Raw genomic sequence first — 72,089 nt, forward strand, 5'->3', positions numbered from 1 at the left:
CTTGGCCCTGTGTTATACAGGCCTGGCTTTTTCTCTTCATTTTTTTTTTTTTTTTTTTGAGATAAGATCTTGCTCTGTTGCTCAAGCTGGTCTTGAACTCCCGGCCTCAAGCGATACTTCTTCCTCAGCCTCTCAAAATGCTAGGATTAGCCACTGTGCCCAGCAGAGAAACGTATTTCTTAATGAAACAGATAACACTGTCTTATTTTTCAAAAAAAATATTATTTATTACTAGAATAAGACAGGAGACATTAATTCTTATGCTATTTTGGCATTTCTACATGCAGGCCCTAAGAAATTTTGGTTACATATAAATAAATGGGAATGGAAAGAAGTTTTGAATAACCGTCTCACTTGGTTCTATCATCGTCTTTGTTCTACCCAAATCACCATGATCTATTATCAAAAAAGTGTTTTATAATCAGTTAGCAACTCGGTTAGGTCTTCCTTTTTCTTTTTTGTTTTGTTAAATGAAGAAATTGGATTTGCAGAAGATACATAACAAGGCATATCAAATGAAGTAATTGTACCCGTTACTTTTTCACTTAGAGGCAACTTTTAAACCTGGCATAGTCAGAAAACAGAAATGTTATTAATTTAAACATGCATTGGACAATATAGTATTTTGGAAAAAATGCTATTATATCACCACACGCATTACATATACTCTTGTAAAAACCATGGGACTTCAGACTTCGCTTATTCAATTTTGCAAAATGTCTGTCATGCAACCTAATTGGCAAAGCCAGTTCTTTTTGATTTGACCAGTCAGCCAAATCAGAGTTACTTCCTGTCAGAAAAAGTTTGGTTTTATTTTTCAGTTCAATAAATATGTTAATACATTTTACTCTGACAACTACCTCACTTCTGAATTTGATGACAGTTAAAGAATGGATCCTTGATGAGCTTGCTTCCTAAATGAAATAAGGCATGTCAGCTTCAATATCTCTTACTGATAATAATTTCTTTACTAGCATAAAACTCAACATCAAGAGGTTTGCATTTTTTGACAACAGTAAAGGGATAGGGGAGGCGAGGTCATTAAATGAAAATATTTAATCAGCTTCACTACTCTTTAATATGGCTGAATATAGAACACTCTAACATGATGTTTCGCAAAAGACGAGGAAAGAGGCAAAAGACACTACCGAGGTTTATGGTATCTTCATTTAACATCTTAAAAGTTGACACCAATATTTCAATTGTCCTTTTTTCTTGCACTTCAAAGATCTTATACTCAAGATCAAAGCATTATATGATGGGTATAAGGTGAAAGAAGGGCAATTGAGGATGGGGTGGTGGCAATGGTGTGTCAGTAAATGTTTAACAACCAGTGTTCTGAAAAGAAAGTATGCCTGTACACACATGTATACATTTATTATAAGTTTTACTGATACAAAGGATATATAGCACACAATTTGCAAATAATAATTAAGTATATAATACTTTTTATTATAAATTTTACATAGGGAATTAATTCTCATAGGATGCTTTTGGTAATTTTTGCCAAACTCTTGGTTGCAACTGACAAATAGGTGTAGTTCTGACATGAATGCTGATTGATAATTTGTTTATAATAACAAGAAAAATGAATGTAAAACAACAAAGACATGTCAAAATTGACTCTTTTGCCAATGAAATGAGTGATTTTGTTGCTGAAACGTAGTAATTTTTCAATCCTAGAAAAATTCTTTGTTTTTTTTTGCACTGTGTACAATGTAGTGGACACTTAAGTTTAATCTAAATTCCTAACAATTTCTCTCTCATTTTTTAAGTGTAGCCAATCAACAAACAATAAACCAAGACCTTCTTTGAAGCATTTGTTGATTTCCTCATTGATTTCAAGCTACCAAGGTGATATCACTGTATATATGCAGAGTTGGGAATATATGTGCAGTAGAACACCATTTTAGAATATTTCCAGCAAACAGATATAATAGATGTAAACAAGATAAAAAATATAGATAAGAGTAAGAATGTAAAATTATGGAGAAGTCATGAGTTTTGAATATTTGTTACCTTTGGGTTTTAATACAATTTATTTGATTATAAATTTATGTATTTTTTTATTTATGGCTGTGTTTAATAACTGGATTGTAAAATTTCTGAAAATGTAATACTTTTGGAAAAGGTATGAACCAGCTTCAGTCCACTAGTGGGTGGAAGGCTAAGAGAAAGTGTGACTCCTCAGAAGTTGAAGATCTGATTCCCTTAGTTTTCTAATTATTTTCTGGTGCTCTCTATTAATAATTTTCAGTCATACTCTTCTACAGAGTCTTTTAGATAGTATTTCCTGTCTTGTTTTCTTTTTTCTTTTTTGCAGTGCTTTTTCATTGACACTGAAAATGAGGTTTTTCTTTATCCAACATGGGGATAATCCAGATTTAGTCATTACCAACACAGGTGTGGTAAATTAAAGTAATTGTTTCAGTTCTTCTTGGTCCTGTACTATATAACTCTGCTTTTTCCAAGTACTCATAGTGGAGTGTACTAGTCAACACTTAGACATATCCATTTGTATAGGATATGAAGATGTGCCACCCTGGTCTTCCTTCAAATGAGAACTCTTGCTCACCTGTGTGCTGGAAATGCTGTCAATTGACAGACTTCAGTTGATGACCCATGCAGGGATTGCTTTGGCTGTAGAAAGCCCCCTTGCCAAAGTTCCTGCCCTTCCAGGCGTGGCCCACACCCAAAGACTGATGAAGGTGGAGATAAAAGGGTCTAGACATTGTGCTGAAACATAGATCAGTTTTTTTTTTGGATTATTTCAACTCCATGTCTATCTGTGAGGCTGGATAGTCTATGGACTTTATTGCTTAATTGTTCTGCTTCTCACAATGCCCAATCTTTCTTGCTCTCCCTTTATTCCATAGGTATTGATACCAAGGGCACTTCATGATGAATAACTTGAACTATAAACTCTGTCTTAGAGTCTGCTTCCTAGAGAACAAAAACTTTAACAATTGATGCCAGGAGTGGTCCAGCAAAATAGGCAATAACATGGGGTCTGTTGACTAGATTACCCACCGCTCAGGTGGCAATGACATTCCTTTCCATGGTCATAGGTGATACATAGATAACACCTGGCATAAAAGGTGGTCCAATTGTAAAAATTTTCGAAGGTGATGAATTTGGGCTCATACACCTATAAAAGAGAAAGCATCAGCTCGTGCAATGTATCAAGCATTTGAGAAGTATGAGAAAAATAGTACCCATAAAAACGATGGCTGAATGGTTGAATGGTTATTGCTAAACAATACTAAAACTCCAAAAAAGTTAATGACAGGTTGAGAGTGATTAACTGGCAATTGAAAGTTAGAAGATTTGAAAGTTAGAAGATTTCCTTGGTAGCATACAACAGACCTTTATTTTCCTGCATTGAGAAGGCACAGAAAGGTGGAGACTAGGATGACAACCTGATTGAGAGTGTCAGCTGCAAAGAAGGTAAAATGCCTGAGAAAGCAGGTCAGCAATGTCAATGTCAGGCTCTGTTTGGGAAGGAATATGACCCTGACAACGGGTTGGAGAAATCTGAAATAATGTTCCCCAAAATCTTTTTTTTTTTGAGTTGCCAAATTTCTTTAAACCCAACTCAACATATGCCCCCTTTAAGGTCTACGTAAAAAACTCTCAAAATGCAACAATAAAACTCAAAAAGTCAAAAGAGAAAGTAGACAAAGGAAAATAAATTTCCCAGAGAAGTGAAAACTTAGGTTTGTACAAAAACCTGTACATGAATATGTTTAGCAGATTTATTTATAAGAGCCAAACACTGGAATAAGTCTAGATGTTTTTCAACGGTAGGTAATTAAACACACTGTGGTAGCTATATATCATATTCAGCAAAAAAGAGTGAAAAAATAGTGAAATATTGATACATGTAAACACTGGATGAATCTCAAAATATTCTGAATGAAAAAAGCCAATTCTAAGAGGTCACTTGCTGTTTAGGTCAATTTTTCTAATATCTTGAAATGTCAACATTTTCTATATGGAGGAGAGATTAGTAGTTTCCAGGGCTAGGGATCAGGGGTGGGGTACAGTGAAGGGTAGGAGGTAGATTTTGATGATAAAAGGGCAAAGAGTTTATTTTGTGTAATACTGGAACTGTTCAATGTCTTGACTGTGGTGGTGGCTACACAGACCTACATGGGATAAAATTGTGTAGAACTAAGTGCACAAACACACAAACACACACAAATGAGTGCAAGGAAATGGGAAATCTGAATACAATTGGTGGCTTGTATCCATGTCGATATTCTAGTTATGATATTATCCTATAGATTTGCAAATATTACTGTTGGTGGAAACTGGATAAAGTATATGTTGGGTCTCATTATTATTCCTTACAACTACTGCATGCGAATCTGCAATATGATCAATAAAGTTTTAATTAAAAAACATTATGACTATATAGTTTTAAATTCCAGATTTCAAGTATGACTCTATATTCAAAATAACTATTAATGTGATTCACTGAATTAAGAGATGAAATGAAAAATTCTGAGATCTTTTCAAAACATGCAGAAACTTTTATATATGTTAATACTCAATTCCTATGAAAATAAATATGCAAAACTTAAGAAGAGCAAAACATAAAAACAAAGATAACTCTCAGCAAGTTAGAAATGAAAAAAAATTTCTGATGGGAATTTTGGCAAGTTAGGAATGGAAGAAACAACCCTGATGCTGAAGTGTATATGCAGTTACCCAAAGCAAATATCTTCCCTAATAATGAAATACTAGGAACATAACCCACCAAAGCAGACAACAGCACTCAAAACTACTGCTGCTCCTCAGTATTATTCTAGCGATCCAATTCAATGCTATGAAAATAGACACTAAGAAGATTATAAAATAATGAAATTAAGACATAAAGCTATCCTTATTTGCAAATGATATAACTGCTTAGAGACAAAAAATATCCAACACAATCAACTAAAATTGATTAAATCTAGCAAAACAAAGATAGAATGCAGATAAATAATATATGAATAGATTTTTTTATTTAGGAGGGATAACCCATCAGGAAATGTAAAAGGAAGATACTGTATCTAGAAAAGTTACAAGAACTATAAAGGCTTGAGAGATTTAGCAAGAAGTATGCAAGACCTGTAAGAATCAAACCTACTGAAGAACATAAAAAGTATGAAAACTAATAGAAAACTAGTCTATGTTATTGAATGAAATGAAGTTTTAAATCAATGGAGATACTATTAAGTCATTGGATGGGAAGATCAAATTTGCAAAAATACACTTCAATTTTGGCCGGGCGCAGTGGCTCACACATGTAATCCCAGCACTTTGGGAAGCCAAGGCAGGCAGATCTCTTGAGGACAGGAGTTTGAGACTAGCCTGGCCAACATGGTGAAAGCCCAGAAAGCCCATCTCTACAAAAAAAGTTCAAAAATTAGCTGGGTATGGTGGTGTATGCCTGTAATCCCAAATACTTGGGAGGCTGAGACAAGAAAATTGCCTGTAACCCAGGAGGCAGAGGTTGCAGTGAGCTGAGATGGTGCCACTGCACTCTAGCCTGGGCAACAGAGCAAGACTCTGTCTCATAAAAATAAAAACAAAAATAAATAAATACATACCCTTCTAACTTCCAAAAACTAAACTATTATACATTTAACATGTGTTCCACTGAGAATCTCAATGGTACTTTCCTGTAATCTGATTTCAAAGAGATTTTATAAAGAACACTAAAGAGAAATTTTCCTTAGAATTTTAAAAATATACTACCAATATTGTTATACATGTGATATTCAAGTGGAGATAATTTCCGTTTTAGTAACTTCTTCAGAACACAGAGATAATGGAAATCTTGTGTAATTCACTTTATAGGGGTTACATCACTCTGATACTAATACTGAATGTATACAAAAAATAAAGACAGTAATTAAACGATAATACAGTAATACTCAAAAAGAGTTTAACCACACGAATTAAAGAAGCCACCTTCAGTTTAGAAACAGATCCATATATATGTGGGCTTAATGGTTAATAATTATTGCAATTTAAACTAGAAAAAGCAGTGTTGCAAAATGTATTTGATGAAAATTGTGTCTTCTAATTCATACCATACATTAAAAAATTCTACACATGTTAGATATTTGTCTGTACAAAATTTTAAAAGTAAAATTATGTAAGAAAATGTTTTAAAAGACTTGAGTAGAGGATGTTTCTTAAATTATCAAGAAAAATACTAATAAAGCTGTCTATATAAAAGTTTTAAATTTCTTTAAACAATGCCACATATAAAAGGCAAATATTTCTAGAAGAATTGCCATTTGCTATATATATTTCAGACAAAGGTGTTTTTGTTTTGTATTTTGTCAAAAGTTCTTCAATATGTTTTTTTTGGTAAGGAGGAAAAAAAGACCAAATTGTTAACATAGTAACAGTGTTGACTACATAGAAACTGAACATTTTTTGGTAGTTTGATAGGAATAGCATTGCATCTGTAAATTGCTTTGGGCATTTTGACCACTTTAATGATATTGATTCTTCCTACCCATGAGCATGAGATAGTTTCCATTTGTTTGTGTCTTCTCTGATGTCTTTGAGCAATGTTTTATAATCCTCTTTATAGAGACCTTTCACATACCTGCGGTCAACAAACATATGGAAAAAAAGCTCAGTAACACTGATTATTAGAGAAATGCAAATCAAAACCACAATGAAATACCATCTCACATCAGTCAGAATGGCTATTACTAAAAAGTCAAAAAATATCAGATGCTGGCAAGGTTGTGGATAAAAGGAAACACTTATACACTGTTAGTACGAGTATAAATTAGTTCAGCCACTGTGGAAAGCAGTATGGCAATTCCTCAAAGAGCTAAAAGGAGAACTACCATTCAACCCAACAATCCCATTACTGGGTAGATATCCAGAGGAATATAAATCATTTTACTACAAAGACACATGCACACAAATGTTCATTGCAGCACTATTCACAATAGCAAAGACATGGAATAAACCTAAATGCCCATCAATGACAGAGTGAATAAAGAAAATGTGGTACATATACACTATGGAATACTATGCAGTCATAAAAAAGAATAGATCATGTCTTTTGTGGGAACATGGATGGAGCTGGAGGCCATTATCCTTAGCAAACTAATGCAGAACAGAAAACTAGATACTGCATATTCTCACTTATAAATAAGTAGGGGCTAAATGATGAAAACTTACGAACACAAATAAGGAAACAACAGACACTGTGGTCTACTTGAGTGGGAGGGTGGGAGGAGGGAGAGGAGCAGAAAAGATAATCACTGGGCACTGGGCTTAATACCTGGGTGATGAAATAATCTATACAACAAGCCCCCATGACATACATTTACCTATGTAACAAACCTGCACATATACCCCCAACCCTAAAAGTTAAAAAAAGAAACTAAGCATTCATATATAGAAAATGCTAAAATACAAAATAGTTACAAACACATATCTATTAGAAGTGGTGATAAAGGGGGATTTTACTTTTTACTCTGCATAGTTCTATAATAACATATTACTTTAGTGAATACAAAATATTTAAAAATCCAATGTCATAAAATTATTACCGTCAGAAATCTTCACTGCCATCCTCTCATACTTCTATCCTTGATCGTCTAAGGCCCTGACACCTTCCACATGCAAGTTCCATTCTGAGTAGGATCCAGAACTATTTTGATGAAGGCAGGCTCTGTTTCAGCAGTTTCCATTCACCTGTGGTACACTCAATATCCACTGAGCATCGAGTGAGCCCTGGAGGTCCCTGTGCTTATTAAATTCAGCCTGGGCGACAGAGCGAGACTCCGTCTCAAAAAAAAAAAGAGTGTTTTTTCAAATAATTTTGCTAGTACCCTTTACTTGGTATCTTCTCCCTTTAGCAGGCCAGTTTCCCATCAGCCTGGATCCGTAAGTCAAGTGCTAGAGCATCCTTTCTGACTACCCTAGGAGTGGAGCATGGATGACATTTGCTTTATCCTCAGTTGCTTTCATCACCGGGACTGGATTAAAGTCCTAGTCTCATGGACTACCTTTGCTTTGCTACACCTCTTGATTAAAACTCTGAGCCAGCCCAGAGGAATCTCAGGTTTGGTGGAAATCTTTAGACATGGTACCTCACACTCACTGCCTGGCTGTTGAGTTGGCTGCCAACCCCACAGCTGAGGAAGCTTCCATAACCCTATTCTGTCTAGTCCCAGTTTCTTCTTCTTCTTTAGCAGGCAAATCCTGGATATTCTTCATTTTGCCCCTCAGTTTTCTCTTTAAGCACTTCCATTTTGCCTTGTGTCCTGGGAAGCTGACCTTTACACACTGCAATATTATTAGTATGATCAGAAGGCTGGAGAAAAGGAAATTCGTGATATTTATTCCCTGCTTGTTTCTCCTGACAAAGCCAGAGCTCCTTTCAGGAGGTTCTCTCATATCACTGCAAGTCTCACTGGCTGCTGGTGACAGCGCCCTCCCTTTATCCTTTCAAGCCCAGATAGCAGCTGTTGCTGGTCCAGGATTTTGAACTATCTCTGTGAGTTTTCCTTAATGTTGCCCATGCCTTTGTTAATAGATTCTTTATTAACGTTTCTTTAGCCACTGTTTTGAGTGTGCTGTCTGTGTCCTGCCAGGACTCTGATGCGAACTGTATTTATTACTGCAGTTGGGAAAGCTGGAGCATAAGCACTTTTGAGTTGTGGTGCTAAAGGCAGCAGGGACGCTCGTTTCTTGTCTTTGAGTTTTAAAATCTCTTTCCTGTTAAAGAGAGACTATATTCATAAAGTAAACATTACAGTAAATCTTCTCTAATCACTACAGTTGCTGAGATACTAGACATTTGATGTTTCTCTAGTCTCTGGCTAAAGGTAAAATAGTATTTCAGTATTGGTCACAATGCTGATAAAGTGGGCATCAAATCTAATTACTTACACTTAAAAACCAGCATTAGCAATTCTGAACTTAGAAAACTCTCCTATATCATGCTCAGTCTATTCAGTATTATATTTTCTTTCAACTATTTAATTTCTACTATATGCTAGACAACATTATTTTTGTATTTTCTCTCAGTATATTGTAATTCCTTTTCAGGACTATATATTGTAGTACTTCGTCCTCTGTATATGTTCAATCGACTATTTGTTTAACTATCTGAAAAAAAGACAAAGCAAGGTAATTGGAACTATGGTTCAAGGTAACTGATTTGGTCCTCTTTTTTGGTAGTGTAAATTTATTTAGCAAATATTTATTGAGCGCTTATCTTTCTATTAGATGTCAGGCATTGTATTAGGTATAAGGTTTCCATGTAGCAAAAATTTATGATGGAGTAAAGTCAAGGTAGTTTTTATAGCAAAAATCAATATTAAAAAAGCAAACCATGTCTTATGTAAAAGTTTCCATCCCTTGCCTTTTTAGTGCATATCAAAACACACTCTTATTATACTGTTTCTATGGAAAAATGCATTCTAAGTATTAACCAACTTTTAAGTGGATGCTTGGCTTTCAATCTGTTTAAATTGAGAACTGTTTTTCTGTGACCCCTTTTAACATCTTGAAGAAGATGCTCCGAAAGCTTATAAATCTAGGTTAACAATCAGAGCTATAAAAAAGGTAATTTAATCCTTGCTTTAAATCATTTTTTGACATTTCTCTTCTCTTGCAAATGATAAAAGAAAAACAAATGAAGGCTTAGAAATTAATTAACCATAAACCATTATACCAAACAAGGCTTAATCATTTCCTTAAATTTCAAATCTGACAGAAGTAACTACATTGAATCGTATCCATCTAGGAACAAGGCAAAATCTACAATGGAGTCAGATGCTCATTGAATTTTCCTTTTTTGGGAGTTGATGAGCCTCAGTAGGTGATAGTAACTCTGCTATAAATGATGTCACTCATTATTACAACAAGAGGAGAGCATAGTTCTCAGAAATTCTGACCATCTGTCTTGAAATATGTTCAGCTCATCACTCAATACAAATTCTTCTTTCCAGGATCCCTAATTTAGGGGCTGTGTCCATTTTTAAGTTTAGCTGGGTAAAAAATTTCTGTTCCTGTAAGACGAATCATTTATCAACTCCTATTGCAACTTTTGTCAAAATATTTTAAATGTCATTCTTAACATATAACAAATTCTCAACAAATAACAATGCCTTTTAATTTAGCATTTTAAATTGTTCTTTGCTTTCTTCAACTTTATTGTCCTATTTTATACTAATGAGTTGTAGGTCCTGTAATAATTCAATATTTTTTTGCACACAATCTTTACACTTTCCTACTTGAGAAGTCAGATGGTGTAGTTTCAAGCACATCTTTTCTAGTGGAAGAACAATAGGGTCATCTAATGTGTCTTTTTCCAACTCTGAAAACCATATTTCCAAAGGGGATGGTGTACCTGGCCATTTGGTCTGCCATATTTGAACATTTATCAACCTCACCTTGCATCCTGCTGAGAGCATGTGTGCTACTTTTTGAAAAGCTGTCATGTTGATTACTGTCTTATTTTTATATCTGCAGTGTGTTTATTTCTGTTTGTTTCACAGCTGCCCTGCCTATAGACTGGCTATAGTTTTTTAGTCAGATGTTATTCCTGGGTTTTGCCATCCCTGTATTTGTATTGGAAAATATCCCCTGTTCATAAAATTGGCTGCACTGTAGGTAAGACTATACCTCTGAACTATGCTTTAAAACTCAGCTTTAGAAACATCAGCCCTCTTGGGGCATTATTTACAACAAGTCAATACTTTTAGAACTGTGTTCACAATATCTTTAGTGATAAGTTATTGTGTTTGTTGATTCTTAGATTGTTTATGAACATTTATTTGCTTCTAATAGGCACCTATAAATTTCAGAAAATACACTTTACTAGATACCTAGTACATTTGATTTGCAGATATTTGGGTCAAAAAGTATAACTTCAGTTTAGAAAAGAAGTAATACATTTTGTTTACTAGCTGTTAAACCTACCTGGAAACTCCTCTACAGCAAAATTCTGACTGTTTTCCACACATCTATTGTATTCCTTTTTCACCATGTAGCCTGCTATCTATTTCCAGTGTGTAGCAGTTATGCAATTTGGATGAAATTAACTCTGATTGTGAATCCCATGCTTCTTGACATAGCAATTAGTTCAGTGATGAGCATGTGAGCCTAGTATTTAACTAAAGAGTGCAAGGTGTTCTCCTGGCTAGAGGGCTCATTCAAGGATGCCTCAATTAGGATGAACTTCAGCCCTTGTGTTCTTTAGGTTTGGGAAGGAAATACAATTTTCCCGTCTTTGGATGTGAATGAAGAAATACCTCATGTAAGACCATCATCATACAACCTGCAAAAATCAGCCATTGTGAATGGTGCCCCAACAGTTACTCAGTGTACAATAAGCACAGTCATACCCGGTGTCTGGATTAAGCCCCGATTGCTGCCCACTGCCATCTTGTGACCATAAGTGAAGCCAGTCTGAGGACAAAGCTGGTATGGAAATAGAACTTAGACAATTACAGAACAAGAGGGTTGTGTGTGTAGGCATATAGTTTTGTAATAGTAGCACTCTATGCTATTAAAATCTCTGTATGTTAAATCTTATTTTTTCTTTAATCTGAAGAAAATAAAAATTGAAGAACTTAAAGGAAATTTAAATTTCAGACAGAAATTCACCACAGACTATTATTTATTAGGTTGAATAATAACAATTATTAATTAGTTATTTAAAAACTAAAGTTGTTAAAAATTACCCCTAAATTGGAAAATAATAAAAATAGCTAAGAGTTCAGAGTTATCATGTTCTCTTCTAATCAAATACTTCAATTTTGGGGTGTAATACTATAATTCGGAGGCAGTTAATGTTGTTCATTTTCTTCTTGTGTTTCTATTTTTTGTTTGTTTGTTTTTTTGAGACAGAATCTCACTCTGTCACCCAGGCTTCAGTGGAATGGTGTGATCTCAGCTCACTGCAACCTCTGCCTCCTGGGTTCAAGCGATTCTCCTGCCTCAGCCTCCTGAGTAGCTGGGATTACAGGCATGCACGGCCATGTCCAGCTAATTTTTGTATTTTTAGTAGAGATGGGGTTTCACCATATCGGCCAGGCTGGTCTTGAACTCCTGACCTTGTGATCCACCCACCTTTGCCTCCCAAAGTGCTAGGATTACAGGCGTGAGCCACCATGCCTGGCCTATATTTTTTATTTTGAAAAGATTCATAATATTGTTATTATGTGCCCTAATTCCTCTGGTTTTCCTCTGAATGTAAATGGGTAGACTGCTTCCTACCAAGTTTTTCCATGGCTTCCCCATTCTTGACCTCTTTATTTGAGTCAACTTTTGGTCACCTGCATGTCATCATTGAGTAATATTTTTGTCAAGGAGGGCTTATGTGTGTTATAGTCTCTAAGTTTGTCATTGTAGAGAATAAATGCCCCCAGTGTTATAATTAAATGACAACTCAATATTGTCAAAGAATAAAATTTCAACAAATTGAATTGAAAGATCTAATTGGCTTTTATTAGCTATTTTTCAACCAGGCAGCATCACATCTATGAAAGATGTTCTGTCAGCTGGCTAAACAGTCAGTTTTTGAAAAGGAACTTGAGCAGGAACAAGGAAGCAGCATAGTGCAAAGAGCCATCATCTAACATCAACTTACTGCAGGTGACTTTCCTTATAGCGCCAAGGCAGAGGGGTCCTCCTTACCATGCAGGGTCAGGTTGATTGGGCATGTTTGGATTGGTTTCTGTGACTCCCCTGTTTTTTTTTTTTTTTTAATTGACCTGTTTTTAAGTTGTTTGATTATGTACCACCCTAACATGAATAATTCTGTTCTGGTTGGTTCTGGTCTGTTGGGTCTAGTGTGGGAGCTCAGTTCAAAACAGCGGCCTCTCATACATTTTATTTAACAATATGCTTTTCTTTGATATTACTTTTCTTCCCTTGGAACTTCATAAAATAGTGCTTCCGGTTTTACTGGCATTGAATAATAGTGAGAAAGTTTGAGGGTGACCTCAGTTTCTCCCCTCTGATAGATGACTTCAAGAAAAAAATTGAACGGTGGAAGAATTTTTGCTTTATTGTTGAGTTTCTACAGTTTAACTATGATTTGTTTCTACCTCAGTCACTCTAAATTAAATTTTCCAACTAAATATATTTATTTCAATCTACAGACTCAATTCTTTCTACGCTTCAGTGCCATTTTCCTGTATTATACCTATAGATGTTTTCCTAGTCTTGTTTGTTTGTTTGAAATTTCTACTTAAAGAACACAAATTGTCTTTATGCTGTTTATTCCTTTCCCATCCTTTTTATCCATCATCATAGCTCTGGTTTTTAAAATCTTGTTGCCTCTTTCTCTATGTTCGTTTTGATTACCTTAAGCTTTCTATACAACATTTATTTTATTTGATTTTAGCCATATCTGTGCTGTTTCCTGCTATTTAGTTTGTGTATTGTTTCAGAAATTGTGTGTTTTGGTTCTCAATTTATTTTCTTAGCTCTGACATACCCTCTTGCTTTGTAGTTTGTTTTTATATCATCTTATCTTTGAGCAATCATGTTTCCTCTCACCCTTAGAAACTTAATTGAATTACTTTATTAAGGTCTTTTATGGAGCAAAAACTTTGGCAAAAAAAAAGTTTAGTGCTTTTTGGGTTATGCGTTCTACTAAAATAAATTTTTCTTTAGTGTATTTGTAAGTTTTACACTATCTTTTTTTCATCTTGCTCATAATAAATTTAAGTATGTCTGTTTAGATCTTGCTGTCCTGATTTACTATGAGCTGATTCTCCTCGATACTTGATGTACTTCTAACATTTTGCATTCTCTCCCTGACTCCATTAGAGGAGTATAATTTCCTGCTTTATTGAATTTGGACTTTACCTTGTGATGTTGATTTTGGACTTCATATTCCATAACCAATGGAACGTGAGCAAAGATGGAATATGAGCAACTGATGGAACATGTCATGAATAAATGCCATTAACTTGCATGATAGCTTGTCCTCCTGGACTTCAACCTTCTGCCATGAGAGGGACATGCTCTGGGTAGCTGTTGGTCCCCGAATAGGAATATGTGTAGAATAGAGCCAAATCCAATCAATAATCCTTGAACCAATCCAAGACTCTCCCAGCTGAGCCCAAGAGAATCATAGCCATTTCACAGACAGAAATGTGACATGAGTGACAGAAAGAAATGTCTTTTGTAACCATTCAATTTCTGAGGTTATTATTCATCATTACTGCTACATAATTAACTAATATGCCTTTCTATTTTATTTGGAATCAGTTCATTTTTTTTCTCTCAAATGCTTTCAATGTCCTCTTCTAAAACTTTTCAGATTATGAAGGTGGGGAAGGGAATAGTTTAGCTGAAGCTGAGACAGATTTAGGTAGGAAACTTATATTGTTCTCCTCTGAGATCCCATTGAAAGTCCTATCTAAGGGAGATATTCTGCTCTTACAGCTTTGACAACTTCATTTTAGCACAGCACTCTGGAAGATGACACTTCTTGGTGGCCCTTCCTACTGACCTGTTTTCATGAGGTGGTCTTGCCTTTATATTTACAGGTTTTTACTTTTGAGAATTTTATTTGACTTTCCTAAGTCTGCTTAATCATTGGCTTTGCCAATTTATTTTCAAATTAGAAGATATTGATACAAGTCCTTTGACCATTACTGAAACATGCATTCTTTCCTTATCACTAGCTCTGAGAAAAGACGGTTAAATGCCAGACCATGTAACCTGCTTGAAATCACACTTGGCTGTTCTGTTTTGGCTTTTTTTTTTCATACGTAGGAAATAAACCAGTTTGCTTACTACAGAAGAATTTTTGTCAGGTTATTTTTATTATTTATTCACTCACTTATGTAATAAATGCTCTTGTTGTTAGGCAATGGGAATATAAACCTCTTGATCCTACTTTTTCTCTACAGTTCTCACCTGGAATTCACTTATGTAGAAATGCCACATGAAAAACTTAAGCAGTTCATAGTCACAAGGTGAGGATGTAATTTTGTGTGGGAAGTATATTGCCTATTAAAAAATTATCTGGGAAGCGGTGCCTTTTTTTTTCTTTTCTTTCTTTTTTTTGAGACAGAGTCTCACTCTGTAGCCCAGGCTGGAGTGCAGTGGCACGAACTTGGCTCACTGCAACCTTCACCTCTGGGGCTCAAGCAATTTTCCTGCCTCAGCCTCCCAAGTACCTGGGACTACAGGCACGCACCACCACATCAGGTTAGTTTTTTTTTGTATTTTTAGTAGAGATGGGGTTTCACCAAGTTGCTCTGGGTGGTCTCGAACTCATGAGCTCAGGCCATCCACCCTCCTCAGGCTCCCAAAGTGCTGGGATTCCCAGCGCCTGGCCGGGACTTTTTTAAAGTAAAAATATATTCTAGTATATTGTATGTCACAGAGTATTTTCTTGAATTTGAAACCATACTCCTTATATTTTATTTTTACAATACTCCTTTTATTACAAAGAAAGAAATTGCAGAGGAAATCAGCTCTCTATAAATATAAAAGGATTAAATATTAGCACTTGGAGCAAGAAGGCACAAAAAATAATATAGTTTTAGTGTTTCCTGACTTCATACTACGTGATTGACTAATAGGGAGTCTGTTACAAGTCAATTAAAATGAGATCTTTCTTTAACATTTTCTATAGTGTATTGCACTAAGGCCTAAAAATGAATATTTAAATTTGCTCATACCTCCTTATTTACATGAGTCCGCTAATTAATACTTCCCTCTTTCAGCTACCTTTTGATGTTATAGCAGAATATGTTACTTTTTGCTTGATTTAAACCTGACCCAGTTTACTAAGGAGGCATGCTAGTGCATGACCTAAGAGTTGTCAAATATTCCATTAGGAATGAACTTAAGTGTTTTTTACATTTAGTGCATCAGCAAATAGAGAAAATGAGTTAGTAGAAACATCTTTCATCTAAAACTGGTAAATGGATCTCCATCAATATTTGTTGGAATTAGCATGTAGTGGATTAGGTTATGCATTATACAAAGATAATATTTATTTTAGAAATTGGTCTTTGCAAAGTCAAGCTTTAATGGGGAGTGAGGAAGGAGACAGAAATGATTAAAATGCATATCCATTTTACCAGTTTTCTTGCATGATCTCAAAAAATTTATAACTTAAAAAAGACTAGAATTTATTTAGCAAAATGCAGGCAAATATAAGTGATTCGAGTAGCAAGTCATCCTGCCTGTAATGTGGAATAGAAACAAAAAAGCATGAATAGAAGAAAAATACCTCTTGTTGATTGGCATAGGGTCATGTAGTATTTAAATCAACTTTAATTACTGGCCAGCTGAACTGTTCGTTAATGGGTTGCCTGTAGCAACAAAAATAGCACATTTAACAATGTTGTAAAAGTGCTGTACCACAACATCATCTTCAGTCACGAGTTTTGCGTGGAAGTGCAAGTTCAGTTGATTTACCCAAGATCATTTATTAAGTCAATGGCAACAAGGGTTTCAAATTCTTAGCTTCTTTCTTTTTGTTGCTTCTGCCCTCTGAACTATTCTCTCCCTAAAGTTATTAATTTACCATATATTTTTGTGATTTCTTGATTAGCAATGGGAAAAGTGGTATGTTTATGTTTAATTACTGAGTTGCTTGCTGAAGATTGGCATAGACCAAATATTGTATGTGAATGTTCCATATTGGCAAAGTTTTCTGGTGTATATTCTGATTCATATTTCGAATTGGGTTAATGTATATTCCTGTAGTTAGAGTGCTATATGAATTATTCTAGAGAATTAGAAAATGTTTCAAATTATTTAGCTATCAGATACAAAGAATGAAAAGTATGTTTTATTTTTTCAACATATTTTATTTCATGACTTTCTAAAAAATAATTTGATCCAAATTCCAGGGATAACTCAGGAATGAAAATAAATCTCTGCTTAAAAGGCAACCTACCTCTTCTTAACAGACAGTCTTGAGGTGTGCTCGCAGAGTGCAGCTGTCATGGCATTGGGTTAACTGTGACATTTTGAAATGATTGTGGTTGTAGAGCTTCCTGTAGGCAGTTGCTGCTTGCTTTGTTAAATTGCTCGCATTTTTCGGTCAAGCATTTTCCTGGCTGCATCAAAGGTGTTGAGTAACTGTGTTAACCTTGGTGTGTTTTGGCAATAGGAGATCAAGTAAAAAAGTCAATAAATGTCTCCCACAGCCCTGATAAACTCCAAGGGCACAGACAGAGGTGTTTATGAGCTGTAGGGGACAATTTGGTCAAGTATACGTTTCCCTTCAAGTTGCTTATTGCCATTTTAGTGTTAGCAGAACATATTTTAAGTCAACTTTTTTGACAGAACATATTGGTTGGCATTGCGTAGGCTTCTGTGTTTTTATGAGACAGATGGCAATTACCCATTTTTGTGCACTGTTATCTTTTAACTTTAAGTATCACATTTACTGATGAACTGGACTTTGCCCTAAATTTTTTTTCAAATTTAAGCAGTCCCCCTTATAAAATCTCCTTGCAAAGAAATATTAAGACAGGTGCCTATGAAATTATAATATTAAATGTTAAGGAAAAGACTTTTAAAATGGGTTCAAATTTGATGGAGTTTCTTTCTTTAAATTCAACCTTCTCATTTCTCTTCTGCCTTGGGATTGTTTTAGAAAGATGGTCATGGTTAATACAAATGCAGGTATATCCTAAATAGATAAAACCATCTGTGCTATTCTTTTAGTTTTTTAGTGGCAAAACAAAGACAAAACATTAAAATACATAGCTTAGGTTTCTATTTATATTCACATTATTCTTCTGAAAACTATGCGCTCTTATATAGAAACTATGAAGAATATTAACTTATTAAAATTTCTAATGTTTTAAAAAAACTATTGGTCACAATACTTCCTCAGAAGTGTAAGCTAAAATCCATGATCCTTTGATGTGAATACTCAAGCTGGCATATTTTTAAATCAAGCAAAATGGAAAAGGTTAAACAATCCATTATTCATCTCTTTCTCTCCCATTGTTCCAACACAAGGGAAAAGCAATTTTGATTTGTTTAAATTTTATTATCACATTTTTAAAAATCTTGGTTAAAGACTGAATGTAGTCTCTAATGACCAGTGATGAGAAGCATTTTTTCATGTTTGTTGGCCGCAGAAATGTCTTCTGTTCATATCCTTCACCCACTTTTTGATGGGATTGTTTGTTTCTTTCTTGTAAATTTGTTTAAGTTCCTTGTAGATTCTGGATATTAGCCCTTTGTCAGATGGATAGATTATAAAAAATTTCTCCCATTCTATAGGTTGTATTTTCACTCTGATGATAGTTTCTTTTCCTGTGCAGAAGCTGTTTAGTTTAATTAGATCCCATTTGTCAATTTTGGCTTTTGTTGCCATTGCTTTTGGTGTTTTAGTCATGAAGTCCTTGCCCATGCCTATGTCCTGAATGGTATTGCCTAGGTTTTCTACTAGGGTTTTTATGGTTTTAGTTCTTACATTTAAGTCTTTACTCCATCTTGAGTTAATTTTTGTTTGAGGTTTAAGGAAGGGGTCCAGTTTCAGTTTTCTGCACATGGCTAGCCAGTTTTCCCAGGACCATTTATTTAATAGGGGATCGTTTCCCCATTTCTTGTTTTTGTCAGGTTTGTCAAAGATCAGATGGTTGTAGATGTGTGGCATTATTTCTGAGGCCTCTGTTCTGTTCCATTGATCTATGTGTCTGTTTTAGTACCAGTACCATGCTGTTTTGGTTACTGTAGCCTTGTAGTGTAGTTTGAAGTCAGGTAGCATGATGCCTCCAGCTTTTTTCTATTTGCTCAGGATCGTCTTGGCTATATGGCCTCTTTTTTGGTTTTATATGAAATTATTAGTAGTTTTTTCTAACTCTGTGAAGAAAGTCAATGGTAGCTTGATGGAGATAGCACTGAATCTGTAAATTACTTTGGGCAGTATGGTCATTTTCATGATATTGATTCTTCCTATCCATGAGCATGGAATGTTTTTCCATTTGTTTGTGTCCTCTCATTTCCTTGAGCAGTGGCTTATAGTTCTCCTTGAAGAGGTCCTTCACGTCCCTTGTAAGTTGTATTCCTAGGTGTTTTATTATCTTTGTAGCAGTTGTGAATGGGTGTTCACTCATGATTTGGCTCTCTGTTTTTCTATTATTGGTGTATAGGAATGCTTGTGATTTTTGCATGTTGATTTTGTATCTTTATTGCTGACATCTCTCTTTAGTTGCAGATCTTTAGTTACGATGCTTAGTTTATGGACAAAGGTTCTCAGATGTCCCTCAAGTATCTCAAACTTTAGAAGCACCCATGCCTTCCCTTTCACTGCTTTTCATTTTCGTTTCAGGCATTCATCACCCCACCATTCACATTCATCCTGGAGGGCAGAAAACTCTTTTTATACTCTCTCCCTCTCTCTCTCTCTATTACCTACAAACAATCAGTCGTCATGTCTTGAAAACTCCCTATCAGAATTGTTTCTCAAATAGTCTCAAATCTATCTTCTCCTTTCCATTCATTTTTGCGATTACCTGTGCCTTCTTGCTTGTTATAACTAGTGAATAATTGATATTTCTAGTTCCCATATTCTTTCTTCTCTAAACTCCAGGACAAACCTCCAGTTTTAATCTTTCTAAAGGATCTAATCTTGTCACTTCCTGATTAAAAACTTTTGCCACTCTTTGTCTTCAAGAAAAAGTACATTCTCCTTCTTTCTGGCATTTGAGGGGATACCCAATCTGTCTTTACATACCTAGTTAGGGTTTTCTCCCAATACCCTTCTCCAAGCTCCATGTCTTATTTCCAACTGTCCTACACATGTTATGTTTTAAACATTTCACCTACAGTAATTTGTCGGAAATGGCATATATTTACCTAGTTTATTGTGAAGCCACAACTCATCGGGATATGAACACAGAATGGCTTTAGTTTTTCCCCAGTCATATTCTTAATCATTCTGTACCAAATCTTTCTTGATCTAGGGGTGTCACCCCTTTAATGACACAGGTCAGCTTTTGAAACCTGGAGTAGTTTTAGTTTTTTAAATAATCTTATTTCATTTTAAGACTCAATCCTGATTCAAAGTTATTTCATGCTCCCAGAAAAGGTCAGAGCCTTGGCTCTACTGACTTGCAGGGAGAGATGAAGATTGGTCTGTAGTCTGCTTTTCAAACGCCACCCCTTCTTCCACACCCACCCCTACTGGCTCCTCCAGCGTTGGGTGGAAGAGCAAGAGAGAAAAGGCAGATATCCTCTTATTTGCTTAGGAGAAGTTTTGGCTTCTCTTTGTTTGCCTCATCATTTATGGGATTCCTGGTAGCAGCTGGTAGCTTCATCTTGCTCCACCCATAAGGGTCTCAGAACAGCTCCTAAGTATGGTTCCTAGGAAGGTTTGACTAAATTTTCTCCCTGACTTCCAGTTGTTGGAATCGTCATCACATACTCTTCTGATATGTGAGCTTCTTTCTTCTACTACTCTAGTGTCCCCAGTACAATCTTCCCTCCATGGCCAATTCAGGCTTTGGCCACCTGTGAGAACCAGGATAACAAGGCAGAGTGGCCTCACCCACTCCTTGCCTGTTGGTCTTCCCCTATACCACCTCTCTCTTATTTCTTCCCCTGCTTGGGTAGGTAGAGGGAGAATGGCATGTAGACCAGATATTCCCCCAGATGATTAATTAGGAAACAAAAAGCCTGTATCCCTTCACTATGTGGCCAGTGGACATTGGTCCCCTCAAAGTTCACAAAAGTTAGGGCTATTTTCTGTAGTCTAATGATAGGCTTTCCATAGGAACACTTCTCCTCTAATAGGGGATCTCTTCTTTCCTAGTCCTGCCATATCAATTTTGGTAGCTGCTTACCATATGTACCAGTCTTTAAAAGCTGGTTGGTGGTAACTGATTTGTGCTGATAACTGTAAAACATACATCCAATTTCAAAGACTTAGGATATGAAAAAAGGTATGAATTACTACTTTATTACATTTATTATATGTTGAATATATTTTGAATATATTTGTTTAGATACTATGTTATCAACATTAATTTTACCTGTTCTTTTTATTACTTTGGCTACAAGAAAACTTGGTTATATTTGTGGCTTGTGATGGGATTCAGTACATGTTATCCCAAAATATGGTACTTTGAGATATGAGAAAAAGTACAGAAGCAGAAAGGTCACTCTCACCTTCACCCACCATTTTCTCCTGAAGCAGCTCATAAAAATCAAGGAATGATTTTCTGCTCTACCATTGATGCAGATGTTAAGACTCTAATGTGGGAGGTGACCTCCCTATACCAGAACAAGGGAACGTAGTATTCCTGAAGATAAACAGTCACAGAGAAGAATCTGAAGAAACTGGCCTTCCAGTTTTCCCCAGTTTATTACCATCAGATAATTCTCTTTGTCCAATCGTATTTCTCCATGACTGTCTACTACTCATTAAACCTAGTGTAAAAATACACAACTTTAACCATTTCTTTGGGTCTTCATTTCCTGAAGTAGGCTTCTATGTCATATAAAACTTAAATAAATGTGTGTGCTTTTCCCTTGATAATCTGTCTTTTGTGATGGGGGTCCTCAGGCCACAAATCTAGGATAGATAAGAAAAAATATATTTTTCATCCTCTACGCTTGCATTTTATTTCTTTATTATTATTATTATTATTATACTTTAGGTTTTAGGGTACATGTGCGCAATGTGCAGGTTTGTTACATATGTATCCATGTGCCATGTTGGTTTGCTGCACCCATTAACTCGTCATTTAGCATTAGGTATATCTCCTAATGCTGTCCCTCCCCCCAACCCCCACCCCACAACAGTCCCCGGAGTGTGATGTTCCCCTTCCTGTGTCCATGAGTTCTCATTGTTCAATTCCCACCTATGAGTGAGAACATGCGGTGTTTGGTGTTTTGTCCTTGCGATAGTTTACTGAGAATGATGTTTTCCAGTTTCATCCATGTCCCTACAAAGGACATGAACTCATCATTTTTTATGTCTGCATAGTATTCCATGGTGTATATGTGCCACATTTTCTTAATCCAGTCTATCGTTGTTGGACATGTGGGTTGGTTCCACCTCTTTGCTATTGTGAATAGTGCCACAATAAACATACATGTGCATGTGTCTTTATAGCAGCATGATTTATAATCCTTTGGGTATATACTCAGTAATGGGATGGCTGGGTCAAATGGTATTTCTAGGTCTAGATCCCTGAGGAATCGCAAACAAGAAATGGGGAAAGGATTCCCTATTTAATAAATGGTGCTGGGAAAACTGGCTAGCCATGTGTAGAAAGCTGAAACTGGATCCCTTCCTTACACCTTATACAAAAATTAATTCAAGATGGATTAAAGACTTAAATTTTAGACCTAAAACCATTAAAACCCTACAAGAAAACCTAGGCAATACCATTCAGGACATAGGCGTGGGCAAGGACTTCATGTCTAAAACACCAAAAGCAATGGCAACAAAAGCCAAAATTGACAAATGGGATCTAATTAAACTAAAGAGCTTCTGCACAGCAAAAGAAACTACCATCAGAGTGAACAGGCAACCTACAGAATGGGAGAAAATTTTTGCAACCTACTCATCTGACAAAGGGCTAATATCCAGAATCTGCAATGAACTCAAACAAATTTACAAGAAAAAAACAAACAACCCCATCAAAAAGTGGGCAAAGGACATGAACAGACACTTCTCAAAAGAAGACGTTTATGCAGCCAAAAAACACATGAAAAAATGCTCATCGTCACTTGCATTTTATTTCTGTTGGATGATGCTAATTTAGAGGAAAGGGTATGTCAATTAAATTTTACTAGTTCAGTGAACTACTAGTTCAGTGAATTCTGATAATTTAGAATTTGGATAATTTACATGTTTGGTTTGTAGCTTTTGGGCTTTACTCACAAATCAGAGACCAGCAACGACAACATAGAAATTTAGTCTCCTTCTGAAAATCTTATTGAAAAGTATCCCTCTACTTGTACAATTCTGTCCTGAAAACGTGGTTCAAGAATTAATCAGAGCTGTATATTGAGCCAACTGTTCATACCACCTAGGTTATAGTACTAGATGAATGTCAAAAAGGTATTTTTGAATTTGCGATCTTAATGAACATTAAAGTAGACAGAAAAATATACACCAGAATTAAAAGCAACTAATATTAAGGCTAGAAATCAACTTATTATTAGGAGATTTTGTGGTAACGTTTGAGGAAATGGAACAAGTTGTTCTCATCATGCTTATTAATATTACTGAAAAATTACAACTATTTATCTAAATGAACCTAAAATACATTCTGTTCTGCAATTAAGTTTGACTTCAGGTTGAATGCTACTTTTGCACTGAAAAACATTGTTTAAATCTATATATGTGAAGGGGATTATAGGCTATATTACTAAATAGAATGCACATTTCCTTTTTTAAGTCAAAATGAAAACATTCTAAACATTTATAGATACATCATCATTAACTATAGGAATATAAATTTATCTCTTTAGAAAGTCATGCAGAACTGCTACAAAACAGCAGACTCTATCAAGGTAACCTTTATTCCGTTATGATAGTTATTATGAGGTATTTAAACACGTACTTAAAATGAAGTTGTCCTTTTCCTTCTGCCTAGATGTCATATCTTCTTGGTAAAAGAAATGTCTAAAAATATTCCCCTTCCCTATCTAATTGAGCGTATACGAGAGTATGCGGTAATTGGTATTCTGATTGCACTAAGATTCCTCATCATACCCATTTTTGTTTCAATACTGTCATTATCATAGTTTTACATTATCATGCTTAAAGCACTTATGATATATGCAGAGAAAGTTACAAAAAATGAGAGTTATAATTGTGGGTCTTAGAAAAAATATACATGAGGGTTTCTGAGAAAGACATTTAACCATGAAATAACAAAAATAGAAATATCTAATGACAATAAATGACAGTCTAAATAAAGAACGAAAAGGTGACTTTCCTATTCTAAAATGGAAATTTTTGACATTTTTATATTACTGATCTGATATGTGTTATCTATCTGACACTAGTGGAAAGCTGTTATGTTTGAAAATTCCAACTAGATTTTAGATAGGAAACATGAAAAGTAGCAAAAGATACCGTTTCTTCTTATTGTTTTGTCCTGACAAAATTTATACTATAAGGGGAGATTCTTTGAAAGAATACAGCACATAATTGAGGCAGCTCATTTACTTCTTTCCAGCTGCTATTTTTGGCTGCTAATTGCTGACCACTGCAACACTTTGTAACTTTAAGTGATTTCTATTTAAAATGAATATTTCTAGAAAAGCTGAAATCACTTTAAAGTATATTCAAATATAAAAGTAAATATATAGATTTTATTTACAATATAGACACGTATAAAAATATAACACACATTTATACACACACATATATGTGGACGTTCTTCAAGACAAAAATTAGGTTATTTTGAAAAATAATCCAAAATTGCTCATATGCCAAAGTGCTATCAGTCAGAGAAAATTGAGCATTTGTCTTAATTTGGATAAACAGGGTAAAAAATATAATGATACAGAATCAGAGAGACTGAAATATAAAGTAAATAAAGAGAAATTTTATGGCCTCTTTATATCTGTAGCAGGGTCATAAAACAGGAAGAATAAAAGCTTATACAAACCACTGGGCTCTTTGGACACCTGAGATTGAGACCCCCATGAGTATTACACACCTTCTTTAACTTCCTATTATTTACCAAGTAAATATCTATTGTGTTTTATGTCTTTGGTAAACATAAATATCTTAAAATGGTATCTTCTCTTGAGGCTCACTAAATAATGAAACAGATGATAATTCTGTCTTTAGCATTCTCTTGGAAAAGTCTGAAAATGGAGTAAAACACTCATTTAGGAAAAACAGTGTTTGATATTTCTTTAAGATAGATGATTTATTAGACTTTACATTTACATCCGTGTTTTGCTTCCAAACTTTTGTATCTCAGGTGGATGATCTTTCAAAAGTGGTTGACAAAGATGTAAACTTCTGTTCATGTGTGCTTAGGTTGCAAAGGGGAAATTATAGATTGGATATCAGAATTACCTTTGTAAAAAACAGATTTGATATTAATCCCTCATAGTTAAAAAACAAGCCAACAAACTCATCACCATTGCAGTGCAAAATCAGAGCTCAGACTCCCTGGTGGCAGCAGCTCAGGGAATGGACCTCCAGAATATGCATTTTAAAATGTTCCTCAGGTAAAATTCATACAGCCAGTCTCAAATTCAAATAGAGAATCAATCCTATAGGTACTTGATATTCTATCCTTATTTTAAAAATAGGATCACTAGAAATTTATATACTTAAAATTTTGCTTTCTGTCTTGGCGTTTATGGAGCTCAGACTAAATTTTAAAATACAGTCCTGGGCCACAGAAGTATGTTTGGTCAATGACAGACCACATATATAGTGGTGGTCTCATAAGATTGCAATGGAAGTGAAAAAAATCCTATTACCTAGTGATGTCATAGCTGTCGTAATGTAGTAGCACAATGTACTCATGTTTGTGGTGATGCTGGTGTAAGCAAGCCTACTGTGCTGCCAGTCTTATAAAAGTATAGTACATACAATTACATACCATATATAGTACTTGATAATAAATGACAATGGTGCTGGTCTGTGTATTTACTATATTATGTTTTTACTGGTATTTTGGAGCATACTCCTTCACTTATTAAAGAGTAATTAACTGTAAAACAGCCTCAGGCAGGTTCTTCAGGAAGTATTCTGGAAAAAGGTGTTGTTATCATAAAAGGTGACAACTCCATGGATACTATTGCCCCTGAAGACCTTCCAGTGGGACAAGATGTGGAAGTAGAAGACAGTACTAGTGATGATCCTGAGCCTCTTTAGGAGTAGGTTAATGTGAGTGTTTATGGCATAGTTTCTAAAAACAAAGTTTAAAAAATTTTTTAAAATTAATATAAAAAGTTTATAGAATAAGGATACTTTTTTTGTACAGCTGTGTATTTTAAGCTATGTGTTATTGCAAAAGTGAAAAAGTTAAAAAGTTTATAAAGTTACAGTAAGGCTTATTTGTTATAAGAAAGATATTTAAAAATAAATTTGGTATAACCTACATGTACAGTATTTATAAAATCTACAGTAGTGTACAGTAATGTCCTAGGCCTTCACATTCACGCACCACTCACACTGACTCACCCAGAGCAACTTCCAGTACTGTAAGCTCCATCCATGGTAAGTACCCTATACAGGTATACCTTTTTTTTCTTTTATATCATATTTTACCTTACCTTTTCTATGTTTAGTTACACAAACACTTACCACTGTGTTACAGTTACCTATGGTATTCATTATAGTAACATGCTGTACAGGTTTGTAGCCTAGGGGCAATAAGCTATACCAGTTGTTGCACTACACACCTCGGGTAGTATGATATATACACTGGGTATGTACATCATACAGCATACTTACACATAGAGTGTACCATTGTGTAAATACACTCTGATGTTCACACAACAGAATTGCTTAATGCTGCATTTCTCAGAATGTATTCCTATTGTTAAGTGACACATGACTGTACAACAGTATCTTAGTTGGTGACTTCACAGGCTAAAGTTAGTATTTTTAGTTTTAGGTTTTATATATTTAGTGGTAATCTCTTCATGCTTGATAGAATATACTCTCTTGTTTTTGGAATGCCTTGAAGTCAAACAGGTTAGCTTAAGTACTTGAAATTATTTATAAATAAATAATAGCTTCTACACTTAAAAACATCAATTTCAACTTGTAAACATTTTTTAACTTTTTTTCTCTTCTCTGTTCTCACAGATATTTCCTCAAAAATACCAATAAACTGCTAAATAACCTCCTCCAATTTTTTTTATTTATTATAGTTGACTCACAAAAATGTCTTCCAAGAGGATAGTAGAACACATTTTATTGAGTAAAAGCATTAACCTTTATTGTATGATATTCATAAACCTCAATATGAATTTGATTTACCATATTAGCCCTATCTCCTGATATTTAATTCTCCCAAGTCAATGTGCACAATTAAATCTCCATGCTTTTATCCATATCGTTTCTACTGTCCAGCATGTTCTTCCTTCTAATTTCTTTCTGTTTAAGATTAACTCATTCTTTAAGAACCAACTGAAATGTTATTTCCTCTGTGAATGTGTCTTCCAATCCTACCAGAAAGAGCTTTCTTTTACCCTCATATAGTATTTAGAAAATTAGATTCGTAAGTAATCAATTATATTGTGGTTATTCATTTATATGTGTTGTGACCCAGAACTTGGGTCTCAAGTAAAATCTAAATAAAAGATGATAATTTTATAGATATCATATTGTATGCCATGACTTGTGGTTACACAGCACCATGGTCTAAGTCTAGCTTGAAGAAGTTGATTTCACAAAAATATATTTGTTCCAAAGTTAAAATACAGGCTCCATTCTTTCTTCCAATTTCACACTTTCTCATTGTACCTGACTATATTAGTCCGTTTTCATGCTGCTGATGAGGACATACCCAAGACTGGGAAGAAAAAGAGTTTTAATTGGACTTACAGTTCTACATGGCTGGGGAGGCCTCAGAATCATGGCAGGAGGTGAAAGGCACTTCTTACATGGTGACAGCAAGAGAACATAAGGAAGAAGCAAAAGCGGAAACTCCTGATAAAACCATCAGATCTTGTGAGACTTACTCACTATCACGAGAATAGCATGGGAAAGACCAGCCCTCATGATTCAGTTACCTCCCCCTGGGTCCCTCTCACAACATGTGGGAATTCTGGGAGATACAATTCAAGTTGAGATTTGGGTGGGGACACAGCCAAACCATATCACTGACCAAATTATTTGCAGGGAAGTTTAAGGGGAACCTATTATCATTTGTATGGTCCTGGATCTTGTTATTTTCCTTGTCATTCCCTTAGCTTTAATGCAGATTGAGATATGGTGATTTGAAGACATCAAAATACCTATTTTACATAAGAGTTCAGTTCTTCATCAGAGGGCATTAAACCCTAGGGAAGAATAAAATGAAGAATACAAATAAGAATTCTAAAGCAATGTCAACAAAGGAAAAGGACTTTAAAAATAAAGCTATTATGCAAGCACAAAGTCCTTTTTGGGAAAATATTTCAAAGGTTTTCCTTCCATCTGAGTTCCCTACAATTCTGTTTAAATCCTAATTCTGTATGTGATTTACGTTATGTTTCTTTAATATATCAGGTCCCTTATCTCTGAACACCTTGATGGAGGGGCCACAAACTCTTTATTTTTGAATGTTCCTAAAGCACAATTCTTAAAATAACAGCAGTCTGGCTTTTAATAAATAAATGTTTTGATTAAATAATATAAATTTAGGACAAATCATCACAGGTTTTAATTTTACCTATTAATTACCAAATACTTGATGTATTATATAATGTTATTGTGGGCTTTCATTACTCAGTTTACATCAGAAATCACTGAACGAGATTAGAAGGCTGCAGCCTTTTAAAAATGATTTAGGACTTTTGCTTCTAATAGTAGTATAATGAGTAATTTGGACCAACTCTTCCAATAAAAATAAAAATCCTGGAAAAATTATAAGATATTGTAAAATCATTGAAGTGAGAAGATAGTAAAAAGCTCAATAATAAAAAAAACCTTGATGGTATGACTGAATATAAAAAAGAACAGAAAAAGACAATATTAGGAACACAAAATAGAAAATAAGGAAGACAAAGAGCAGATCTAAAATATTAAAATGTACCATGTCATCTTATACCAGTGCATTTGAAAACCTAGGCAAAAGGGAAAATCTGTAGGAATGTATAAGTTAACAAAATTAGACAAAACTAGATTAACAACTATGGAAGAAACAAACGTGTTCATTAAACACCTACCATCACTCTCTCCTCTCTTCCCTCATGGTAAATACACTAGTCTCTTAGTATCCTGAGATTTACTTTTACTTTTGCCTGTCTGGAACTCTCTTCCACATGATTTTAACATGGCAGGATCCTTCTCATAGTTAAAGGCTATGTTTCAATATCATTTAATAAAGAAAGCTTATCTGGCTATATTTTCTAATGTTACACTAATCCCTGTTAAATCTTTTTTCACTGAATTTATGTTTTATTTCCTTCACAACTTTGACGTTATATGAAATTAGTCATGTTAACTTTTAAATGCATTTATTTATTTACTTGTACATCTTGTCTTCTCTACTACAAATAGTGCTATAAAAGCAAGGACTTTATCAAACTTTTCCACAACTTTATCACTAGAACCTTTATCCCTAGCATATACTCTGGTACACTATAAACATGTAATAAGTATTTATTTACTGAATGAATTCTATTAAAGTAGGAAATAAAATGAGGATCTTTGATAAAATTACTACTATTCAACATTATATTGGAGATTCGAGCCAATGCAATAACATAAGGAACAGTGACAATGAATATAAATATTGGAAAAACAACATCAAAAATCATTATTTGCATATGCTGTTGTCAGCAAGGAACAAACCAAAACCAGAATAATTAATCCGCAGCTGTGAAGTCCAATAAGACAATTTATCAAGATGGAAAGATACAAAATCAACAGACACACACAAGTCAAATTTTCTTGTATGGTAACAATAATATAGTATGAAATGTAATGGAAAAGCATTACATTCTCAATAGCAACAAATATTGAGACATGCTTAGGAATAAGCCTAACAAGAAAAGTGCAAGAATGTCATGGAAAACACTGCAAAGCTTTACTGGTAGCTGTAAAAGATTCTAAATTAATAGAGAGGCAGTCTATCATTACAGATAGCATGACTCACTATTTTAAATATTCCTCACATTAATCTGTAAAGGCAATTTAATTCCAAGAAATGTTAGAACTGAATTCCTCATGGGTCTTGAAAACCAATTTTAAAGTTCAAGTGAATAATAAATTTGCAATAATTAGCCAAAATAACTAAAAACAACTCAAGTAGTTTTTAAGTGTGTCCTACTAAAATCTAAATATTTTGTAATACTATATAACAGTAGTTGTTGATGCAATATGAGTTCAGAAATAACCCACCAAATATATGGAGATTGAATAAATAATGAAGATAGCCTTTCAAATAAATGATGAAGGAAGACAGATCAGTCTATAAATAGTATTGGGATTAATAACCTGTATATATAAAATATTCATGTAGGAAATTGTGAACAGCCCAAAGGAAATTAGACAAAAATAAAACAAAATACACAGTGATAATTACAAATAGAAGCATATGAAATTAAATGCAATCATGCATTAATTAAATATAAACTGAAACAACAAGACACCATTCTTCTGCTTGATATTCAGTTTTTGGCAGCCCTTCTTCCTGTTTTGTGATGTGAAGTTTTAGATTGCTCCTTGTGTCACTGAGTTAAATATACATTTCTGTTTTCTAATTTCTAATTCTCCTGAAGATTTGAGAAGATCTCTAAAAGAACAAAACAAAGTGCCAAACTTACTTCACCATTTTAAATTGGGGAAGTCAGCATATTACCCCGAGTCTTTTAAAGTTGATAAGAAAATATTAATTAAGAATTTTTTTTATTATACTTTAAGTTCTGGGATACATGTGTAGAACGTGCAGCTTTGTTACATAGGTATACACATACCATGGTGGTTTGCTGCACCCATCAATCTGTCACCTACATTAGGTATTTCTCCTAATGCTATCCCTCCCCTAGCCTCCCACCCCCTGATAGGCCCCAGTGTGTGACGTTCCCCTCCCTGTGTCCATGTGTTCTCATTGTTCAACTCCCACTTGTGAGTGACAGTATGTGGTGTTTGGTTTTCTGCTCTTATGTTAGTTTGCTGAGAATGATGGTTTCCAGCTTCATCCGTGTCCCTGCAAAGGACATTAACTCATCCTTTATTATGGCTGCATAGTATTCTATGGTGTATATGTGCCACATTTTCTTTATGCATTCTATCATTGATGGACATTTGGGTTGGTTCCAAGTCTTTGCTATTGTGAATAGTGCCACAATAAACATATGTGTACATGGGTCTTTATAGTAGAATGATTTATAATCCTTTGGGTATATGCCCAGTAATGGGATTGCTCGGTCAAATGGTATTTCTAGTTCTAGATCCTTGAGGAACTGTCATACTGTCTTCCACAGTGGCTAAACTAATTTACACTCCCAAGCTGATTTGTGATTAAGAATTATGTTTATATGAAGAATTAACTAAAGATTTGAAAGTCTTAATTGGGAAGTAGTCTAGAATCAAAATACGAAAGTTAGTTGCAGTATTTGTACAATTTCAAAAAAGATATTTCTCTAGAATTTTAAACAACTGTTTCAATGTATAGTTATAATCTAGATAAATACATTTAATTAAAAAATTATCTTAGTGTTTTAAGGTATAAAACTGTTTTAGTGCAAGTGTGAGGTTTATCTTTAGGGTTTATTAGTTAGTCCTAGTTAAATCTTAACTGGGATTTTTTCCACACATTTAACAATATAGATTATTTACAGTCTCAGGAATACACAGAAAACCCATTATAGGTGGATCAGAATATCCATAGAAAGTTAATCTTCCTTTTAACAGTGTCAAGGGAGCAAAACAAACTAATGGTGATTAAGGTGTCAGGCTGTAATTGCATTTGCCTCCAGGTAAATCATCAAGTCCCAGTAAATAATTACAGCAAGCAGTCTTTCTCAGCATGGAAGAGTTAGCTAGGTGTAATTAAAATTTTTCAGGAACTATTATTGGATTATTTTTTATTGTGGTAAAGAGCACATAGCATGAAAGCTACCTTGTTAAGCAAATTTTAATGTATGGTACAGTATGTTTAACTATATGCACATTATTGCAGAGTCAATCTCTGTAACTTTTTCATCTTCCATGACTGAAACTGAACACCCATTGAAGAGTAACTCCTCATTTCCCCTTCCACAGTCCCTGGTAACTACCATTCTCCTTTATGCTTCTAAGATTTTGAATTCTTTAGATACTTCGTATAAGTGGTTGTCCTCCTGTGACTAATTTCATTTAGCATAATGTCCTCAAGGTTCATTTGTTTTCTAGAATATGACAACATTCTGCTTTTTTAACAGCCTTCCTTTTAAAGGATTAATAATATTTCACTGTATGTATATACATATTCTTTATCCATCAATGAACATTTAGCTGGTTTGTGTCTCTTGGCTAATATGAACAATGCTGCAATGAACATGGGAGTGTATATGTCTCCTTGAGATCCTGTTTTCAATTCTTTTGAATAAATACCCAGAAATTGAATGGCCGAATTACATGGTAGTTTTATTTTTAATTTTTTGAGGAAACTCCATCCTGTTTTCCATAATGGCTGTCTCATTTTATGCTCCTACTAACAGTGCACAAAGCTTCCAATTTCTCCACATCTTTGCCAACACTTGTCATTTCTGGTTGTTACTTTTTTGATAATGGCCATCCTAACAGGTGTGAGGTAATGTCTCATTGTGTTTGTGATAGGCGTTGCCCTGTTAATTAGTGATGTTGAGCACCTTTTCTTATACCAGTTGGCCATTTGTAAGTCTAGGTAAATGTCTATTCAAGTTTTGGCCCATTTTAAATCAGGTTATTTGTTATTTTTAACTATTGAATCGTAGGATTTCTGTATATATTTTGGATATTGATCCCTTATCACCTTAATGGTTTGCAAGTATTTTCTCCCATTTCATAGGATGCATTTTTACTTTGTTGATCGTTTCCTTTGCTACGCAAGTGTTTTTTAGTTTGATGTAGTTTCACTTGTCTAATTTTGTGTTTTTGGTGTCATATCCAATAAATCATTGTCCAGAACCAATGTTACGAAGCTTTTCCTCTATGTTTTCTTCTAGGGGTTTTATATTTAAATATTTCCTACATTTTAAGTTGATTTTTGGGCATGATGTAAGATAAAGGTTTAATTATTCTTTTGCATGTGGGTATCCAGTTTCTCTTACACTATTTGTGTTTCTTTCCCCCACTGTAGAGTCTTGGCGCTCTTGTCAAGGATCATTTGACTGTCTAAGTAGACTGGATTATTGGTAGTTTCTCTCTTGTGTCCCATGGTCTGTATGTCTATCTTTATGCCAGTACCATACTGTTTTGATTACCCTAGCTTAGAATATGTTTTGAAATAAGGAAATATGAGACATCCAGACGTATTCTTTCTCCTTGAGATTGTCTTGGATGTTCAGATTCCTTTGTGGTTTCATAAGAATTCTAGTATTTTTTTCTATTTCTACAAAAATAAAATGTCATTGAGATTTTGATGGGGATTGCATTGAATCTATAGATTGCTTTGGGTAGTATGATATTTTAACAATATTAATTCTTTCAATCCATAAACACAGCATGCATTTCTTTGTATTTGTGTCTTCTTTCATTTCTTTCAGCAGTGCTTTGTAGTTTTTTTTTTTTTTTTTGAGACGGAGTCTGGCTCTGTCGCCCAGGCTGGAGTGCAGTGGCACAATCTCAGCTCACAGCAAGCTCCGCCTCCCGGGTTCACGCCATTCTCCTGACTCAGCCTCCCGAGAAGCTGGGACTAGAGGCGCCTGCCACCACGCCTGGCTAATTTTTGTATTTTTAATAGAGACGGGGTTTCACTTTGTTAGCCAAGGTGGTCTTGATCTCCTGACCTTGTGAGCCTCCTGCCTCAGCCTCCAAAAGTGCTGGGATTACAGGCATGAGCCACTGCGCCCAGCCAGTGCTTTGTAGTTTTTACTGAACTAATCTTTTGTCTCCTTAGTTAAATCCTAAGTATTTTATTCATTTTGATGCCGTCATAAATGGGATTGTTTTCTTAATTTCCTTTATAATTCTTTTTATTGCTAGTACATAGAAATTTTTTTATATATTGATTTTGTGTCATGCAACTTCGCTGCATTTATTAATTCTAATAGGTTTTTCTGTAAAAATTTTTACTGTTTTCTGTGTTTACATCATGTCATTTGCAAACAGAAATAATTTAATTTTCCTTTATGATGCCTTTCATTTATTTTCTTTTTTCCTTTTTCTCTCTTTTATTTATTTTTTATTTTTTTGTCTTAATTGCTTCCGCTAGGACTTACAGTAGTATGTTGAATAGAAACAAAAAGAATGGGCATTCTTATCTTGTTACTGCTCTTAGAAGAAGAGCTTTCAGTTCTTCAATGTTGAATATGATGGTAGCTGTTTTCAAATATGGTCTATAATATGTTGAAGTAATTTTCTTCCATTCCTCCTGTATTAGTCTGTCCTCACACTGCTAATAAATACATACCCAATACTGGGTAATTTATAAAGGAAAGAGGCTTAATTGACTCCGTTTCACATTGCTGAGGAGGCCTCACAGTCATGGCAGAAGGTAAATGAGGAGCAAAATAATGTCTTAAATGGCAACAGACAAGAGAGCTTGTGTAGGGGAACTCCCAGTTATAAAACCATCAGGTCTCCTGAGATGTATTTACTACTAAGGAACAGTATGGGGGAACTGCCCCCAAGATTCAGTTATCTCCATGTGACCCCACCCTTGACACGTGGGGATTATTACAATTCAAGGTGAGATTTGGGTTGGGACACAGGCAAACCGTATCACCTACTTTAAGTGTTCATTATTTTTAAAAAGGTGTTAAATTTGGCAATTTTTTCTGCATCTATTAAGATGATCATGTATTTTTTATTATTTGTTTTGTTAAGGCAGTGTATCACATTGATTGATTTTCATGTGTTGAAAAATTTTTGCATCTCATGGGTAAGTCCCACTTGGTGATGGTGTATGATCATTTTATTGTGCCCTTGAATTCAGTTGATTAGTATTTTTCATACTTTCTTCTTTATGCTTCACTTAAAGAAGCTTCACGCATTACTGTTAAAGAATTACAGCATTCTCTATTTATCTTTATATCTATCTTTACCACCATGCTTCACACTTTTATTTACCTCTGGGTTGCTGTCTGGTGTCCTTCCATTATAACTTGAAGGACCCCTCTTAGCATTCTTGTAAGGCAGGCCTGGTGTTTATGAAATACTTCAGTTTTTGTTTATCTGGGAAAGACTTTATTTCTTCTTAATTTCTGAAAAGCAGTTTTACTTGATGTATTATTCTTGGATGGCAGTTTTTTTTTTTTTCTTAAGTACTTTGAATATATCATCCTATTTGCTTCTGGACTGCCAGGTTTCTGCTGAGAATATGCTAAGAGTTTTACGAAAGCTTCTTTGTAAATAACGAATTGCATTTTTTGCCAGTTTCAAAATTCTTTCTTTGATTTTTACAATTTGATTATGACATGTCTTGGTATGGGCTTTCTTAGTTTCATTCTGGTCTTCTTATACCTTAGATGTCCATTTCCTGCCTCAGATTTGGGGACTTTTTAGCCATTGTTTCTTTAAAAAAAGCTTTCTTCATCTTTCTTCCTGATCTTTTGGTATTCAAATAATGTATATATTGATGCATTTGATAGCGTCCCATAAATTCCTTACATTTTCTTCGCTCTTTATTATTATTTTTTTCTCTTTGTTCCTGACTGGATGATTCCAAATGACTTGCCTTTGGTTTTATTGGTTATTCTACCTGTGTGTTCAAGTCTGCTGTTGAAGCCCTGTAGTGAATGTTTAAATTCAATTATTGTATACTTTAGTTCCAAATTACTGCTTCATTGCTTTTTTAAAAAATTATCTCTTTGTAGATATTCTCGTTTTGTTCATGTATCTTGTTCCTGAGCTCATTGAGCATGCTTATGATGGTTATTACAAATTTGTTATAAGATAAAGTTATATAATTCCATTTCTTTGGGGTCATTTCTGGGAAATTTACTTTGTTCCCGTGATTAAATCATGTGTCCTTGTTTCCTTTGATTAGGCCATGGTTCCCTGTTATTTTGCACTTAGATCCACACATTTGAGGAAACAACCACCTCTTCTAGTATTTAAGGACTGGTTTTGTAAATTAAAAGACCTTCATCAGTCAGCCCAGCTGGAGATTCTGCCACCCCTTAAACCTTTTCTGTTGATATGTCTTCTCTAGATTTGTATGAGCAAATTCTATATTAGAAGGATTTGCTGATTTCTTTTTGCAGGTACTTCTAATTTATTGCACCCTCTGGTGTCTGCCCGCAGTACTGCAGATTCTTCGGAGTTTCCTCAAGCTGCCCAGTTCTCTTTTTGTTCTCAGTAATCCCTAGGCTTCTAGCATCTGCTAAGTTCCGTCAGTGCTCTAAGTTGGGTGAGACAGAAACCAGTTCCTGGAGCAACCTCTCCAAAAGCTAGAACACTGGATGCACACTCAACTCTTTTTTTCCCAGTGGGGAAAGACCTCTGAACTTATTTTTCCTATTCCATGAGACCCCTGAAGTAGCAGCAAGTCACTCAACTTTCTTGTTTTCAGTGGCCACCAGTAACCTAGTGTATGCTGGGTCTTGTCATTGCTCTGATTTAGGTGAGACAGAAACTAGTCCCTCAAACAGTCTTCTGAATAGCCAGAACATTGGATGCATATGTTAACTCCCTTCCCAGGAAGAAGCTGGGAGTTTGGGGCTTTCTTCACTCATTCCATGCTGGTCTGTGGAGGAAAGACTATGGCAAATGAATATCTACTACTTTAAACTATCACCTTCGTTCTCAGCTGCTTCCAAGCTGGCACCCTTTCCTGTCAGAGCTTAGATTCACCAAGACAGAAACCAGTCCCTTGGGCAGTATCCTGAAAAGTCTGAATATCGGACATATGGTTTAGTCTTTTCCTACCCAGAGAGAAGCTAGAAGCTGAGGAGATGGGAGAGAGGCTCTAGTAGGTAAGTACCATCAATATTTTTTGCCCACTTCAATGCAGCTGGGTTTTCCCCAAGGTTCTGCCCAATACAGCATTTGCCCAAGGTTTAAGAACTTCTTAACTGGTGTCTGTATTCCTCACAAAGGGAGTTAGTCCATGTATTGTTGTTGAGTTAGCGTCTCCAGGTGGGGGAAGAGAGTAGGGCTTCCCATTCCACCATCTTGCCGATGTCACATTCTTATTATTAGATTATTTTAAATAATAAATTTTTTCATTGTCAATGTGTCAAACATTGTTACAACTTCCATTTTCTTTTGGCTACGCTTTTGCTTAATGCTTTTAATGGATGCACACTATTCTTTATAAAAGTATTCATTATAGAGTACATTATAAATCCCAACAGAAAATAATTGTGTTCATTTATGCAGTTTTATGCTCCCTTTTGTAAGAACCCTGGAATAGCTACCTAATGTTTAGACATAAAAATATATATCTTCCTTTTATTTAACTTTCTTTATTTATCTCTATAAATATCTCTATAAATGTATCTCTCTAAATACATAAAGAGTGGAAAATTGCATCCTATTGGATTGTTTAATAGATTTTTCAATATTAACAAACTATGGATATATCTTGAAAAATGTTTTCAAGGGCTACACAAAACACTGTAAGTTTAGTTTCCTTAAACTTCTTTCAATTGCAAAACAAAAGAAAACTATTTTGACACAAAATACATTTTGATCATCACAGGACATTATTACCATTGCTTTATTCAACCAATATTCATTTGGATTTACGTACATAATTATCTTTTCTGTTACTTGTCATACACTTCCATTTCTGAGCTCTTACTAGGATCTTTTATTGGCAGAAGGTAGATGATCCCAGTAGGATCGCAGTAATTTTATTTTAATGTCCATGTCTAATAACTCGATTTCTTAGATTTGTCATGGGCCTGTTTCTGTAATAGGTTTATCCTTTTGGTTTATATTAAATGTTATATTTTTATAGCTTTTTTTTAAGAAATTAAATGCTGGACACTGTATATTAAAAACTATAAAGGGGATTGGTTGCTTTGAATGGTATTATACCTCTCCTAAGTGGACTTGGTTTAGGTTCTGATAGGCAGGTTAGGGTATGATAATGACTATTCAGATCACTGTAATTCAATTGTGAATTCAAATGAGTTGTCTGGACTTCAATCTTCATGACAATTGCTCTATTTCACATTTACTTTTGCTCCTAGAGTGTAGCCATTTTGAGTCACAACTAAATGCTTGGGGTTGTTTTCAGAGCCTATCTATACTGCTGAACTTGAAATTCCAAATTTTCCCTAACCCCTTGAGTCTCCTGAAAGTTTCGCTCAGCTATCTGTTTTGGGATTTCAAATGCCTTGAGACAAAAAGTAATATCAAATTCTGGAGTCATTAGTCTGGACCTTTTCCCCTTAGTCTTGGTCCTAAAAATCTTTATTGACAAAATAACTCTTTAATGTTTTTATAAAGATTAAAAAAATTACTTTCCCTAGATTTGATAGTTGCTCTTAGCAGGAAGTTTAGTCTAAAACAAACTATTCTAACATTGTCACTAACAGAAATTTTAATGGTCTCAGAGTAAAGATGTGTGGAATCTTTACTGTTGTCTGTGGAAAACAGTCTCTGCTTCTTATTTATTGTACTATGTCAATTAAAAAAAGCAATCGTTTACTATAAGAAGTTTGATAAAAAGCCATAGTCCTTGTAGATAATGCTAGAGGGTGAGAATAATATACCCCAGTTTTGAAAATAAATTTATTCTCAGATCTAAATTTTGAAATTTGTAACTTAGGCGTGAGAATAGAATTAAGCAAGTCTAGTCTCAACAGACTGACCAATTTATGTCATAAAGATGTCACCAGTCCAGCCTGGGAGTAAATGCCACTCTTGCATTTTGAAGGTACGGTTATTTGTTAATAGAGACTAACTGAAAAGGTAGTCTGTGAATCAAGAGATATAGTTGCCCAAGTCTTTCCAAGGTATTATAAACACTTAACTCACTGTATGATAGTCTTTCTGGTCAATACAAATATTTCTATTGCAGTTGAACCCTTACTGATATTTCCTGTTGGTACTCTGAGTCCTCACAATGCCATTCTCCACCAATAAATTCTTTTAGTAACCTACATTTCAGCCCCTTTTCCTCCTCCTCTTCCTCCCTCATTCTGCCAACTCCAGCAGTTGAAGAGTTCCTATTTTTGCTGCGGTCTTATCAGGAGTATTCTCTGAGCTGATCTAATTTCTCTGCTAGCCTCCGTAAGTTATTTGTAGGCTTTTCTCTGCTCAGAGCCTCTCCTACTTATTGTTAGATTTTTTCTGGAATTTATTTAATTTGTATTATTTTCTGTCATTTCAATAAATGTTGGTGGAAGGAAGGAGGTATAGTTACCAGTCTTCCATTTTGAATTCAAATCCTATTATAATTTAATTTGTAGGCATACATCTTTTTTCCATATAATTAAATTAATGTTTATCATTCCATAGTTCTATAGAAGAGAATTTAATTGAATTGTGAATGAATTTTACTTTGTAACTTGTTTTGTAACTTTGTAATTTATTGTTAGGTAAAATACTATACTTATGAATAAATAAACCTTTTACCAATTTATTCTGCTAGCCAACATTTCTGAGGTAAAAGTATTTTTTTTTTTTTACCTTGGGAATAGATTATGGTTTTGTTTCAGGAATAAAGGAAGAACAAGCAATCTAAAACCCAGGAATTAGATTATACTCATAAAAGATTATTTTATGAGGTTTATTGATCAAAAATTTTGTTAATTTATGAACTGAATGAACAGAAGGTGAAAGTTTAAGCATACGTTGACACAACAAAAATTTAAGCTTAGATATAAATATTATATTTTACTAAATTTCATATTTCCGGGATTGCACATTTCCTTTGTAAAACTTAAATTACACACTAAACACTGGCAATGACATTCTATTTTTAAAATAATACTGCTTTCCTTTTTAAAGAGGTAATATTAAGTGTTTCTATCTATTAGATAATTGGATTTCAGTTTCTAACTCTAGGCACAGGCAAGAGTTTGATACTTTTCCCCCAGTTTTCTTTAGAGAAGGTGCAGCTGTATGAAAAGTGATAACAAAAATAATAGTGCAGTGCTGGTTGGGAGGAAGCATTTTCTTTTTCAGAAATCAGTAAGAACAGAGAGTGATCCTATTTTTCACCTGAGTCAAATCACCATTACAGAACAGAAGAGTGCTCCTCTAGTAAGGGCAGCAGTGACGCAACTTTCTATCAGCGACCATTCAACGTTAGGAACAATACAAAATACTGGAGAGGGGCTAATTACATTAGTTCTGTGGAAAAGAGACAATATCATTCCATGCAATCAGGGTGCCTCAAGGGCTTTCCTTCTATCCTCCATCTCCAGCATCACCCAGCCTCTTCTCTTCAGTAACTCACTCACATACTTAATACCTGGTGTGTGACACCTGGTTCCTTTGGTGTTCTTGCTTAAGCTGCAGTGTGACTATTTGACTGGTTCTATGATTGATGAGTGCAGCAGGAAAGAAATGTAATTGCTTTGACTATGCGGCAGTAAATGGATACTTTCTTTGGAAATTCAACTTGCTTCATTTAGACCCAAACACGCCAAGCAGATGCAGATGATCAACTCACAGCATATGATACAAGCAAATATCTTTCTCTTTTATGTTCCGTTTTTAATGTAATAGCAAACTAACATCTGTTGTTCTGAGCATCACAAATCTGTTCTTTTCAATGTAAAGGTTTGCTGAGCATTGATATTTTGTGAAGAATAGTTTTTTTGTGTGGCAATCTAACTGCACCCTATTTTTATGTCAAATTCAAATGTTTTTTGGAAAGGTCATCGTTGTGTATGTGTGACTTATTGAGCTGAACTAGTATGATAGATGTAATGATAGGTATAAATAATTTTACCAAGTATTGTTCTTGAGGGTGGGTAAAGAAATAGAGAAGAAAGGTAATTGGTGTTTAAGGGCTAATACAGTATGAGCAACACCTCTCATACATTATTTAACACTGTTACTCTTTAAATATATATTTTTTAATAGATCCAGATGGTACATGTGCAGGTTTGTTACATGGATATATTGTATCATGGTGAGGTTTGGGCTTTTAGTGTGTCCATCACCGAATAGTGAATATTATACCCAGTGGGTAATTTTTCAACTCTCACACCCCTGCCCCGCTTTTGGAGTCCCCAGTGTTTGTTACTTCCCTCTGCATGTTTGTTCTTTACAGAGCACTTTTGTTCCACATAAGGAATGCTACTCAATTCTCTAAGAAATTGATACCTGCTGTTTATGGTAGTATTTGGTATATATCTGTGAGCTTTTTCCAACTCTCAAGATAGGCCCTTAAATATAATCTGTAATTGTATTAGAATCTTTCTCTGAACCAAAGCCTTATAGGATTGCAAGTTTCTTTCTTAGTACAATAGGGAAATGTTAGATTAGATATAACAGGAAAAATAAAGAGTTTTTAAGATCTCTTTAACATAAACAATATTACTTTTAAGGGTAAGTTAGCTCATGTGTTTACACAGTGACATAAATACATCTAAATTTTTGCATAAGGTACACATGTTGATTTGTTTTTCCGATGGAAAAATCTTAGTTGCGTTGCATGTGTCCACATTTAGTTGGCATTAACATTGTTTTGCAAAAAGGACAAGGTGAAATAGTATGGCTTGAGGCTATATAGCATCACATTTAGAAAATTCAATTCAATATGAATCTTCTGCATCATCCCTATGCTACCTTTTAAAAAAATCAACATTTAGGCCAGGAGCGGTGGCTCACGCCTGTAATCCCAGCACTTTGGGAGACCGAGGCGGGCAGATCACCCGAGGCTGGGAGTTCGAGACCAGCCTGACCAACATGGAGAAACCCCGTTTCTACTAAAAATACAAAATTAGCTGGGTGTGGTGGCACATGCCTGTAATCCTAGCTACATGGGAGGCTGAGGCAGGAGAATCACTTGAACCCAGGAGGCAGAGGTTGCAGTGAGCCGAGATTGCACCACTGCACTCCAGCCTGGGCAACAAGAGCAAAACTCCGTTTCAAAAAAAAAAAAAAAAAATCAAAATTTATTTTCAACAGAAAACAAATACATATAAAATAAAACAATAACAACAATAACCACTATTGTTATTGATTCCAATGTTTTATATTAACTGAAAGCTTTCACATTTTGAAACCCATTTAAGGCAAGACATTATTTTAAGGGAACGATAAATGTTACATTTTAAATTTATTAAAAAGAAAACATTATTACTCAAAATATTTTTTTAAATAGGATCTCTCAGTAGTTATAATGCCCAAAGCTGTGGCTTTGAGTATTATGTCCTGCTATCAGTCCATCTTTCAACTCTATAATTCAATACCTTTTTTTGTTGTTAAAAATTCTCTTTTATCTAATAGCTCATGTGCAGGTACATATGTGTGTACATACTCATAAGCTCAGGAGAATTGTAAACAATGAGCTTTATAAAGAATTTGGAAGATTAACCTAAACAAGAAAGAGTTGAAAGCTTGAAATTTTCATCTTTTGATTTAATCTAAAAAAATGAAGCACGTGTTATGCTGTAGTATAAAATAATAACATACAAAAAAGTCAAGAATGTGGTACTGTATTACTGAGGTTTCCAAAGCTATCAAGCATTCTTGTTAAGAATGATTGGACCTATCAAAATACAAAAGAGCAGCTGGGGACATTTGAAGTGATGATTTATATTTTGTGCTACCCTGGTCAGAGACGTGAGCAGCAACATACAATAATAAAACAATGTTTAAATCAAGGCACAATGAAAGACATGATAGTAAAAAGTGGGTATCTTGATACAATTAAAGATACAATTGTTTGGATGAAATATTTATATTTCTAGTTAATAGGAATTAAAAAGTAGAAATAACACAACACTTAGATCATTTTTGTTTACATTAAATTTGAAATATGTAATTTTACAATGATTTATGTTTTAAAGATATCCCACAGTTGAACATAGAAACTGTAGTCTTATATAAATTAATATTTATTTAATTGAAAAGTGTTCTATTTGAGCAGAAAATAATCTTCGTCTGGAGTAAATAACTCATGGGGGGAAGGGGAAGAGGAGGGGACAAAGGAGTCTGTAAGTTAAGTTTTAAAGTTACTTTTTATCCACGGATAGTGGCAGAAATTAATGCCTCTATGGTAATTCAGACTGAAGAACACATCAGGTTCCTAGAAGATATCTCTGTTCATTCTTTTAAAAATGCAAAACCAAACTTAACAAAATATCGGAAAGAATATTTTCCATTAGGACAGCCAGTCCCCTTTCTGTTTTTAATTGTTTGGTATATTGGGAATGCAAGTTATTGTTTAGAATTTATATGACCATTTAATAAGTATTTCTATAGTTACTTTGAAGTGTTGTGCAGTTATTTTCTTTTAAATGTGAACTGAATATTTTATATAATCATATTAGCCCTAAATCTCTTTTTATAAATGACAAACAAAAAAGAGTGAGTAATTGGAAACTCCTAAAATATCAAGTTATTATATACAGTTAATATTTGATTTGCCAATACTTAATCTACAGTGTACTTAACAACAAGGTTTTATACACCTGATTTCAGAACAGAGTATGTTATCAATTATCTTGAATGGTTCATACTTGGAATTATTGCTTCCATTGTCCAATTAATTGGTGTTATTGTAGCATAATCGTGTGGGGTATAATTTTGTGAACTATGAAATAGAAGATGAAGATAAAAAGAAAATGGCTTTTGAATTTTTCAACATTCTCTTTACTTCTATCAATTGTTGTCTTCATTTGGAATCTAAAAGCATCAGAGTGTGTATGACTCATTCTATAGTCCAGAGGTTTTTACGTTCTCTTTATCATGGCATAGAATACATCTGATTGATGTATTTGTAAACTGGGGTTGAGGCCAGTTCTCCAGGGCAGTGCCTATATTGTCAACCCTATTTCTTTCCTCATTAAAGAAAGCAAATTGAATGCAACCAAGGAAAGGTGATGTATAAGAGTAACCTTGAATCATGCTAAGACAGTGTTTTATAGTAAAGTAAATTATCTCTTGAATTTTGAAGCTTTTAGTATTATTAAAAACAAATTATTTATGACAGTCTATTTCATTATGGTACTGGATGAGAACTACTGAAAAAATTGTCAGTGGTTTTTCCTTTAACATTGTTATGTCACTTTTTATTCTTGGCTGATATGGTTTGACAGTGGTATGTCTTCTAATTTAAAATAATGGTCAGATACACATTTGGAATGACCTGGTTGGCAAGAATATGCTGCTGTCAGAATACTTCAGCTGAAAGATTTCCTTTTATAGTCCATTTAATTCAATGCCGCTCTTCTTTTCTGAAGGTTGCCCAAGATTCCTCCAAAACTGAACATGCATCTAAAAGATCAGTGATTCACAGAAATAATTCAAATGTTACTATATTTATAGAGTAACTGCAATTGACTTGTAAATATTTTTTAGTTATACAGACATCTTGACCTTAGGAGGGTCATAGTCTATTATAAGTAAATGTAATATAAGGCATGGCATGAAGTGTTCTGCAGATAATTATTTTTATTTTATTTTATTTTTTTAGACAGAGTCTCACTCTGTTGCCCAGGCTGGAGTACAGTGGTATAATCTCGGCTCACTGCAGCCTCCACCTCCCAGGTTCAAGTGATTCTCCTGCCTCAGCCTTCCAAGTAGCTGGAATTACAGGTGCCTGCCACCACACCTGGCTAATTTTTGTATTTTTAGTAGAGATGGGGTTTCACCATGTTAGCCAGGCTGGTCTTGAACTCCTGACCTCAGGTGATCCACCCTCTTCAGCCTCCCAAAGTGCTGGGATTGCAGGCATGAGCCACTGCACCTGGCCCAGATAATTCTTGTATTAAATATTATCATATTTAATAATTTTCTCCTATGTACATTTTTTTTACAAAAAATCAGAATACTAAAATTTTAGAAGCAAATACTATTTTCTTTCATTAAAAATAACACCAAATTCTTTAAGATTATCATCTGAAAAGAAAGCTTTTGTCGCTTTTTGTTTTCTTTTTTTTGTTTTTCTGAGAGTCTAGGGACCTTGAGTTTGGCTTTCTCATTGGGGTCCCTCTCATAGTTACCTCTTTATTATTGAGCTAACATTAGAACTGATGAGTGAAAAAAGTGAAAGTGGGAATGAGATGGTGATGATGATCATGTTGAAAGAAAAAACTTATGTGTATGGGAAACTTACTGTGTGACAAATGCTCTGCTCTATATACATAATTTTATTTTATCCTTGTAACAATCCAGTGAGTTGGGCACTGTTATTGTTCCATTTCACAGATGAGGAAACAGACACTTAGAGATTTTATGTTATTTTCCCAAGATCACAGAAGTAGATCTAAATAGTGAAACAAAGATTAGAACTCTAATATGCTAACTTTAAAACAATTTTAAGCAATAGGTCTGTAGGTATATTAAGAACCAAAATAAAAACTAGGTATATTTAAAAAGGGAAAACAATACATATTTTAACAACCTTTCCCAAAATGTGTTCCAGAGGATATTAAGAGACACTCTGAAACTGTCACTCAAAGAAGAGATACTTCTTTGAAAAGTGTCTCTTAAAAAAAAAAAAAAAAAAAAGAGTTCTGTTTCAATAAGATTGGAAAACATAAGCTTAAAAAAAATTCAACAGGTTTCTTTTTTGAGAGGGAGTATTGCCCGCGATCTCCGCTCATTGCAAACTCCACCTCCCAGGTTCAAGTGATTCTCGTGCCTCAGCCTCCCAAGTAGCTGGGATTACAGATGTGCACCACCACACCCAGCTAATTTTTTGTATTTTTAGTAGAGACAGGGTTTTGCCACATTGGCCAGGCTGGTCTCAAACTCCTGACCTCAAATGATCCACCTGACTTGGCCTCCTGAAGTGCTAGGATTACAGGCATTAGCCACTGCACCTGGCCTAAACACATTTCTTTATTGCTTGATTTTTCAGAATGTTTACTAGATAGATCTTGAATAGGAAAATATATAGTATTTCCTAGATTGCTTATGCATTTAACTTTTTCTCTTGAGAAACTTGCTTTGGGAAATAATCTAGATAAAATCTGGTTTATAATGTAAACATGTTAGCATTTTATATTTTCAGAATGATTTAAGAATTCTAGGGAGATCTGGCAAGATGGCCAAATAGGAACAGCTCTGGTCTGCAGCTCCCGGTGAGACCAACACAGAAGGCAGATGATTTCTGCATTTCTAACATTTCCAGTTCATCTCATTGGGACTGGTTAGACAGTGGGTGCAGCCCACAGAGTGTGAGCAGAAGCAGGGTAGGGCGTAGCCTCACTCAGGAAGTGCAAGGGGTCAGGGAACTCCCTCCCCTAGCCAAGGGAAGCCCTAAGGGACAGTACTATCCACCCCAGATACTACACTTTTCCCACGGTTTTGGCAACCCACAGACCAGGAGATCCCCTTGTATGCCTACACCACCAGGGTCCTGGATTTCAAGCACAAAACTGGGTGGCTATGTAGGCACACACTGAGCTAGCTGCAGGAGTTTTTTTTTTTTTTTTTTTTTTTTTTTGTACCCAACTGGGGCCTGAAACCCCAGCAAGGCAGAACCGTTCACTCCCCTGGAAAGGGGGCTGAAGCCAGGGAGCAAAGTGGTCTTGCTCAGCGAGTCCCACTCCCATGGAGCCCAGCAAGCTAAGAACCACTGGCTTGAAATTATTGCTGCCAGCACAGCAGTCTGAAGTCAACCTTGGATGATCAAGCTTGGTGAGGGGAGAGGCATGCACCATTATTGAGGCTTGAGTAGGTGGTTTTGCCCTGAGAATGTTGAGGACGCCAGGAAGTTCAGACTGGGCAGAACTCACTGCACACGGCAAAGCGGCTGTGGCCAGACTACCTGTCTAGATTCCTCCTTACTGGGCTTATAGATAAAACTCCCATCTCCCTGGGACAGAGCACCTGGGGGAAGGGGCAGCTGTGGGTACAGCTTCACTGGACTTAAACATTCCTGCCTGCTGGCTCTGAAGACAGCAGCAGATCACCTAGCACAGTGCCCAAGCTCTGCTAAGGGTTAGACGGCCTCTTCAGGTGGGTCCCTGACCCCCATGCCTCCTGACTTGAAGAGACCTCCCAACAGAAGTTGACAGACACTGCATACAGGAGAGCTCCGGCTGGCATCAGGCCGGTGCCCCTCTGGGACGAAGCTTCCAGAGGAAAGAGTAAGCAGCAATCTTTGCTGTTCTGTAGCCTCTGCTGGTGATACCCATGCAAACAGGGTCTGGAGTGGACCTCCAGCAAACTACAGCAGACCTGCAGATGAGGGGTCTGACGGCTAGAAGAAAAACTAACAAACAGAAAGCAATAACATCAACATCAACAAAACAGACACCCGTACACAAACCCCATCCAAAGGCTATCGGCATGAAGGATCAAAGGTAGATAAATCCACAAAGATGAGGAAAAACCAGTGCAAAAATGCTGAAAATTCCAAAAACCAGAATGCCTCTTCACGTCCAAATGATCACAACTCCTCTCCAGCAAGGGCACAAAACTGGACAGAGAATGAGTTTGACAAATTGACAGAAGTAGTCTTCAGAAGGTGGGTAATTACAAACTCCTCTGAGCTAAAGGAGCATGTTCTAACCCAATGCAAGGAAGCTAAGAACCTTGAAAAAAGGTTAGAGGAATTACTAACTAGGATAACCAGTTTAGAGGAGAACATAAATGACCTAATGGAGCTGAAAAACACAGTATGAGAACTTTGTGAAGCATACACAAGTATCAATAACTGAATCGATCAAGCGGAAGAAAGGATATCAGAGATTGAAGATCAACTTAATGAAATAAGGCGTGAAGACAAAATTAGAGAAGAAAGAATGAAAAGAACGAACAAAGCCTCCACGAAATATGGGACTGTGTGAAAAGACCAAATCTGTGATTGACTGGTGTACCTGAAAGTGATGGGGAGAATGGAACCAAGTTGGTAAACACACTTCAGGATATTATCCAGGAGAACTTCCCCAACCTAGCAAAATAGGCCAACATTCAAATTCAGGAAATACAGAGGACACCGCTAAGATACTCCTCGAGAAGAGCAACCGCAAGACATATAATCGTCAGATTCTCCAAGGTTAAAACAGAGGAAAAAATGTTAATGGCAGCCAGAGAGAAAGGTCAGATTACCTACAAAGGGAAGCCCTTCAGACTAACAGCACATCTCTCTACAGAAACCCTACAAGCCAGAAGAGAAGGGGGGCCAATATTCAACAGTCTTAAAGAAAAGAATTTTCAACCAGAATCACATATCCAGCCAAACTAAGCTTCATAAGCAAAGGAGGAATAAAATCCTTTACAGACAAGTAAATGCTGAGGGGTTTTCACCACCAGGCCTGCCTTACAAGAGCTCCTGAAGGAAGCACCTAATATGGAAAGGAAAAACTGGTACCAGCCACTGCAAAAAACATACCGAAATATAAAGACCAATGATATGGTGAAGGAACTGCATCAACTAATGTGCAAAATAACCTGCTAGCATCATGAAAACAGGATCAAATTCACATATAACAATATTAAACTTAAATGTAAATGGGCTAAATGCCCCAATTAAAAGACACAGACTGGCAAATTGGATAAAGAGTCAAGATCCATTGTTGTGCTGTATTTAGGAGACCCATCTCACATGTAAAAACACACATAGGCTCAAAATAAAGGGATGGAGGAATGTTTACCAAGCAAATTGAAAGCAAAAAAAAAAAAAAAAAGCAGGGATTGCAATCCTAGTCTCTGATAAAACAGACTTTAAACCAACAAAGATAAAAGAAGACAAAGAAGGGTATTACATAATGGTAAAGGGATCAATGCAACAAGAAGAGCTAACTATCCTAAATATAGCACTCAATACAGGAGCACCCCGATTCATAAAGCAAGTTCTCAGAGACTTAGAATCCCACACAGTAATAGTGGGAGACCTTAGCACCCCACTCTCAAAATTACACAGATCAGTGAGAAAATTAACAAGGCTATTGAGGACTTGAACTCAGCTCTGGATCAAACAGACCTAATAGACATCTACAGAACTCTCCACCCCAAATCGACAGAATCTATATTCTTCTCAGCACCACATAGGACTTATTCTAAAATCAACCAGTAATTGGAAGTAAAACACTCCTCAGCAAATGCAAAAGAATGGAAAACATATCAAACAGCCTCTCAGACCACAGGGCAGTCAAATTAGAACTCAGGATTAAGAAACTCGCTCAAAACCATTAAACTACATGGAAACTGAACAACCTGCTCCTGAGTGACTACTAGGTAAATAACAAAATTAAGGCAGAAATAAATAAGTTCTTTGAAACCAGTGAGAAAAAAGTCACAATGTACCAGAATCTCTGGGACACAGCTAAAGCAGTCTTAAGACGGAAATGTATAGCACTAAATGCCCACATCAGAAATCGAGAAATATCTAAATTGACATTCTAACATCACAGTTAAAAGAACTAGAGAAACAGCAAACAAATTCAAAAGCTAGCAGAAGACAAGAAATAACTAAGATCAGAGCAGAACTGAAGGAGATAGAGACATGAAAAACCCTTCCAAAAATCAATGAATCCAGGAGCTGGTTTTTTGAAAAGATTAACAAAATAGACTGCTAGCCAGGCTAATAAAGAAGAAAAGAGAGAAGAATCAAATGGACAAAATAAAAAATGATAAAGGGCATATCACCACTAATTTCTCAGAAATACAAACTACCATCAGAGCATACTATAAACACTTCTATGCAAATGAACTGGAAAATCTAGAAGACATGGATAAATTCCAGGACATATATACTCCCCCAAGACTAAACCAGGAAGAAGTCAAATCCCTGAATAGACCAATAACAAGTTCTGAAATTGAGGCAGTAATTAATAACCTACCAACCAAAAAAAGCCGAGGACCAGACAGATTCACAGCTGAATTCTCCCAGAGGTACAAAGAGGAGCTGCTACCATTCCTTCTGAAACTAGTCTAAAAATAAAAAAAGAGGGATTCATCTCTAACTCATTTCGTGAGGACAGCATCATCCTGATACCAAAACCTGGTAGAGGCACAGCAAAACAAGAAACTTTCAGGCCAATATTCCCTGATGAACACTGATGTGAAAATCCTCAGTAAAATGCTAGCAAACTGAATCCAACAGCACATCAAAAAGCTTATCCACCATGATCAGGCTGGCTTCATCCCTGAATGCAAGGCTGGTTCAATATATGCAAATCAATAAATGTAATCCATTACATAAACAGAACCAATGACAAAAACCACATGATTATCTCAATACATGCAGAGAAGGCCTTCAATAATTTCAACACCCCTTCATGCTGAAAACTCTAAAAAAACTAGGTATTGATGGAACATATCTCAAAATAATAGGAGCTATTTCTGACAAACCCATAGCCAATATCATACTGAATGGGCAAAAGCTGGAAACATTCCCTTTGAAAACTGGCACAAGACAAGGGTGGCCTCTCTCACAACTCCTATTCAACATAGTATTGGAGGTTCTGGCCAAGGCTATCAGGCAAAAGAAAGAAATAAAGGTATTTGAATAGGAAGAGAAGAAGTCAAATTGTCTCTGTTTGAAGATGACATGCTTGTGTATTTAGAAAACCGCATTGTCTCAGCCCAAAAACTCCTTAAGCTCATCAGCAACTGCAGCAAAATCTCAGGATACAAAATAAATGTGCAAAAATCACAGGCATTTCTATACACCAATAATAGACAAGCAGAGAGCCAAATCATAAGTGAACTCCCATTCACAATTGCTACAAAGAGAAGAACATACCTAGGAATACAACTTACAGGGGACATGAAGGACCTCTTCAAGGAGAACTACAAACCACTGCTCAAGGAAATAAGAGAGGACACAAACAAATGGAAAAACATTCCATGCTCATGGATAGGAAGAATCAATATCGTGAAAATGGACATACTGCCCAAAGTAATTTATAGATTCAATGCTATTCTCATCAAGCTACCACTGACTTTCTTCACAGAATTAGAAAAAAAACTACTTTAAATTTCATATGGGACCAAAATGAGACAATCCTAAGCAAAAAGAACAAAGCTGGAGGCATCATGCTACCTGTCTTCAAATTACACTACAAGGCTACAGTAACCAAAACATATATAGACCAAAACTGGTACTGGTATCAAAACTGATATATAGACCAATGGAACAGAACAGAGGCCTCAAAAATAACACCACACATCTACAGCCATCTGATCTTCAACAAACTTGACAAAAAAAGAAAAGCAATGGGGAAGGGATACCCTATTTAATAAACGGTACTAGAAAAACTGACTAGCCATATGCAGAAAACAGAAACTGGATTCCTTCCTTACACCTTATACAAAAATTAACTAAAGATGGATTAAAGACTTAATCATAAAACCATAAAAACCGTAGAAGAAAACCTAGGCAATGCCATTCAGGACATAGGCATGGGCAAAAATTTCATGACTAAAACACCAAAATCAGTTGCAACAAAAACCAGATTTGACAAATGGGATCTAATTAAACTAACAAGCTCCTGCAAAGCAAAAGAAACTAGCATCAGAGTGAACAGGCCATCTACAGAATGGGAGAAGATTTTTGGAATCTATCCAACTGACAAAGGTCTAATATCCAGAATTTACAAGGAACTTAAACAAATTCACAAGAAAAAACCAAACAACCCCATCAAAAAGTAGGCAAAGGATATGAACTTCTCAAAAGAAGAAAAATTTTGTGACCAACGAACATATGAAAAAAAAGCTTATCATCACTGATCACTAGAGAAATGCAAATCAAAACCATAATGAGATACCATCTCATGGCAGTTAGAATGGCAATCATTAAAAAGTCAGGTAACAACATATGCTGTTGAGGCTATGGAGAAATAGGATTACTTTTACACTGTTGAGGGAGTGTAAATTAGTTCAACCATCGTGGAAGACACTGTGGCGATTCTTCAAGGATCTGGAACAAGAAATACCATTTGACCCAGCAATCCCATTACTGGGTATATACGTAAAGGATTATAAATCATTCAACTATAAAGACACATGCCACACATACGTTTATTACAGCTCTATTTACAATAACAAAGATTTGGAACCAACACAAGTGCCCATCAATGATAGACTGGATAAGGAAAATGGGCACATAGTACACCATATAATACTATGCAGCCATAAAAAAGAATGAATTCATGTCCTTTGCAGGCACATGGATGAAACTGGAAACCATCATTCTCTGCAAACTAACACAGGAACAGAAAACCAAACACTGCATATTCTCACTCATAAGTGGGAGTTGAATAATGAGAACTCATGGACATAGGGAAAGAAACATCACACATCGGGGCCTGTCAGAGGGTCAGGGGCAAAGGGAGGGAGAGCATTAGGACAAATACCTAATGCATGAGGGGCTTAAAACCTAGATGATGGGTTGATGGGTGCAGCAAACCACCATGGCAGAGGTATTTGTATGTAACAAACCTGCACGTTCTGCACATGTGTCCCAGACCTTAAAGTAAAATAAAAATACAAGTAAAATATAGGTTTATAATGGTATATTATTATTTTTTAAATTTTTGTCTCCTAAAAGTTGAAAGATTTGAACATGTTTCAGTATGATTATTTGACATATGTATGTGCTCTTAGGTGTAGTAGTATCTTGTATTAGTCCATTTTCATGCTGCTGATAAAGACATACCCAAGACTGGGCAATTCACAAGAGAGGAGGTTTAATTGGACTTACAGTTCCATGTTGCTGGGGAAGCCTCATAATCATGGTGGAAGGCAAGGAGGAGCAAGTCACATCTTATGTAGATGGCAGCAGGCAAAGAGAGGAGTGCTTGTGCAGGGAAACTCCTCTTTTTATAACCATCAGATGTCATGAGACTTATTCACTATCACAAGAACAGCATGGGAAAGACCTGCCTCCATGTTTCAATTTCCTCCCACCAGGTCTCTCTCATAACTTGTAGAAATTCAAGATGAGATTTGGGTGGGGACCCAGCCAAACCATATCATTCTGCCCCAGCCCCTCCAAAATCTCACATCCTCACATTTTAAAATGAATCATGCCTTCCCGAAAGTCCCTCAAAGTCTTAACTTATTTCAGCATTAACTCAAAACACCACAATCCAAAGTCTCATTCAAGATGAGGCAAGTCCCTTTCTCCTGTGAGTCTAAAATCAAAAGCAGATTAGTTACTTCCTGGATACAATGAGTAAACAGGCATTAGGTAAATACATCCATTCCAAATGGGAGAATTTGGCCAAAACAAAGGGGCTACAGTCCTCTTGCAAGTCCAAAATCCAGAGGGGCAGTCAAATCGTAAAGCTCCAAAATGATATCTTTTGACTCAATGTCTCACATCCAGGTCACTTTGATGCAAGAGATGGGTTCCCATGGTCTTCAGCAGCTCCACCCCTGTGGCTTTGCAGGGTACAGCCTCCCTCTTGACTGCTTTCACAGACCAGCATTGAGTGTCTGTGGCTTTTCCAGGAGCATGGGGTAAGCTGTCACTGGATGGTCTGGAGGATGGTGGCCCTCTTCTCACAGCTTCACTAGGCAGTGCCCCAGTAGGGACTCTGTCAGGGCTCTGACCCCACATTTCCCATCTGCACTGCCCTGGCAGAGGTTCTCCATGAGGGCCCTGTCCCTGTGCATACTTCTGCCTGGACGTCCAGGCATGTCCATACATCCTCTGAAATCAAGGCAGAGGTTCTCAAACTTCAATCCTTGACTTCTGCGCACCCAGAAGCTCAACACCATGTGGAAGCTGCCAAGGCTTGAGTTTTGCACTCTCTGAAGCCATGGACGGAGCTCTACGTTGGCCCCTTTCAGCCATGGATGGAGCAGCTGGGACACAGGGCACCAAGTGCGTGGGCTGCACATAGCACAGGAACCCTGGGCCTGGCCCATGAAACCACTTATTCCTCCTAGGCTTCCGGGTCTGTGATGGGAGGAGCTGCTGTGAAGAATCTCTGACATGGCCTGGAGACATTTTCCCTATTGTCTTGGGGACTAACATTTGGCTCCTTATTACTTATGCAAGTTTCTGCAGCCCACTTGAATTTCTCCTCAGAAAATGGGTTTTTCTTTTCTATCACACTGTCAGGCTGCAATTTTTTCAAACTTTTATGCTCTGGTCCCCTTATAAAACTGAATACCTTTAACAGCATCCAAGTCACATCTTGAATGCTTTGCTGTTTAGAAATTTCTTTCAAAAGATACCCTAAATCATCTCTCTCAAGTTCAAAGTTCCACAAATCTCTAAGTAAAGGGCAAAATGCCACCAGTCTCTTTGCTAAGACATAACAAGATTCACCTTTGCTCCAGTTCCCGACATGTTCCTCATCTCCACCTGGGACCACCTCATTTGGACCTATTGTCCATATCACTATCAGGCTTTTGCTCAAAGCCATTCAGCACGTCCTTAGGAAGTTCCAAACGTTCCCATATTTTCCTGTCTTCTTCTGAGCCCTCCAAACTATTCCAACATCTCTCTGTTAACCAGTTGCAAAGTCTTTTCTACATGTTTGGGTCTCTTTTCAGCAGCGTCCCACCCTACTGGTACCAATTTACTGTATTAGTCCATTTTCATGCTGCTAATAAAGAGATACCCAAGACTGGGCAATTTACAAAAGAAAGAGGATTAATTGGACTTACAGTTCCACATGGCTGGGGAAGTCTCACAATCATGGTGGAAGGCAAAAAGGAACAGATCACATCTTACGTGGATGGTGGCAAGCAAAGAGAAAAGCACTTGTGCAGGGAAACGCCTCTTTTTATAACCATCGGATCTCATGAGACTTATTCATCACAGGAACAGCACGGGAAAGACCTGCCCCCATGATTCAATTACCTCCCACTGGGTCCCTCCCATAACACATGGAAATTCAAGATAAGATTTGGGTGGGGACACAGCCAAACCGTATCATTTCTTTTCAGGTATTCTGTTCATTTTAAGATTATTACGTTTTATTGTAGAATTTAAAACTTCTTTGTATATTTTGTATACATATATATATAATTTTGTGTATTTTGAATAAAATTTCTTATACATTTTCTGTTTTTTATAGAAATTTTATAATTTTGCATTTTGTATTTATATCTATGGTTTCTTTTATTTTTGTGTAAGTTGTAAGGTGTACCTAGTTTATATTTTTGCATTGAACATCCAATTGTTCTAGTACCATTTGTTAAAAAGGTTATTATTTCTCCCTTGAATTCCTTTGCATTCTTTTAAAAACACAATTGACTGTCTTTGTCAATTGATTATTCCTGGGCTGTCTCTTCTGTTCTATCAATCTTTAAGTATATTCTTCTACCAGTATTATACTGTCTTGATTACTATAGTTTCTAGTAAGGTTTGAAATTAGGTGGTGTGATATACCTCCAACTTTCTTCTTCTTCAAGATTGTGTTGTGGCTATTCTAGGGCTTTTTGCCCTTCATATAAACTTCAGAATCAGTTTGTTGAAATCTACCAAGCAGCTTGCTGTGATTTTGATTGCAATTGCATTGAAACCATAAGGTCAAGCCAGGAAAATCTGATATATTAACAATATTAAGACTTTCAATATATGAATAGAGAATATCTCTTTGAACTTTAAGTGACGCCTGGGATCCACGTGTTTAAGGTCTGTGTCTGTCTCACCCCCTGCAGTAGATTCCTACATCAGTGGTCCCAGTGAAGCTTGTCTTTTGGTATTCACAGCTGTTTAGAAGTCCCCAAGACCAACCTCGGTTTCAGTGATTTCTTAAAAGGATTGACAAGACTTTAATAAGTGGTTACACTCATGGTTATAGATTATTACTGTGAGAGGACATAAATTCAAATAAGCAAAGAAAAAAAGATGCATGAGGAAATATCTAAAAAATACCATGGACAAACTTCAAGATGTCCTCTCCCAGTGAAGTGGTGTGGTCATGCTTATTTCTTTCATAAACAACGTATGAGTGGCAACACATAGGAAGTTTTGTCAGCCAGGGTAATGACTCTGAGCCTTGCATCCTGAATTTATTGGGAGTCACTGCATGCCTATGCAACTGAGCTCAGCACTGGTTCCAGCCTCCCAAAGCAGAAACAGGCATTCACCATAAATTACATTTGTTAGCATGAACTATATGATAAAATTGGTACAGGATGGCCCATTACCTCAGGCATACAAAAGCCTTAATGACATTCACCATAAATGACATTTTTAGCATAAATTATCTCATCAAAGTGGTATGCTATAGTGTAAGGCCTCAGGCATACAAAAACACTCATATCAGGCAGAATATTCCAAGGGCTCAGAGCTCTTTTTCCAAAAACCAATCCTGAGGAAAACTATTTCTTGGAAATGTGTAGGCTTTTGAGATCCAGGCCTGTGAGTTGACTCTTTCCTGCACAAAACCTTTGTGTATATGCTGCCCATATTGAGTCTGTGCTTGGCCTTGTGACTTGTTTGGGTCAATGGGACATTGGTAACTGAGACATTAGCAGTGGTCTTGATATGTGTTTTGCTTGCCTTCTTGGAATGCTGCTGCCAAGTAAAGAAGCCTTGTTTACCCTCCTGGAGGATAAATGGATGAAGAAAACGTTCAGTAATTTCATGTATCCAAGCTGAGTAAAGTCAACCTATCAACTTACGAGAAATAATGACTTGTTTTTGTTTTAAGCACTAAGTTTCAGAGTAGTTTCCTATACAGCACAAGTTGCCTGACAAAAAATTGGTTCTAGAAGCTGGATTAACCCCAGAAGAGAGTTAATTGATTGGACTGAGTCTACTCTATCTTTGAAGAAGAAGAATAAGGTAAAAACATTGACTTCAGAGCACAGTAATAATACTGTCTCAGGACAGAAAAAAAATATAAGAACAAACTAAAGTATATTCAAATACAGGCCAGAGAGTGGGTAGTGGTGTATTGTTTTTGAGGAGGGTACAAATACGGAGGAGTATGCATGTTTGTAGAGTGAATTCTATAAAAGTATGGGGGAAAAGTGAAATAAATTAAAACAATATATCCAACTTAAGATGAAGAAAAATTACAAGTAAGAATCTGAGACAAAAAAGCATAAAATAAGATGGTCAAAATAAATCCAACTATATTAGTAATGATGATATTAATATATGATTAGACTAAGTGCTCCAGTTAAAAGGCACATGGATAAAAATCAAAACCCACCTACATGCTGTTATTATAAAGAGGTGTAAAAGTTAGGAATATTAAAAGATTCAAAATAAAATGATTAAAAATATGGCCAGGCAAGTAAAGCCAGAAAAGCTGATAGTTACCTGAAGGTAGTACAAAATAAACTTTGAGGCAAAAGGCATTGCTGCAGATAAAAAAATGCCTATATAATGACAAAAGGTTAAATTTACCAGAAAGCTATATCAATTCCAACGTGAGTATACCTGATAACATAGCTTTAAGAAATATGAAGAAACGTGACAGAATTAAGGAGAAATAAACAAATCCACTGTCATAGTTTGAAAATTTAACTAACCTTTCTCAGAACCTTTTTTTTCTATTATACTTTAAGTTTTAGGGTACATGTGCACAATGTGCAGGTTTGTTATATATGTATCCATGTGCCATGTTGGTGTGCTGCACCCATTAACTCGTCATTTAGCATTAGGTGTATCTCCTATTGCTATCCCTCCCCTCTCCCTCCACCCCCCAACAGTCCCTGGAGTGTGATGTTCCCCTTCCTGTGTCCATGTGTTCTCATTGTTCAATTCCCACCTGTGAGTGAGAACATGTGGTGTTTGGTTTTTGGTCCTTGCAATAGTTTACTGAGAATGATGATTTCCATTTTCATCCATGTCCCTACAAAGGACATGAACTCATCATTTCTTATGGCTGCATAGTATTCCATGGTGTATATATGCCACATTTTTTTAATCCAGTCTATCGTTGTTGGACATTTGGGTTGGTTCCAAGTCTTTGCTATTGTGAATAGTGCCGCAATAAACATACGTGTGCATGTGTCTTTATAGCAGCATGATTTATAGTCCTTTGGGTATATACCCAGTAATGGGATGGCTGGGTCAAATGGTATTTCTAGTTCTAGATCCCTGAGGAATCGCCACACTGACTTCCACAATGGTTGAACTAGTTTACAGTCCCACCAACAGTGTAAAAGTGTTCCTATTTCTCCACATCCTCTCCAGCACCTGTTGTTTCCTGACTTTTTAATGATGGCCATTCTAACTGGTGTGAGATGGTATCTCATTGTGGTTTTGATTTTCATTTCTCTGATGGCCAGTGATGATGAGCATTTTTGCATGTGTTTTTTTGGCTGCATAAATGTCTTCTTTTGAGAAGTGTCTGTTCATGTCCTTCGCCCACTTTTTGATGGGGTTGTTTGTTTTTTTCTTGTAAATTTGTTTGAGTTCATTGTAGATTCTGGATATTAGCCCTTGGAACCTTATAAAGCGAGAAACCACTAGATTATTTCCAATATCATCTCGACTTATAATCACAATAAGTTTTCCCTCTTGGAATTAAATAGCAATTTATTTCATTTATATGGATAAATAAATACCCACAAATTGGTTTTGAAAAACTATTTTAAAAAAGGAGAACTGAGAAGAAATACTTGCTGTAGCAGATACTGAAACAACATTCTCTAAGGCCATTTTACTGAACTCATTTTAATAACTTTATATGATCAGTGTAATATAGTAGCAGTTACAAAATTAGATTAAACATTATGAAAAATAAAATGTCAAAAATATGAGAGTTCAATTTAAAAGGCAAATAGTTGACTAGTTAATAAATGATGCTGATACAACTGACCATCATAAAGAGAATTAAAATGGAAACTTCCTGTTCAAGCTAGAGCTGCAAGAAAGAACAGTTTAGCCAAGACTAAAAAATCTAGAAACTATAAAGAAAATAAAGCATATTTAACCACATGCTATTTAAAAAATGCTTTGGATTTCCAAAGGTAACATAATATAGTTTATATTATAAATATGAAAAAATGTTTGCACATGATGAGAAAAGCTTAACATTCTATAATAAACAGAGCTCATATAAATTGACATAAAATACAACTCATCTCTCTGTTCTCAAAGCAAAGGATATAAGTAGAAAATTTACAAATGGTTAAAAAAAGAAATCATATTACAGGATGCTCAAATTCAGCCGCAGTAATGCAAATCAAAACATCGGTAAGATATGATTTTTAACACATCAGACTCCAAAATCTAGATGAGGGTATTAATACTTATTGCTATAGGCGTGTGGGGTAAAGAAAATTCCAATATTTTGCTGGTGGATATTTAAAATGTTACAAGGTTTTGGAAACAATATGTAGTAAATGCCAATTTTTCAAAGGATATACCTAACTAATTCTTATATGTATGATAATTTTAACTGTAAGAAGAAATCTGCGGGCCAAGGCAGTCTGATTGCTTGAGCCCAGGAGTTCAAGATCAGCCTGGGTAACATGTCTGTACACAAAAGTCAAAAAAATTAGCTAGGTATGGTGGTGCGATCCTGTGGTCCCAGCTACTTAGGAGGCTGAGGTGGGAGGATCACAGCAGCCTGGGACCTTGAGGATGCAGTGAGTTGCACTACTGAACTCCACCCTGGAGAACAGAGTCAGACTCTGTCTCAAAACAAAAAAAAAAATCCTATGAGATTTTGTAGAGTCTATTGATGAAGATTTACACTGGGGGTGGATGACCACCACCCACTTATGCCTAGTGTTCCATTATTGGAATGCTAAGCATGTGGGAATTACTTGTATCCTACTGCTCAAGGTCATCGCCAAGGTCTAATTGCAAAAGTTCAAAAAATTGCAACCTCAGACATACATGGGTTAAGGGAAGAAATCACAAGATAAAAGACCTCTTCTGCCTTATCCTCCACTGCCACCACCATGGCCTTTACACATATACAACTTAGTTTTACTCATGAGCACCTTTTACTTCTTTATGCCCCATACATACTGCTTTGGCCTATAATAATTTTCATTCTTGCCTTGACTGGCTTCAAAATTTGGTTTAATGACCACCACCTTTTGAGTAATTTTCCTGATGTTTTAATAGCATCATAGCAATCTTAACAGTATTCTACAATCAATTATTTAATTGAATTGATGTTTTGCACTATATCTAAACTCAAGGACAGTGATCATGTGTTCTTTTTCTTTGTCTATCCAATGCCTAAAGCATTTTAAATATACATACTATGTATTCAATAAGTCCTATTTCAACAAAGCCAGGATGCCTTTGGAAGCTAACAGTGTAGTTGATCACTATGTTCCCAGTTCTAAACATGATGTCTTATGCATATAGAAGCTTGATAAATATTTATTGAATAAATTTTTAAATGAGTATACTAGAACAGATGGCTAATTTCCAATAAAAGTAATATCTATAGCAAAATGCTTTCTAAGGGGTCTTCAGTAGCTTATAAGCCAAAACAACTCACTCTAAATAGCATTTTTAACCTAGTCAGTCCTTAGAAAGAAGGAAGATGTCCACATTATACTCCTGAAGGTAAAAGTAGTTGCATGGGCATCTACTTTTTTAAAAAGTTCAGTATGGCTTCCAAAACACACTGAATAAGCACACATGCCTTAGTTGTATGAAATAAAAACTAACTCTGGCAATCTTATTTTAAAAATTTAAAAATATTTTATTTAAAAGATATTAGAGATCATATAATGGGTGAGAGCACTGAGAGTATACAGAAAAGGATTCTGTAAGGTCTGAAGTGTCAGGCAACAGAAACTGTAGCAAGTATATTACAGAACAAGAACAGGAAATTTTGTGTGCGACTTACAGCAGTCATGCATCTGACCTCTAACTATTTCCAAGTTTTGCGTCCCATCTTTTGCAATAAAAGTCTCCTAATCTTTGCGAGGCTGAGGAGGGTGGATTATTTGAGGTCAGGAGTTTAAGACCAGCCTGGCGAACATCGTGAAAACCCATCTCTACTAAAAATACAAAAAAATGAGCCGGGTGTGGTGGCTCATGCCTGTAATCCCAGCTACTCAGGAGGCTGAGGCATGAGAATGGCTTGAACCCAGGAGTCAGAAGTTGCAGTGAACCGCGATCACGCACTGCACTCCAGCCTGAGTGACAGAGTGAGACCCTGTCTTCAAAAAAAAAAAAAAAAAGTCTCCTAATCTTCAACAGGACAGTGAGGTGGAGGATCTGGCTTCTGCAATAGTGAGAGGTGATCATTTCCACCCATTCATACTCCAAAGGTGATCAGCGTGTCAAGGGGAAGGGACTGTTTGAACACTAAAGAGCCAAAAATGGGAACTATGTCCATTATAGAAGTTGATATTCAGTGGTAGTATCCCTCCATGAGACCACGTCATCCCTCTAAACCTAAAATTGAATTGGAATAAGTCAGGAAATGATAATGATGTTTCAAAAAAGGAATCCAACCTTGCTCATAAAACAGTAGTGTGACACATGTTGTCAACATAATGTGTTCCCTTCTTGGACTTGAGGGGAACATCAAAGATGTGAATGTAGAATGCAAGGAAATATTATAATAAAATGTAAGCCTCAGGTAACTATAATTTTAAAATGTTTTGTGATGAATATTTTACATAGCCCTTACTATATATTAGGATAGTGTCTCTTTTAGGTATAAAAGTTAAGCCACATTGTAAGTTTTAATGACATTGTTAAAGAAAAGGAAACATTTAAGAGAGGCACTGAGTAGGGTTTGGATTTCCTGGGTGTATATGGTGGGAGTGACAGTGCTAATTTATCTCACCTTTAGTCATTGCAGAAATACATGAAGCAGGCTGGAGACAGGTATTTAATGTAATTTTCTGTATACATCTTGCATCTAACAATATATAAAAATACAGAGCAAAGAAAAAACAAAAGATGTTTTCAGTTTCTTTTTCTTTTCATTTATTTTCTTTCAGAAATATCCTGTTTCCCAGGTTATTTTATAAACTGAATCCAGAAACTTTTTACAAATTTGTTTGTTAAAAATTGTCATGAAACTATATATATTCATTGGGTATGACATGATATTTTGAACTATATGTAGATTGTAGAATGGTCAAATCTAGCTAATTAATAAATGCATTACATCACATAGTTATCAATTTTGTGGTGAAAACACAACATCCACTCTTAGCATTTTTCAAGAACACAATATATCATTATTAACTATATTCACCCTGTAGCACATTAGATCTCTTAAACTTGTTCCACTTATCTCACTATAAATATGTATCCTTTGTCCAACATCCCCCCAACCCGTCTCCCCCAAAACCACCCCAGCCTCTGGTAACCACCATTCTACTCTCTATCTCTATGAGATCACCTTCTTCAGATTCCACATATATGTGAGATCATGTAGTATTTGTCTTTAACTTAGAGAATTCTGTGATGCCTTTGGATTGAAAGGAAAAGAAATATCACGTGGGAGAATTTCACACAGATAATTTTGCGAAGTTATGGTCTAATTAAAATGGAAATTTCCAATAGCCAAATGGAAAGGCTAGAAATAAAGAAATATGATTTTAGAAATAGAATAATTATTAAATGTGCTTAATAGCGAACTAAAAACAGCAAATGAAAAGATCAGTATAGAGCCAACATATTCTTGTACATGAATAATACATGCAAAAAAAACATGTCAAATGAGCAAGTAACTGTCAAGGGAAATGTGACAAAGTTGTTCCAGAACATTGTAGAGAATTATATGATCAGGTATTAATATATTGAGAGATCATATTAATGGGCTGTGGAATCATCACTAAATTCTGAAATACATTTACCTCCCAGCTTGCGATAATGGAAAAAATTGATGTTTTTATGTATCCATAGTTATGAGACTAATATATGGAGGGCAAAACTTCTTATGGTTAGAGTGTCAGAAAGGTGTACTGGTATTACCATACATCCATGCTAATGAGGGTAAAGAGGAAATAAGTTTTGTCATTGTATAGAGATTATATAACTTTGAAAGTGTGTCTCACTGTGATTTCTGGAGCCTCTTAACTTTCATCCTAAGTGGAGAACATGGTTTGTGATAATGATGTTCCTGGAGTTGTTTGCAACTTTGGTTGATGAGATTATTTCTGACAGAACCAAATCAGCCCAAGAGAATCAGCTCTTAAAGGTCTTAGGTTTTCTGATATTGGTGTAAATTACACTTTTGACAAGTCATCATTATGTGTGGATAGACACTTGATGCAGAACTGTTATATTTCAGAATATATTAGACATAGATCAAGTGTTCTATTAATTTTTAAATTTATTCTATCCCAGGATACATTTCTGTAAAATGTATATCAAAATAATTCTTGTGATCTGGTATAAATATAAATAACCTATGTGTGCATTTTGATAAATTCATTATAAGCCTCATTTAGTGACAGCAATTGTTGAGAGTGAAGTCTCCTTGAATGAGGAAATAATTTGTTCTAAGACTTAAGAATTAATTCTTCTATCCATATCTTTGGTCATTCAAAGGAGACAGAGAAATAATTGACGATTTTAATATTTAAAAAATATTAGATTGACTCTAAAACCTTTAAAACATGTTTCAGCATCAGTTCACTAAGACAATATCCTCAATAGAAAAAGAGCTTTATAGGGATAAAATGAAGTCATGAGATTCTCACTCTCAGCCCAGCATCCCAAAATGGCAAGATGAACTTCAAAATAATAAGTTTTTAAAACTTTTTTGAGATAATACCCAGAGGAGATCCAGGAAGTATGGAGCCTTTTATAGGAAAGGAAAGCATGACAACCACTTTTATCTTTGGCAGAGCTGTCAAAAGAGGAGGAATACACCACAGACCAGGAAAGGAAAAACCGATCAAAGTTATAATCAACTGCTAATGACAGTATGTGGGTTCATGTGATAGATTAGACTGTAGTCACAGAGAAAATTTCCATCCTCTGATCATTCTTTCCTGTGGGTCTTCACTGATAACCAAATGAAGGAGACAGAGAAGGAGAGATGAATAGGTACAAGAGAGCTACCATCCTAAATCAAGGAGGAGAAAGACAGGAGAGTTCACAGAGATCCCCAGAGACACCCAGATACTGACCTAGCTACCAAACACTAGGGGGAAGGGAGAATAGCTAAGAGAAACCCTTTTGAGTTACTTCAGGCTGAGTATAGGGCTGCTGCCTCAGAAGATTCAGCTTATATGGGAAGACTGTAAGACTCAGAAAGTCAAAAGTATGAATGGAGAGCAAAAGTTATTTCTTTGCTACCCAACTATCAGGGAGCCAGGCTGGAACACAGGGAGAGAGTAACCAGAGCTGGCAGTTCAGCTTTAAAACACAGGCAGCTCTCTGGAATATTACAAGTGCTTAGATCCAAGGCCCTAATAAGAGAAAAATCCTGATCCTGTATTAAGAGTATTTGAAGTTCATGGTGAGCTGAATTAAACTAAAATTTTATAAAACTCAGACACAGCCCCATTCTAGATCAGTTTGACTTAGCTTCTCCCCATGGTGGCCTGATTAAAAAAAAAAAAAAAAAAAAAAAAAAAAAAAAAAAAAAAAAAAAAAAAAAAAAAAAAAAAAAACTCTGCTTCATTGTGGACGAAATGATTATTTACTTCAGTCTCAACTGGACTTTAATAAAAATGTCTGGCATGTAAAAAATTACAACATGAAAGAAAGGGAGAAAGTACAAAAGAAAGAGAATGAGAGAAATGGGGAGAAGAAGAAAGAAGGAAAAAGAAAGAGGGAAGAAAGGAAGGAAACAGTGACTAAAGGTCAAGAAAACTAATATTTAATAGACAAAGACTAACAGATGCCTCAAGTATTATAATTATCCAATAGGGTTGTTTAAATTGACTATGATAAAAATGCTTAAGAATCTAGTGGAAAAGGTAGGAGAATTTCACACAGAGATAATTTTGCAAAGATATGGTCTACTCGAAATGGAAATTTCCAGTAGCCAAATGGAAAGGCTAGAAATAAAGAAATATGATTTTAGAAATAGAATAATTATTAAATGTGCTTAACAACAAACTAAAAACAGCTAATGAAACAGTGAAATAGAAAACAGATTAATAGAAAGTATACAAATTGAAGCATAAAGAAAGGAAAAAGGAATTGAAAATAAAATGTTCAAGATATATGAAGCGATAAAAATAGTTTAATATATACATTGCTAAAGTTGATAAGGCAAAAGAAATCTCTGAAGAGATAATAACTGAGACTCCTCAAAATTTAGTAAAAAATATCAAGCCATAGGTCCAAGAAACTCAGTAAATACCAGATAAAGCAAATACAAGCAACCACTAGTATGACAAAGCCACCTAAGCATATTATAGTCAAGCTGCTGAAAACTGCAGAGAGAGACCTCTAAACCAGCCAGAGGGAAAAAAGATACATTACATACTTGGAAAAATGAAAGAAAATATAATGGAATTTCTTCAGAAATAATGAAGACCAGATGCCAATGAAATCATACCTTTAGAATACTGAAAGAAAAAGCTATGAATCTAAATTTTATATTTGACAAAAATATACTTCAAAAATTGAGGAAAAATGAAGACATTCTCAGAGAGATGATACCTGAGAGTGTTCATCAGCTTCATATAAGAAATGCTTTAAGAAGTTCTTTAGGCTAAAGGGGAATGATACCAGATGGGATTCCAGATTTCTATCAAGGAAAGAAGAGCATCAAAGTAACTATCTGCATAGGTCAATGTAAAAGACATTTTTAGTGTCTTTGTAAGTCTTTCTCTCTTCATCTCTCCTTTTCTCTGTGTATATGTATACATGTGTATTTATATTTATTTAAAAGACTATTGACTATTTAAAGCAAAACTAATAGGTCCTGTGGGGTTTATAGTATACGTAGTAGTAAAATGTAAGACAAAAGAAGCACAAAGGCAGGAGATGGCTAATGAACATTAGACTGCTTTATGGTTCTTACTCTGTAAAGTCATATAATATTATTTAAAAGTCCCCAGTAAGCCCACTGAGAAGGGGATTAGTGCACTGGATGTTCATCAGGAGTGCTCTTGAAATCCTCAACCATGGAATAGTGGGGACTGAAACATGGTTAGAGGAAGAAATATTTGTGATGAAGAACAAGTAGAAGCCTCTGTCCACCCCTATGGGTGCTTTGGAGTTGGCATATTCCTTTTGATTTGTTCTGCATTGGCACCAGGGAGCCAGGCCTTTACACTCCTGTGTTGAACCGTCACTATATGTTGACTGCCCCTGGAAGAAGACACGAGCTTAGAACAGTCAGTTTTCTTTAGCAGAGGTAATCCGAATGATAACTGATGGCTCAGGGCATCATACAGCTGCACTTCCAACAGCTGGGGTGGGGAGGCCTTCATTTCTGAAGGGGATCTGGGCAGTGTAACACAACATCCATGAAAGGATATAAGCATGTGTTAATACAGACAGGTAGAAATTAATGGAAGTATATATACCAGAGTCTTAATAGTGGTCACCTCAGGAGTTTGGGTTTGGGGCATGTAGGTGGACATATTAATTTTATCTTTGTATATTTTTCTATTATTTAATCTTTTATAAATATAGTTTTTGAAAATACTCCTGAAGATTTGTAAAGACATGAAATGGTATTTTAATTTCAAAATTCTTTTATGTTTAATGCTGATTACATTTCTTGAAAGACAATGGTTATTATTGTACCAGATTCTAAAGGATTGTAGGAATATTTGTTTATTGGATTTGAAAGATTTTCTAATCTATATTCAGCACATCAATTTTTTTCTCCTTTTTAAAGCTGTGAGTGGGAGAAAATACTATTCTTGCCACCTAGGTTGCCAACCAAGGATGAGTATCTTTGAGCAGAAAGGCAATTTGTAGTTTTTCTTATGTTGTGTTGGATATAGGAGTGCTTTCATGAAAGAAAGGGAGAAGAAGAAAGAGAGAGAAAGAGAAAAGAAAGAGGAAAAGAAGGGAAGGAAGGAAGGAAAGAAAGAAGGAAGGAAAGGAAGGAAGGAAGAAAGGAAGGAAAGAAGGAAGGAAGGGAGGGAGGGAAAAGAAGGAAAGCTGACTACACTGTTAGCCAGTAGTAGATTTTCCTTGGCTCAAGGAAGTTCCTGATCATATTCTCAATTCTTACTTGAATTCCATTTATAACTTTGTGCATTTTTTTAAATATCAGGAATTCTGAACTGAAAGACTGTAAAGGTTCATGGAGAAAACTAGTCATAGTGCAAGGAGGATAACTGAAACAGATACCAAGAAGACACAATGTTTTCCTCTATCAAAGATATGTTAGTGTAGTCTTGTTTCCTTCCATTTGAAAAGATTTATGTTAGACAAATGTGGGAACAATGTTGGTGTTAGAGCCAATAGTTTATTATTTTAAATGGAAATATAATAAGAATAAATGCAATTCATGTGAGTGGATTTATGAACAAGAATCATTTACAGATATTTCTCTAACACAAGTGATATATGAAATTTGTTGGTATGTTGATAAGGCAATTTATATTCCTACTGATTAAGCATTAATAGGTCCAAGCATTTATTAGCCATAATTTCTCTTAACTAACAGTGGCAGGTGTCCTCATTCAAAGCAAATAAATGTAAGCTGTTTTGTAAATCATATATATGCTGCAAAGTAGTTATTCAAAGTGACACCAATATAACATCAGTAGATTTTGAGATATTTTATTTTGAGTTTTAAAAGGTAATGAAATTTCCGTATTTTCTGTGGCAAATTAATAACACCATATACCACCTTGAATGTAATATTGATTATATCACTTTGCAAAGTCTTCTGCCTGAGGTTTAAGTTACTGACTGTGGCATCTTATTTGTCTGATAATGGCATTTCAATTCTCTGTGGAAATCATGCCTGAATTAATTGTGTCATTATAGTTAACATTAGTAATAAACAATAATAAGAAATATTTTTCTGTTCAAGTGCTCTTACTGCCTTTAACCATTTTGAATTATTAAACCATTGAAATCAATACTGTTCACTTATTTTTAATAATGAGTTCAATGACTTAAAAGTAAACAGTTTGAGAAAATGACTTTTTCTTTGAAGCCCAGCACATGTTGCTATGTATGCAGAGTGCAGACTGAACTTGCAGCCGCTTTTGGCAGTTTTAAAATTATTGTTAATTAACTTTTCTGCTCAAATTCCTGCAAGCTCAACTATAGTTGATGAGTTATCATGCTACAGCCAATAAATCCTGAAGTAATTTCATAAACATAGTTATTTAACCTAAATTGGATTCTCCATCAATCGAGACAAGTCAATTTTTAAATGCCATAATAGTGTGAGTTTTAATAATGCCACTTTATACTTATATTGGTTTTCACTTAAGGAACTTTACATCTACAAATTTAATGTTTCTGCAGGAAAATACTAAAAATAGAATTATTGTCCATAGTAATATATACGAAATGTGTACTTAAAATATATTTATTTATCTAAATTGCTATGTAACAAAAACATACTGGGGTTTGATGCAAAGACAAGTGAACTCTGCATCAGGAGGCCTCAGCTGTAGTTTCAGCCCTACCACCTGTCATTTTCATGAATGCCAGCAGGTCATTTACTTCACTGAGGCTTAGTTTATGCCTTGGCAAAATGGAAATCATGCACTGAATTCTTGTAAAGATCAAGAGTTAATGTATCAGAAGTACCTCATAAAGCATAAAGTACCTCATAAAGCATAAAGGATTTTACAAACACGGCGGATAATTTTCATTGTCTTTTTTATAAATTCAAACTTGTTAAATTCACATTCTATATTTCTATATAGCTGTATTTTATATGACCACAATGACTGCAAACTTGTTTTCAAGGTAATCATGGACCGTATATAATTATTTTAAATTTAAGATTTAGTCTGGCTTGCTTCCGGGTTTCTATCTTTATACATAAATGATCTCTTAGACAGAAAAATATGCAAAGAAGATTCTAGCTTAGATAAAAGTCTTTCTGGGTTAAAACTGGAATATTTGATTCTGAGAAAATTTCAGCAGTGAGGATTTCCTATTAGTTTAACCAGCATGTAAATACATCTTTGGTCAAAGAAATATATGCTTAATATATAATATATATTCTGATGTGTATTTGTGTGTATGTATATACATACACACACATATATATACACATGTACATATATATGTATATACATATATACACACATATGTACATATATATCTCTATACATATATACACACATATGTACATATATATGTATATACATATATACACACATATGTACATATATATGTATATACATATATACACACATATGTACATATATATACATATATACACACATATGTACATATATATGTATATACATATATACACACATGTACATATATGTATATACATATATACACACATACGTACATACGTATATACATACATACACACATATACATACATACGTATATACATACACATACATACATACGTATATACATACATACACATATACATACGTATATACATACATACATATATACATACATACATATATACATACATACACATATACATACATACGTATATACATACATACACATATACATACATACGTATATACATACATACATACATACGTATATACATACATACGTATATACATACATACGTATATACATACATACATATATGTATATACATACATACATACATATATACATACATACACACATATATACATACATATGTATATACATACATACATATGTACATACATACACATATATACATACATATGTATATACATATATACACACGTATACACATATATACATATATATGGATAAGGAGAGTAAATAAAATTCTACTGAAAACTTAATTTACTATTTTTGGAAAAATATGGGGACGAGAGAGAGATTGATGTATTTTGTTCTGGGTAGCTATTTATTGTGTTAAGCACAACTAAATAATTAATTCATACATTTATTAATGTTACCACATATTGACTACATGTTATATGTTCATTGTTAGGTGCTGACTCTGCAAGGACTTGAAATAGTGGTTTTGCTTTTAGATATTCCCAGTATAGTAGAAGATGCCACCTTGTAAGAGATGATTACAACAATGTGTTATATGCCATAAACAGCACATGTCTAAAATGGTAATGCCACATTAAGGAGAGATGTAATTGAGAATGTTGGGATGCCTTCCTAGAAGAAGAGATATGCAGAGCTAGTATTAATGATTCAGTTTTACATAAAGCCTTCCATTTTTATATTTCTCAATTTCTTTTTCCAGGGAAAGAGATTTTGGCACTCTATTTGTCTAAATCCATACTATGGTCTTGAATATTATGCTTATATCACGTAGAATTTTAGGTGATGTGAAGATCCCATTCTTTAGTGTCACATTGTCAGTTTATAGAGAGTTTACAAAGATGCCACAGCCCAGATTTGTTCCAGGAAGATGTAGAGCCAAAAAGCGGGCATGCTGACTTCAATCTGGGTGCTGCCTCTCCTCAGACATCCACTTGCACATTATGTTCTTAATCCCATCCAAATTCAGAAAGCACATGAAATCCAAATAGATGTATATGTTTAGGATTTATGTATATAATTATATATATGTATATAATTTGTGTTCTAACTTTATATACTCATTATTTGCATTCTGCTTCACATCTACTTTTGGCAACCAAAAGTTGATCAAAAAGGAGGGAGAGAGAACGAGAGAGAAAGGGCATTGTTTATATCTTTCATTTATTCACTATGGTACCAAAACAACTCACTGGATGTAAAAAACTAAATAAATAAAATCTGTGGTTATATGCGGAATTGTGATTTTTGCAAACTGAGAGATTTTAAATCATCAAGAGCTCACAAATGCCTATGCTGACCAGTATGTGATTACATTTCTATGGTCTTCAAAAGGCAGGAGTCTGTGACATTCAAAACATTAAATTAATTCAAGTGTAAAATTTTAGTGCCAGTGAAAACTTTGCCAATAGTTTAGGGCATATGTAAGTTATTTTGTGACCCAATGCTTTTTTTCTTTTCCTCAGAAATCATCCACTTTTCTGTTCCTGTGACACTCTCCACTGATTTCTGTGGTTAGTGTAAGAGCAGATTTCATTTATGCCGTGGTTCTTTATTTCACAGCAGTTATACTTGGTTATTTAATAATGCTATTACAAAAATTCTTTTCTTGCCTAAACTCTAGGCAGGCTTCTCGAACCTGACTAGGCCCCATCCTTGGACATGCTCTCAATAACCCAGTTTTACCAAGAATCCTGTCAGGTTGATTTTGCCAAATTCCAAACCTTCAAGAGCTGACACCCTCAGTATCTAAGCAAATTCCTCATCTTGTGCAATTCCCCAGGTAATATTTCATCACCCTGACCTGCCTTCAGCAAGAATCCTATTAGGTTAGCTTAGCAAGAATCACCTTACCCTCTTAGGAATTTTCTATCTACTGACCTCCCCACCCCTACCCCCACCACCCTTGTCCTTGGTTATAAATCACAATTTTTCTGTATTATATTCAGAATTGAGCCCAGTCTTTCTCCTTTAAGGCAAAACTCCATTGTAGTAGTCCCTATACTTATTGTGATAGACTTGAATAGAGTCAACCTTTCCATTTTTGCAATTGTCATAATATTTTTTTCTTTAATGGCTACAAATAAAATAAAAATGTTTTTGGCTTTTCATTTATTTTATGCATCTTATAGTGGAAAGCCCAATCAGGAGCTCTTGATGCCCAGCTGGGAAATGACTGGGTTATCCCATTAGATCAGGCTCACCCTCAATGTGGGGTCCAGGGTTGGTTTTACTCCTTTACTCCTTAATACTCTCCCTTAAGATAAAACTTTTAGATCATGAAAATATATTATTTAGCCATGTGGTCTTCCTTAGTTTGTTTTTTGCTATTAGCAGTGATAAGATATTGTGGGCAAAACAATAGACTTAGATTTAAATCCTAGTCTTTTCTTCAAATCAAATCAATTTTTCATAATCGCTCCTAGATTCTACTATTATCAACTTTCTTTGAAATCATTATTGCTACCTAGTCCATGCTTTCTGGTACTACTTATAGATTGACATCTTATAAAGAAAATTTGGCTCTTCTGCTGTTTTAAAGTGAGATCACATTTCACCAGGGCAGTTTTGGAAAGTATCAGTTTTATTTTGTGCTGAATATATCCTACCAAGGCTAATTACTTCCCACATCAGTTTTTCTTATGGTATTGTTTGGCTGTGTCTTCACCTGAATCTCAACTTGAATTGTATCTCCCAGAATTCCCACGTGTTGTGGGAGGGACCTAAAGAGAGGTAATTGAATCATGGGGGCTGGTCTTTATTGTGCTATTCTTGTGATAGTGAATAAGTCACACGAGATTTGATGGGTTT

The sequence above is a fragment of the Symphalangus syndactylus genome, chromosome 4 (genome assembly GCF_028878055.3).
Source record: "Symphalangus syndactylus isolate Jambi chromosome 4, NHGRI_mSymSyn1-v2.1_pri, whole genome shotgun sequence".
In the NCBI taxonomy this organism is placed as follows: Eukaryota; Metazoa; Chordata; class Mammalia; order Primates; family Hylobatidae; genus Symphalangus; species Symphalangus syndactylus.